General features: G+C 35.2%; 1 protein-coding gene across 3 annotated transcripts; it reads left to right on the forward strand.

Annotated features, from left to right (window-relative positions):
• Positions 1-15,853: 15,853 nt before the first annotated feature.
• LOC114049100 (PHD finger protein 6-like) lies at positions 15,854-60,730 on the forward strand. 3 transcript variants are annotated; one of them, XM_027870293.1, is made up of 11 exons: positions 15,854-15,938; positions 20,222-20,400; positions 20,786-20,887; positions 31,496-31,629; positions 31,843-31,886; positions 45,914-46,059; positions 46,223-46,366; positions 52,774-52,878; positions 53,112-53,245; positions 59,476-59,605; positions 60,263-60,730. In XM_027870293.1, the coding sequence occupies exons 2-10, from the start codon at positions 20,263-20,265 to the stop codon at positions 59,603-59,605; spliced, it is 1,077 nt and encodes a 358-aa protein (XP_027726094.1). In that variant the 5' UTR covers positions 15,854-15,938; positions 20,222-20,262; the 3' UTR covers positions 60,263-60,730. The 3 variants fall into 3 exon arrangements, with proteins under 3 accessions (XP_027726094.1, XP_027726099.1, XP_027726104.1); XM_027870298.1 differs by having other exon boundaries at positions 45,917-46,059; XM_027870303.1 differs by lacking the exon at positions 52,774-52,878.
• The last annotated feature ends 7,671 nt before the right edge of the window (positions 60,731-68,401 follow it).

The following is a 68,401-nucleotide window of genomic DNA, read 5'->3' on the forward strand; positions in this document are numbered from 1 at the left end:
TGGGTTTAGGACACAGATACATATTCAGTGTTTTACGGTGTGTTGATTGGTTTTGCTGATTTTTTTCCTCTTCTTTCTTTTTTTATTCCCACTTGTAAGAGTGAGGGCAAGCATGATCGGGAAATTTTGGCGATATTTTTTAAAAATGAAACATATAAAAAAGTTTGTCAAAAGATGAATGTTGAAGAATTGCAAAAAAAAAAAGTATTGACCTTAAAGTAGACATAGAAGATAAAGTAAAGATAAAGATATAGGTGAGGAAGGTGTGTGACAATTGTATATATTATCCAAATTTTTCAATATTTTGATTGGTTTTGCTAATTTAAAAAAATTCTTGCTTATTATTTTCTTTTAAAAAATCCTCTGTTACATGAAATAGCTCTCTGAGAGGGATAAAGGGAAACATTTAGGCTACTTAGGAAAAAATATGTATCAATAAAATAAAGAGTACGTGATAACAAAAGAAACTGAGATCATGAGTAGCCTCAGGAAAGTAGTGGGAGACAAATAAATCTACCAAAAAAAATCAGCCTTTCTGAATAATATTACTAAGGACCACTTCTATATCCATACATACATGTAATACATACTACATATATAAAGAGAGAGAGACAGCGAGAGAGAACTATATTTTTTTATGTATCACTTTAAAGCCTGCAAAGCACTCTACACAGATTACCTTTTTTAAGTCTCACAAATACCCTTGAGAGGGATTCTTATTCTTATTTACCGATGGGGAAACTAAGTCTTAGAAATTTTAAGTAAATTTAAACAAATTTCCCCACCCTCAAGCTCAAGTCTTAACTCTGCTTCTTATTTTACTGTACCCAACTTCTGCTTTCTGTCATCAAGCATAGTAATTAGTATTGCTGTTGTTTTTTCTATTACTATTGTTTATATCACCAAGCTTAGTACATTGCCTGGCACACAGTTAAGTGTTAATAAGTTCTTCTTCATTCATTTCTTAATTCATTTACTGATGGCCTCTATCTCCTCTATTCTTTTTAATTCTTTGTAATTCAACTTCCTACCTCAAAAGTTAACTAAACTGCTGTCTGCAAAGTTTTCAGTGCCAAATATGATGGGCTTTTCTTAACCTCAGATTTCTTCCTCCTTTCTGAATTCTCTTTCGCTAAACCTTTAACTGATCTCTGACTATGGGTATATACTGGACTCTGTCCTAAGCCTTCTTTTCTCTTTACATTCCTACTTGGTAATTCATTAACTCCCATGGGTTTAATTCTAGGAAGGAAGGAAGGAAGGGAGGGAAGAAGGGAAGGGGAAGGGAGGAATGGAAAGAAGGACATGACAATTGGTGGAGGGACTTTGTAAGTAAGGTGGATTTTAGTATGCATAAGGAGGATTTTGTTATTTCTTTTTAGATAACAGGTGCCAGGATCCATGGCCAAAACAGATAATAATTTCCACAAATTATAGTTGAAAACAACTTCTACTGCATAGTCTCAGTGGAGATACAGGGATGACATCATGTATGCCTGTGCTGTGCTAGGTCATGACAATATTGCTAAAGTTAACCTGTGAGCTTAATGTTGGCAAAATGTTTTGTTTGTCTGTTGTCCTATAAAACAAGTGGGCACTGGTGAGTGAGGGAGATCCCATTTTGTGATCTGGGTAATACATGTACGTGTTTCAACCAGCTCCCACTAAGGCTTGAGAGGTTTTAGGGAAGTGTACAAGCTAGAATGTTTTGATCGGCTCCCATCAAGGTATAGGGGTTTTTGAGTCCCTTCTCACCTGCCCCTGTGAGAAGTGTGCCTAAGAATAAGAGTTGGTGTTCCCATCATCAGCATTATCTCCTTTTGAGAGGACTAGACTAAAATAAAGTCAGCTTATTTAACTCCTCCGAAGCTGTCTTCATGTCTGATTCGATCAAAAGTGAACCTGTTAGAGGCTAGGGTCCAAAAAACTTCAGTGCCTTCTGTGTTGTTCCTTGTCTTACAGACCTCTAGAAAATAGATACACTGCATTATCTGTCCATAGATCTGAAAGTTAAGTTCTTAAATTCTCTATTTTGTTTATGACATTATCCTTTATGTCTAAATCATGTACCCATTTAGAGCTTGTTTTAGTATATAATCTGAGATGTTACTCTATAGCCATAGCCAATTTATATTCCAATTAGATGAAAGAAAAAGGACAAAGAGCCAAAAATATTCATAGCAGCTCTTTTTAGTATAAAAAGAACTAGAAACTAAGCCAGTGTTCATCAATTGGAGAGTAACTAATATATTGGGGTAATAGATTATTATCATTCACAGGAATGACAAAAGAGATGATTTCAGAGACATGAGGGAAGAGTTACAGGAACTCCCCCTCACTTTCTCCTAATAATTCTGTGCCACCTAGTTGCCCCCAATTCTTCACTACTGATCAACTTCAGTTACCTACAACCTGGTTTAGGGTTAGCCCTAACTGCAAATTTAGAGAACCCACCCCAAATGTTCACATGACTATTTGTGCCTAACCTGTGGTAGAGCATTCTGAACTTGTATTGGTCTTATCAGCCCCAGGTGGGGCTTGACTCTAACTTAGTGTTAAGTTAGTCAACTTAGTGTAACTTGACTTTAACAAAGGGATGTCATTTTCATCTTCTTTGAAAACAAAGGATAACAACACATCAACTTAAAGAAATTAATTCAAGGTATTCATTGGAAGGACAAATACTGAAGCTGAAGCTTAAATGCTTTGGCCACATAATGAAAAGGTGGGACTCACTGGGAAAGATCTTGATGTTAGGAAAGATTGAAGGCAAAAGGAAAAGGGGATGACAGAAGATGAGATGGATAGATGGTATCATGGAAACAATGAACATGAACCATCCAGTCCAGATTTGGAGAGACAGTGAAGGGACAGAAGGGCCTGGCATGCTGTGGTCCCATGCAAAGAGTCAGATGCGACTGAACAAGAACAACACACTGATTGCATTTGAGGCAGGGAGAGAAGAAAAAGGAAGAATGAAGAGTTATTTTAAGATTGCAGATATAAGTTACTAGACCAGGCTGAACAACAGGTGCTTGCAGCCACTTTCTGTGGCCGCTATTGCGCACTCTCTTATTTGTCTCTTGACCCATAGCAACCAACCATCCTCTGTCTGTAGTTGCCTTTAGTAGGAAAGTGAGAAGCTAAAAACCTATCTGCATCCTGAAGAAGTTAAACCTATCTACTGTCAAGTTATGAACAGATCTTGACAGACACGAATGGTAAGAATAGCTTTACGGAGAAAGACAGATTTATGTTTTAGATATGTCTAGCAAGCAACTGTTGATGTGAACTAGAGTTCAAAAAAGTTTAGGATGAGATATTTTGGGAGTCTCTAGGAGGGAAAGATTGTAGAAAAACTTTACATTTTTAGACAAAATGTCTAAAAAACTTGAGGTTAGAGACCTCTTTAGAGTTGATGAGATAGGTATTTTTAAGAAGAAATTTTATTACTGTATTTAGTTTTTTTACATTACCTAAATTTCCCTTTTCATTTCTTTTCACTCCTAGGAAGCCAGGTATGGATTTATAACTCGAAATTTTTTTAAAAAATGAAGGAAAAAGAGAAAAAAATCAGCAAAACCAATCAACACATTAAAAAAAAGGATAAAATATGCAATGTAGACCACTCTTCTCTTCCAAACATATGTAACTCTACAAAGTAATAGGGAGTTTTTTTGGAATTCAAATTGGAATCATATTTCCTCTTTAGGACTATGTTTATAATTTTGTAACATTCATTTTTGATTTGTGGTGACCATTCTTTCCACTTTCATTGTGTATATGTGTATATGTGCATGTGTATATATACATACATGTATATACATATGTACGTACTTATATATCTGCTTGCTTCACTTTATATCAGTTCAGTATTCATGCTATTCATTGTTTCTTTGAGCATAGTAATTATCCACTAAATTCAAGAATCACAATTTGTTTAGTCCCTAATTAATTAGCATTTATATCCTCTCTGATCCCGTCTAATTCTTTGCTACTATAAAGTGGATATGGAAACTTTCTTTTTACCAGTGCCCTCTTTGACATAGTACATGCCTAGCCATAGAATCTTTGGATTGACAGCACGAACATTTTAGTCACTCTATTTGTGTAATTCCTAATTACACATTTTCAGCAATAATGTATTAGTGTGTCAGTTTTCCACAGTCATTCTAACACTTAATTCTCACACCTTTTGATATCTTTGACTGCGTGATGTGCTAGATAGAACTAGTCTTTTTGATATGCATTTTTCTGTTACTAGTGATTTGAAGCATTCTATCCTGTAATTTTCTGTTTTTTGGAAAACTTCATATCCTTTGACTTCTTAGCTATTGGAGAATGGATTTTGGTCTTATATGTTTCAATCAGTTGCTTATATATCCTACATATTAAATCTAATCAGAAAAAAAATATACAAAGTTTTTTTTTTATTTCCAGTCAACCACTCTTCTTCCAGTCAACCACTCTTCTTCTTATCCTAAATGCAATAATTTTGTTTGTGCTTTTGAATTTCATGTTGGATTTTTAAACCCTCAGGAACAAGGAACATGCCATAAAAATATAGCTTCTTTTTTGCTAGGCTTCGAGATATTTTTTTCCAATTATTTTTGTGGTTCAGAGGTGCAGCCCATGTGATTCTAGCTTTTAGTGATTGTTGCAGACTGATGCAGACTGCATCACAAGCAGAAATTTTGAGGAAAGAGGCACACAAAGTGAGAGTGATTAGTCCAAACTTTATTAGGGGATTTATTTATAGACAACCTGCATTGGGACCTTGCAATGGTCAGCAAGCAGCAGAACGTACTCATGCTTAAGTCTATGAAGGGGCTTTGTCCTTAACCTATTTATGTTTGAGAAAGGAGCCGGTTGAAGCATGCAGGTTTTTTTTCAGGGGGAAGAGGGCACTATGTGGCCATGGGTACCATCCTTTTTTCTCATAAGAGAAGAGCAATGACCACAGACAGCATTGAACAAGCAGTATATAGAATTCAACTTTCCTTTTGCCTTTGCCCTAACAAAGGACAGAAAATAATACCTAATTGATGAGTGATCAGAAAAATCCAAAGATAAACCACGGTGGTTCATTCAAGATGTTGGATTCATACTACTGACAAGAAAAAAGGGCAGTGACTAGGACCTAGTAGCTCTCTAACTCTGATCGTGTGTTTGAGTTAGGGCTTTTAATTGTGTGACAAGGGCAGGAGCTTAAGACTGTGGACTGGACTTAACCTTTAGTTATATCTTTCAAAACAGGAAGGGCTGGTATTCCAATCAGGGAAAAATTACATTTGTGCTGTAAAGAACCAAACCATAGTTTAACATTTTTAGGATCCCAGAAGAGTATGATAAAAGTTTACAAGCCTACAACAACCTTGACATCCTTGAAGTATACGGTATTTAATATCAGGACAAAGCAGCAATGGGATCCAAATAATACAAGAAAGAATTACACATAGGCCTAACATCTCTTCTTCTTCAAAATAATTACATTTCGTTTTGTTTTATTTTCAAAGATCAGCCTTCTCTTCCTCCTTCTTCCTTCCCTCTGTCCATCCCCTAAACCTCATTGAGAAAGCAAGACAAACATAACCACTGTTGTAGAAATATGTAACCTTTGCTGATCTGGGCATGTCCAGTTCAGATAATAAGGAGGTTTTTGTCTCCTAGGATTAACTATTCAAGTTGTGAAAATTAATGAAGTTGTTAAAGCTGTTGAAACTGAGTCATTCCACCTCTTTAGCTGCTCTTTTCCCACTATTCTTTATTAGCTTCTTCCAGAGTGTAAAGATTCCCATTTACCCAAAGACTCCAACTGAGCTGATGAGAGGGGAAGGATGTTCCTAGCCTTGATCTCACTTTTTTTTCCTGGTTCTCAGAAATACATTTAGAAGTGTTTGCTTCTGTTTTGTGTTGCTTATCCTTTTCAGTTTCTGACCTCCACAAGACCTGGGAGTTTGAGCCATAGTGATCTTGGAGCCAGCATTGCAAAGGGGGCAGTATAGCTAACTAGATCAGAATGGAAATTCTAAGAAGCCAGGGTACCTAGGACTCAAGCATGAGGAAGATTTTGGACTTGGAAATGGAATTGTATCCTATTACAACTGAACTAAACTGTGAATTTAATTCCCTTACCCTCCCCAGAAAAAGAGGTAGTTAGGGGAGGGAGAGGATTGTGTCTTCCATATACAGAAGAAGTAAGTGTATATCTATGTAATTATACCTTTGAAAAAAATTTTCTGTAGAAAAGCTAATCTGTAATTGGCTAATAGAACTGGGGTGCAGAGGACCACCAATTTACAATTAAGACAGCATCATTAGTAGGGGCTGGAGGAATTGGCAGAGAGCTTAGATACTCCAAACCCCCTTAAGGGTCCAGAGAAAAGATGGAACATACCTACCCTTCAGGTAGTTGTGTCCTGATAGAAATCTCTGACAAAAAGAAAGAGAGGCTCAAAGTTCTAAGTATGTTCAATTTATTAGCAAGACTAGCGCTTGCCAGTGAAAAGGTTTAGGTTCCCTAAAAAGATACATTTGACAGCCAGAACAGCTACTTCATATAGTTGAAAATGTTATATAAGGTTATTTGAGGTTATATAAGAATAGTTCTGCAATGTAAACTAAACGAAGACTGTGTTTGGTTTAACACTGAGTTAGAGAGTGGGCTTACATTTGGCTTGACTCAGCGGATTACTAAAACCTGTGGCAATGAGGAAAACATAGAACTGGCTAACATCTTCTGGAAAGTCTTGTGGCAGGTATACATCCCATGATGAGTCTGACTCATTTTCCTTTCTCCCCCCCTCTTTTCCATGGTTAGTAAAAACTTATAGATTTTCAGTCTTTATGGTCAGGAATAGGCAAGGTAAACTCTTATAAACTCTACCACTGAGCCCTATAAAATCAAGTCTAATTCTGATCTGTAAGTGTAGGTTATGGTGATTAAATACAATAATTAATAAATAAAACAAAATAAATTGGCATATCAATTTTCAACTTCACAGTCAATACCAAGGTAGTCTGTGTTACATATGCATAGTGAAGCAAAACAGATTTTTACATTGACCATTTCTTTCTTTCTTTTATTTTTTTTTAGGCAATTGGGGTTAAGTGACTTGTCCAGGGTCACACAGCTAGTAAGTATCAAGTGTTTGGTCTGAAGCTCATTTGAACTCAGGTCCTCCTGACTTCAGAGCTGGTGCTCTATCCACTGCACCACCTAGCTGCCCCTATATTGGCCATTTCTAGAAAGGTATCTCTCAATCTGCATTCTTGAATCCAGCAACTCTTGGTCAGGAGATAGAATGCTTCATCATGAGTCCACAGAAATTGTGGTTATCATTATGTTGATCAGAGCCCCAAAGTTTATATATGTATGTACACTAACACACACACATATGTTTTATTTTAATCAGTCAATATCTGCCTCCTCCCCAAACTCCCCATTAAGAACACAAGAAAAAAAAATTACAAACATGTGATGTGGGTACAAAGGGTGCCCTAGCATTAAAAAGAATAAAAACAGTTACTTTCCCAGGCCCCCTGAGGGGCTTTGAGGCTCCTTCTGTAACCCATCTTGTACCATGAGATCCTAGAACATGAGAACTTCTCAGTCCTTTACCCCTTATCTTGAAATACCATACAAGTTGTACCAAAAGAAATGCCTTCATCTTCTTCATCCTATGTACCTAATCTCCAACCCCTATAAGAAACCCTAAAAATACATCATCATCCTACAGGCTATGTAGCTTTCTGTCTATTTAAGCCTGGCTTTGTTTAGCTCCTTGCTAACCTCAGGCCCTTGAGGCTTTCATGAAATAAACCTCCCAGTGGTTACAGAGAAGATCTAAGTGAATTCTTACACACCTGAACCAGCTCTCCCAACTCTAAATCTCAACAAATGTAATAGGATAGCACTGGAATTTACTGAGTAGGGGAGTGACATGGTCAGACTTTAATTTTAGGAAAACCACTTCAGTTAATGAATGGATTGGAGAACCTTTGGAGAGGTTGACCCACCCATATATTATTTCAACAATATAGTGTTGATGAGTTCTAGAGGTTAGGGGTCCTGGAATTCCAAAATCACGACACATGTTGCCTGCCCAAAAGAATTCAACCCAAGCCTTCTTTCAGTCAAAAACAAGGTTTATTAAAGATTTGGCATATTAGCTAGACTCTAAAGGTCTCTGAGCGTCTGTGAGCTATTGGCTGGATTGTGAAAATCTGAGCAGTTGCTAGATTTTAGGAATCTGAGCATCTTAATGGAGACAAGATGGACCTTATATACAGAAAGACTATGGGAAGGATTTAAGAGTGGTCAAGTAGTCTATGAAGCAATAGAACTCCAGGGGTGGCCAAGGGAGAATGGAGCCTAGATAGGATTAAGGGTGGGAAGTGGCCTAAACCTTTTCACTGGCAAGGGTGGGAAGTGGCCGGTGTTGAAGTGGGAAGTGGACATAGGGAGGTCTCAGCTAGGTTAAGCATAACAGATGGGGCATAGCCACAATGAAAGGCCAGTTAATGGGATTATAGCCTCAGGGGAACACCAGACATTTGGTCATGTGGGAAAGTCCAGGGTTTTTCCTTTTTTGGGGTCTATACTCTATCCTCATCAGTGTGAAGTGGTGAGAATCTGCATCAGAGATGTGGCAGAGAAGGAAAGAGGAATCAGGAATGCTGCAAAGGTGGAATCAGCAGCTATTGGCATCCTCAATAGGGAAGAGATAGTGATGAATCAAGGAGGACTCCTAGATCATTTGCGTGTCTGGGAGGATGTTGTTGCCTCTATAGTAATAGAGAAGGTGTTGGCAGGGAAGGTTTAACGTGAAAAGTAATTTTCTCTTTTGGACATATTGAGTTTAAGTTGTCTACTGGACATCCAGTTCAAGATTCCTGAGAGAGGCAGTTGGAGGTGTGAGATTAGAGGGCAGGAAAGGCAGATTTAAGAATCATATGCATAGATGTGGTAACTGAATTCATGGAAGCTGATGAGATCAGCAAGTGAAGTAGTTAGAGGGCATGCAGCAAATGGGAACCAGAGATGGAGCAATCAGATAGTGATTAACACTGTCAAAGGCTGTGGAGAGATCAAGGAGAATCAAGGAGTTGGATTTGGCAACTAAAAGTGGTAACTTGGAGAGAGCAGTTTTGGTGGAATGATGAGGTTGGAAGCCAGAATGTAAGGGTTAAGAAGATTTGAAGTCTAGAGATTTAGGGGTGCTGGGACCCCAGAATATTGAGAGCAAGAGATGAAGGTCCTGCCCAAAAGAATTCAACCTAAGCCTTCTTTCAGCAACCTTTTCAGGTTTATTAAAGATGCATCATATTGTTAGACTCTTAAAGAATCTGAGTATCTTAATGGAGATAAGAAAGACTGTGGGAGCCTCACATGCACACACACACACAAAAGATTAAACTGTTTACATTCCTACATGGGAAGACCTTTGTAACTCATAAGACATTTCTCATTATTAGAGTAGTTAGAAGGGCACAGATATTAATTGAAGATGGATAATCTAAAAAAATGAAATTAAGGGATAAGAGAGGGATGTACTGGGAAGAAGAGAAAGGGAGAGTACAATGGAGTTAGGATTAGTGGAAGAGGAGTGAGTGAACTTTTCATCAGAATTGGCTCAAAGAGGGAATAACATAACTCAGTTGGGTAAAGAAATGTATCTTAGGGGCAGCTAGGTGGTGCAGTGGATAGAGCTCCAGTCTTGCAGGAGGACCTGAGTTCATATTTGACTCAGAAACATGACCCTTATATCTGTGTGACCCTGGGCAAGTCATTTAACCCCGACTGCCTCATCAAGAAAAAAAAATGTACCTTACCCTAAAGGAAAGTTGAAGGGAATAAGAGAAGGTGGGTGATAGAAAGAATGTCAGATTGAGGGGAGGGGTAGTCACAAGCAAAACACTTCTGGGATGTGGTGAACAGGGTGGACAGGGTGAAAGGAGAAAGGAGTGGGAGGAGACAAGGTGGAGGGAAATACTGTTAGTAATAGCAGCAATGAAAAAAATTTTGAAGCAAGTTTCTCTGATAAAGGCCTCATTTTTCAAACATATAGAGAACTGAGTCAACTTTATAAAAAATAAGAGCCATTCCCAAAATGATAAATGATCAAAAGATATAATCAGTTTTCAGATGAAGTAATCAAAGCTATCTATAGTCACGTGAAAAAATATTTTAACTGACTATTGATTAGAGAAATACAAATTAAACAATTCTGAGGTGCTATCTGATATCTATTTGATTGGCTAACAGGACAGAGAAGGTAAATGATAAATGTTGGAGGGATGTGGGAAAAATGAGACATGGAGTTGTGAATGAATTCATCCATTCTGTAGAGCAATTTGGAAGTAGGCCCAAAGGGCTATAAACCCATGCATACCTTCTGACCTAGCAATAACACTACTAGGTCCATATCCCAAAAGAGATAAAAAATAAAAAGGAAAAGGACCTATAAGTACAAAAATATTTATAGCAACTCTTTACTGAGGGCAAAAAATTAGAAATTGAGGGGATGTCCAAGAGTTGGTTAGTGGCTGAACAAATTGTGGTAAGTGACTATGATGGAATACTATTGTACTAAAAGAAATGATGAGCAGAATCATCTCATAAAAACCTGTAAAGACTTATATGAGGTGATGCAAAGTGAAATATACTCTGTACAAAGTAACAGCAATATTTTGAGATGATCAGCTGTGAATAACTTAGCTATTCTCAGCAACACAATGGTCTAAGACAACTGTGTAGGACTTATGATTAAGGGTGCTATGTATCCTCAGAGAAAAATTGATGGTGTCTGTATACAGATTGAAGCATTTTTTGTTACTTTATTTTTCTTGAGGATTTTTTTTGTCTGTGTTTTCTTTTACAACATGACGATTATGGAAATTTTTTGCGCGACTACACACCTATAGCAAATTGCTTGCCTTCTCAATGTTGGGGGTTGAGGAAAGGAGAGAATTTGGAACTCAAAGCTTTAAAAATAAATGTTAAACAATTTTTATAACCAATGTCTCTGATAAAGGCTTCATTTATAAAACATATAGAGTATTGAGTCAAATTTATAAGAATACAAGTTGTTCCCCAATCGAGAAGTGGTCAAAGGATATGAACAGGCAGTTTTCAGATGAAGAAAGTAAAGCTATCTAAAGTTCTCTAAATGCTCTAAATCACCTTTGATTAGAGAAATGAAAATAAAAACAACTCTGAGGTACCACATCACACCTATCAGATTACCTAACATGACAAAACAGGAAAATGATAAATATTGGAGATGTGGGAAAATTGGAACACTAATGCATTGTTGGTGGAATTGTGAACTGATCCAGCCATTCTGGAGAGCAATTTGAAACTATGCCAGCAAAACCACTTCTGGGTCTGTATCCTAAAGAGATAATAAAAATGGGGACATACAGGTAAAACAATATGTATAGCAGCTCTTTTTGTGGTGGCAAAGAATTGGAAATTGAAGGGATGCCCATCAATTGGGGAATGGCTGAACAAGTTGTGATGTATGAATGTGATGGAATACTATTGTGCTATAAGATATGATAAGCAGGTGGATTTCAGAAAAACCTGGAATGACTTGTATGAACTGATTCTAAGTGAAGTGAACAGAACCAGGAGAATGTTGTACACTGTAACAGCCATGTTGTGCAATGACTAATGTTGATAGACTTAGCCCTTCTCAGCAATGCAAGGCTCTGAGACATCTTCAAAGGTCTCATGATAGAAAATGCTGTTCACATCCAGAGAAAGAACTATGGAGTCTGAATGCATACTGAGGCATACTATTTGCTCTCTTTTTCTTTTGTTGTTTTGTTTCTTCTTTGTCATGGTTCCTCCCATTAGTTCTAATTGTTCTTAACATCATAACTAATGTGAAAATAGGCTTAGTATGAATATTTAAGTAGAGCCTATATCAGATTATATACTGTCTAGGGGAAGGGGGAAGTAAAGGGAAGAATGGGGAGAAAATTTAAAACTCAAAATCTTACAGAAGTGAATGTTGAAAATTAAAAATAAAAGATTTGTAAAAAATGAATGTTAAAATTGTTTTTTACATGTAACTGGGTTATAATAAAATACTAAATAAAAATACTATATAAAATTTTTAAAAAGATTGTATCAGTAACTAAATTTAAAACTAAAAAAAGGAGGGAAAAAGCCTGGTGAGATATATAAGTCCAAGTTGTATTCAATGGAAAAGAAAGAGTTCTTTGGCTTGTGACTCTTCTTTAAAATAAATCTTTGAAAGAACAAAGGCAACTGAGAGTATTGAGAAGTAACACCTTTTTTTTTTTTTTGTATGCATTTATTTGTCGTCTTTTATATTTAAAAATATTACTTTGAAAAGGTTTCCATGACACAAAATTGCTTAAGATGGTCATTTTGTTGATTGAATGAATGTCAAGCTCCTTTTTGTGGTGAGATGAAAGGAGAAAGAGATACAGAAAGCAAGCTTCAGAATAATCATTAAGTATGTTCATTAGTTACAGTTTTTATTTCCTTGTCTTCTTCATGTTTCCTTACATGCTCCACTCATCTATAGCATTTTATCAGAGTGCAACAACAAACTGTATCTTTATTTGATGATAAAACCTATTACAAAAGTAAACAAAGAGGAAAGAGGAAATTCCTGAGGATAGTTCACATCAGGTTGCCAGAGTTGAAGGGATGGGGAAACAGAAGGGGGCTAAGTTTAGTAAGCAAGTCAGGAAACTACAAAATTCTGTTCAGTCAGACAATGTCTCAACTATACATGTGTGTGTATGTGTATAAAACATAGATGACAATAATATATAATATGTGTATACACACGTATATGTATACAGACACATCTACACATATATGTATATGAAGAGGCTTGGGGTGCTGGGACCCTGAGAATGCCAAGGCAGAGCTGCCTGCAATAAATTTACATGCTCAAGCCTCTGAAAGTAAAGTGAATTTTAATGTGTGTAAGGAGAATTTTGTTATTCTTTTTTAGATAATAGTTCCAGGATCCTAGATAATATTACCCACAAAATATGATTGAAAATATCTCCACCATGTTTGTGAGAAGAGATATAGGGATGACGTAATGTATGCCTGTGCTGTGCTACGTCATGGTGATATTGCTAAAGTTAACCTGTGAGCTTAATGTTGGCAAGATGCCTTGTTTGTTTGTTGTCCTGTAAAGCAAGTAGGCACTGGTCAGTGAGTAGGGAACCCATTTTGGGATTTGTGTAATGCGTAGAGGAATGCATGTACCTGCCTTGATAGGACCCCATCAAGGCTTGGAGGGGAATCTGTGTATTTGCCTCAACCAGGCCCCATTGAGGCTTAGGGGATCTTGAAGGAGTTATACTCCTATTCTTGCCTGCCTCTGAGAAGAGTGATTAAGGAATGCCGTAGGATTTGGTGCTCTCATTATCAGCAACTCTTTTTGAGAAGACTAGACTAGAATAAAGTAAGCTTATTTAACTTCTTCGAGGCTGTCTTCCTGTCGGACTGGATCAAAAGTAAAGCTGTGCTAAAACACTTCTTATTGTTAGGAGCCCTTCTGTGTTCTCTTGCCCAATAAATGGTGTTAACCTATGTGTTTACCTGTGAAACACCTTTTCTTAGTCAAGTGGCAAACGTTTATTGTAACGCTTTAGCAAAAGCAGGAAAAGTTCCAAGAGAAACTGCCTTAGCATTCTCCAGTTGGGACTAATTTGTAAAATCATATATTTTTTGTGCCTTTAACTTATTCTGAGGGATTGGACTATGTGTTGATGTGAATGCTGCTGCCCTTTTAACAAAATAAATAAGTGTGTAAGTCCATTTAAATAGGATTCTCTCTCCTCATCGGTGGACCCTGATCAACCCGATGCTCTAATTATGTGAGGAGTAAGGGACTGAGAAAAGAGAGATCCAAGGGCTTCTTGACTCCAAGCTTTGAGAGAGGATACAGATTTTCTTAAGATCCTGAAAGGGAGAAAAAGATTTTGGAGGCGGTAGGAGCAAGAGAGAAAATAGTTATTTGAATCTCTTTTACCTTTTTTGAGTTTTGCATTAGTTTTGTGGTTTTCTACCTTCCAGGTTTGAGAAAGGAGATGGACATTACCAAACCTACTCCAGGTTGTTGAAGGAAAAGATCCTAGAAAAAAGTTGACTATCTCCAATTTACTCCAATAAAGAATTCAGATCTGTTCCCTTTAATTGAGATTTGGGACTCTCTTTTGAGTTGAAATAACCTCAGTTCTAGACATAATCTTTTAGAAACATCCATTGCTACAAGCACAAAAATCCACCTGAGATACTAGCAAAAATTCTGCTCCAAGGGCTCTGTTAGCATCAGCTCCTGTCTTCTGCTTACTTTACGATTCAAAGTAGCCTGTGTTCAAATATCATCCTGCTGGGCAGAGGAGATGAGAGAGGGGAAGAGCTAGACCCTTTTCTTGATAACTTACTGGAACTATTTAAGAATTTAAGAACTTCTTAGAGAAGACTTTACAAACTTTGATTAATAAAATTTGATTGGATGCATTGAGAAATGTAATTAATGTTTCATTTTCTTTAGTCAACATAAGTAAGGAAAAATTGGTTGTACACCCATAGACCTGTGGCATACATTACAGTTAACCAGAGAGAAGTATTTTGTTTGTAAAGTTACCGGGTTAGTGGGGTAACAGAGGAATATGCTGAAATTTTTTTCCCCTAATTTTTAAAGTCCCCTCTGTTTGGAATGCTTTACTTGTATTACAATATTTACTTGTTTTTATGTTATTTCTTAAATAGGCTATTAAATTTTTTTAAACATTTTTATTCAAAGTACTGAGTTCCAAATTCTACCCCTCTTCCTCAATCCTCCCCTCCATTGTAAAGAATCAGATATAGGTGCAATTATGTAAAACATTGGACTTTTAAAAGGGTTTTTGGTTAGATTTTTATTACATTTTACTTTTTAAAATTATTTTAAAATGATGATGTATGCATATATGTAAAATGTGAATAAAAATAACTTGTGTTGTGAAGATCAAATAGGAAAATGCATTACATTATCACACAATTACTGTTATCATGACATATTTCTCTAGGAGTATACAAATTCTCTGAAGGTATTAAATTTTCTTTAGTTTTACAAATACATTTATCTCTCACAAATAACATTTTCCATATTGTAGGAGATTAATAAAAATTTATTAAGTTGAACTTTTCACTTAGGTAAAATTTCTGGTTTCTTGAATGCATGGATGTTTTTCTGTTTTTCGTCAAGTAGTATTTTTTTTTCTTTAGTTTCCATCTTTCGTTCCTTTAGTTTATGATGTGGATGTAGCGGAAATAGTAAGGTTCTCAAATATTGTTCCATTGGATTTCTAAATTTCTAAACTGTGTATATGTATATAAACACTTCCAAAGGAACTAATACTCTTTTAATACTGCTGTTTAACATGACTTCTTTTATAATTATTTTGCTTCTTTCTCCCCGAAAGTTTTATCATAATTTCCATTTGCCGTTTTTTGCTTTAATTAGTTTTTCTTTTTTTTTAATGTCGTACAATAAAGTACTAGTTCTGGCAACATCAACAAAAATTTCGTACATAAAGTACCATTGAGTTCATAGTGGAAGTTAAATTTGGTTATAAATTCTGGATGCAGAAAGATTATTTTTATTATTTTAACCCCGGTTCTTAACATTCTTTAAAATTTGATACATTGCTATTTGCACAAACAAAAGCTGAGCCTTCAAACCAACCACGCATGCGTAGTTGGAAAGTTGGCGAGTTCCAATAAAACGGGAGGAAGAATGTTGGGGCGGGAGGAAGGATGTGCGCATGCCCTGTAGCTAGGTGACTGACGCGCTGTTTGGGCCAGGATACGTGCTCACGTTCTACTACGTCTAGGTTGTTTGTCGAATTAATTCTTTCTCTAACCCTTTATTTTCTTTTGGAGTAAAGAGGTGAGTTACTACTATTGAGATTCTTTGCTTTTTAGGGAGTGTATAAGTATTTCTAGAAGGAGAGATATGGTGGGGCCTGCGAAGGGTGGGAGGTCCTTTTTTAGAAAAACATTTTACCGTTACAGTACTTTTCAAAATGAAGCTCATGAAATGGTGTGAAGAGTTGTTCCAAGTAAGACAGATGGTCTAATTTAAGCTATTGTTTACCAGTTGACTAGCAGTTAACTATTATATTGTACAATTGTAAAGAAAATTGGCGTTTGAAACCTTCGGGTTTTTGTAACCACCTTTAAAAAAACAATTGGCTTTTCTGGAGTTGTTTTCTTTTAAATATTACTCCTGCTTCATGTTCTTACTGCCATCATTTCATTTATAATTAATTATAGATTTCACAATTATAATTCTATAGTCTGATTTGTAGGGAACATAGAATTCCAATTAAGTATTCCGTTATTACAAATTTCAGTTCCTACTATGTGCAGTGAACTGCACTAGGAACAAATGTGTGCGTCATTGCCTAAAAATAACACAAAATTGGAAAGACAAGTTAAGGAAATATAGTAAATGCTTACTATAATAAGTGCTGGGGTTACAAATGAAAACAAGCAGTCACTGTTCTCAGAGGAGATTTTGCATACAGAAGATTTAACATTCAGCTCTGATGGAAAAGTCCTGTTATTTTTAGTATACAGTGACAAAACAAATGAAAATGTGGCTTTTTTTCCACAAACAAAATCATATCTACTTCCAATTTTGAACTTGAAACATTTGACAATGAAAAGGACTTTGGTGGCTAAGACTTTAATTTGGATGTGTTAAATAGCTTTGTGAGCTGAAGAGACAAGAACTTGTGCATTCACAGTAGTATTTCCCAGACAGCATTTCCAGAAGATTTGAATCACATGTTGGTTCTCTATGGGAAGTGACAGGGCTAGAAGTAAAATCTAAAAGTTCAGGATTAGACTCTGGGAAACTAATTGCTTCTTATTTCCTAACCTAAGGGTTAAGGTTTCTGAGCTGTTAACTTCAGATTCTAAGGGGAGCTACTGTTTAAAGTGGTGGTTTGATTTGAACTGACACATGCTGTCTCCTGTTTACATAAGTAACATGATCTGAAGGACATCTTGCATAAAATCACAGATGTATTTGGGATATAGCAAACAGTACAATTTAGTAGAAATACAAATTACACAAAAATGACTGTAAACAAAAAATTATCTAGAGGTGGATTTGTCTTATAAACAGTAGATAGCCAACTCAAAGTTCTACAACACCAAACTGTTTGACAATTACACTTAATATATTGGTCTAATAATTTAATTGGTTTAATAATTGGTCTGATAATTTAATATATGGTGTTTTATACGGTGAAAAAACCGAAAAGCCAATTAGAAACTTGGTATCCCTGTTAAAAAGGATATAGACCTTATATCCACCATGGCTTTAAAAAAAAAAAGAATGTGGATTCAAATCCCACATCTTTTGCTTATTGGGTGACTTTCACTTGACATACTTAATATCACTTTCCTTATTTGTAAAATGTGAAAATTTAATTAGATGGACACCTGCAAGCTCTAAATCTGTGATTCTTGTAAGGCAATGTATGATTAGCTTATCGAGTGCTACGAGCCCTGAAAGTGGTACCAACTGCCACCCACAGGCCTAGGTGAAGCACCCATGGGAAACACAAACACACACTCACACACTCTATCCCAAAAGGCAGCTTGTGCTAGGTGAGTCAGACCACCACCATATTAACTCCCATCAGGCACTGATGGACAGACCAGGACCCTGGTGAGCCCAAGAGCCTTGGGAACAGCAGTGCTTCCACCCCAGGGCCTTCAGCTATCCTTCCTGTGGAGATGCAGCCTGGGGACAGCTCCTGCAGGTGCTGCAGCTGTAGCTACTGAAGACCCAGAGAGGAAAGTCCTTGCCATCTTAGTTCTGGCCAGTGGCTGTACATCAGAGATGGAGAGGATTTTATCAGGGGAAGTGACAGTAAGGAAGACGCATTAACATCTGTTTTGCTAATGAATTCCCCATTACATTACAGCTTAAGCTTTAGGAGTGATTGATTTTTTCTGTGTATACCTAGTACCCAGCACAGTACTTGGCACAGAGTAGGGACTTTAATGAAAGGATCACTTATTCATTCAAAGAAATTCTGAAGTCAGATAAATAAAATGACTTCCTCAGGATCACAGAACTTTTAAAGGGTAGAAATGAGATTCAAAGTTTAAGGCTTTTACCACGAAGTGCCAAAGAATTCACTTTTTTCTGAATTAAAAAATAAGTTTGAATAAAATTTTAATTTTTTTTTAAACTTTAAAATACACGTTTATCCTTACAGGTACTTTATAGTGTGGCAAATTATTAAAGATAAATTTAACAGTTTTCTAAGAAATACATGTTTTTGTTAGAGCATAGGAAATTTTGAAAACCAAAAAGTATTGTCTCTTCACTCTGACAGTCACTGAGTTTATCTAATCAAATACATGAAACCCATGGTTAGATACTTGAATATCTCTAGTAATGTCAAAAGGTAGGCCACTGTTTTGTATTTTTTTTTTTTTTATCCCTAGCACTTATCATGCATTAGGCACATAACACATGCTTTTTGTTATTATTTTTCAGGGAGATTATTTGTTAAGAAGTTTTTTATGTTGAGCTTCATCTTTTCCCCTCTTAACTACCAAATAATTATTAGTCTTTCCCTCAAGAACCAGGCAAAATAAATTTAATCTCTGTTGTACTTGACAGTCCATCTTATACTTTAACAAATCTACTACATACTCCTTAAGACATCTCCTTTTCAGATTAATTGCATAATTTCAAGTCTTGGTCCAACTTAGTTTCCTTAAAATACCACCATTCACAAATTAGACAACTTAAACTCCTTTGCCTGTATTAAACTTCCTCTATGATAGCTGGGCTTTGAGACATTTATGTTTTGTCCCACCTAATTGCTTTTTCCTCTTTATTGTTTTTTTTTTCTTGACTTCTGTAGTTGTACTTGAGAGACTCAGCTCCAGTTTTTTTTTTTAATCAGGTGTTTTTAAAGGCTTTCTCTTTCATTAAAGGTACATTTCCCTTAACAGACCAGGTATTACTCGATAGATTTACTCTTGATTGTAAGCCTATATAATTTTGCCCTTTTAAAGTATTATATTTTAAGCTGTATTTTCCTTGCCCAGTCTTTAATGATCCTGATTGTAGTTCCTATGTAGTTGAACTCTTTCTTTCTGGCTATTTGCAGTAATTTTTCTTTGACCTGAGAGCTTATTCTCATAGTTCTGGGCTTATCAAACACTAACCCTAAATTACGCTACTCTGATTACTTAGAGATTTTGTTTACTGTTCCCCTAATGAACTTTTCTGTTTAAAAAATAAAGCACTTTTATTGCTTCCTTTCGTTTTTCTATCACAACGAATTCTGGATATATTCCTTCTCCTTTACCAAGAATGTTATCCTTCTTTGTAACAAAACATTTTTTAAAAGAATAGAAAAAGAAATAGGAAGTACTTAGCAAAACCAACCAATATCAGATGTAGATGTATGCAGTATTCCACATGCATTGCTCCAGAGCTCTTCAAAAAGAACAGGGAGACAGAATTTTCTAAATTTTGCTCTTAGACTTGGTGATTATAAGTACATAATGTTCAGTTTTGTTTTAATTTTTTTTTTTAACAGTGTGGTAGTCATTGTGTACTTTGTTTTTCTGGTTCAGCTTACCTTATTCTGTATCAATTCAAATGATATCCTGTTATAAAATTTAGGTGTTCCTTAGTAAATGGACTTAAAAGGACTCTTATTTATTTTAGTATAACCTAATTTTTAAGATGTAGAAGTTCAGATGTAGGGAAGTCATCCAAACATAGGATCATAAGGAAAATATGTTAGGGATCATTTTAAGATAGAGGTTCTTACCATGGGGTCCACAGCTACATTTCAAGAGGGTCCATGAACTTGAATGGGTAAAAATTACATCTTTGTTTTCACAAACTCTGTAGCTGAAATTTAGCATTTCCCTCAATTAAAAACATGATCTGAGAAGTCTTCTCAGGTGGTCTGACACTTAAAACGGCTAAGAATTTCTGAAAAACTTGAAACCTTAACTGATTTGCCTTGGGTAATACAAAGTCTTCAAATGTAGTAGTCTTTCCACTTTACTATCTGAAGTTCACACAACTAGTGAGACACAATCAGGTTTTCTGCATTCACGGCTAAAACAATTTTTCCTCAAAATTAATAATATCTTGCATTTTTTCTGTGTGCTTTGTAGCTTTTTTTTTGGTAGGATTTCAGTGTAAGTCATTGAAAACCATGTCAAGCTCAAGTGGACAGAAGAAAGGCTATTCGAGACTGCATAGATGTGGGTTTTGCAAGTCTAGTAGAGATAAGGAATGCGGACAACTGTTAATATCTGAAGACCAGAAAGTGGTAGCTCACCAAAAATGTATGGTAGGTAAAGTTTTTAAAAATTAATTATGAAGATACAGATAGTTGCTAAATATTAAAAGCTTTCATTCCTATAGAATTGCATCTGTTTTGTGTATACAGGTGTGTGTATATATATGTGTGTGTGTGTATGTGTGTGTATATATATATATATATTTTTTTTTTTTTTTGGTGAGGCAGTTGGGGTTAAGTGACTTGCCCAGAGTCACACAGCTAGGAAATATTATGTGTCTGAGGTTGGATTTGAACTCAGGCCCTTCTGACTTAAGGGCTGGTGCTGTATCCACTGTGCCACCTAGCTGCCCCTGTTTCATATATTTTTAAAATGTCACATGATGTAGTGGCAAGATTTGCATGATTTTTAAAGTATCTTTTTGTATAATTGTAGCTGTTTTCATCTGCTTTGGCATCATCATATTCTGATAATGAGTGTCTTGGTGGATTTTCTGTTGAAGACATTCAAAAAGAAATAAAAAGAGGCACTAAACTGGTAAGTCAGAAGTTTAGTATTTAAAAGATAAATTTTCTTTGGAGTTGGGGGGAGTCTGTTTAAATCAGTATAGGGAAATTTTAGTGTGGAAAGTTCCTCTACTGGTACAGATTCCCAGCTTGACTATAACTTGAAATCTTAAGGCACTGACAGGTTAAATGACTTATGTTTTAATCACCCAGTTAGTATATATCTTTCTGTTTCCAAGCCCATCGGAACTTCAAAGTCTGCTGGATATTTGAAGCAGGTGAAAGCATGAACAGGGATGATTATAGTAAACACTTACTAATAGCATTGAGAGCTGGGTCCAAAAGAAAGAATTGCAGAAGGAAAAAGTGCATTCCACATGTGGTTATATAGGACTATAGATGGGGGATGGAATAGAATCGTTAGTAGGTTAGTTTGTCTGGAACATAGTGTGAAGAGCAGTGAAGTAAAGTGGATACATATATTTTGAGAATGATCTGCACAGGGGTAATAATTGAACTCACAGTATCAAAGAAAAATGGATAGGTCCCTGCTCTCAAATAACTTCTATTTGATCTAGGAAGACAACACAAAAAATTTGAGCTTAGTCTTTAAAGAAATTAGCATTTAGGAGAAATGGAGGTTCAGAAGGTGTTGCAATTCTAGGCAAACAGGTGCGGAGTGTTATAATTTAGAAACAGTAAGAATTCCATTTTGGCCAGCTCTTGAAATGAGAGGAATAATGTATAACTGTAATGGAACTCATCACCTAACTGCCCTTTATTCCAGGAAAATCTGAGTTCACATTTTTAGAAATTTTGAACAACAAAAGGTCATAGTGTGTTAAGATAAAAGTTTTGGTTTGACTTTCTAGAACAATAGTTAATCTTCAGTTAGAACTTTTGAATTCTTTCTATGACCATTTCACTCCTTAAAATCAGTGTATCGTTTCTGAATAAACGAGGATACTAAAGGTGGATGAAACTTCTAGAGCCTCCCAAAGATTGTACTGTGGCCCTCTTCTCTTTTTCTTCAGATCTCAGGGATTGAATTATCATCTTCATACACATCATTTTAAGATCCCCTTAACCTCCTTATATGTCCCATAGCTCCCCATCTGGCCCACCCTCAACACTGAGATGCTTGCCTCATATTTTACAGAAAAAATAAGGTTATTTATTGTTAGCGCCCTCTCCTCCCTTCTTCATGTGTCTTGCACATAGTAGACACTAAATATTTATTGACTTAGTGACAATTGCAAAAAGTGATCTTCCTCAAGTGTATTACCCTATGCAGTAACTACAAGACTCTTTTAACTCCCAGATCAAATATTAGAATCTTCTGTTTGGTTTTTATAACGCCTTCATAACCTTGCCCTCCTAACTTTGTGCTCTTCTTACAATTTACTATCCCCCCATGCCTAGAGTGTTCTTTGTTCCCATTTCAGTTCAAATACCACCTTCTTTAAGTGGTTTTCTCCCTTTGTCATACTCTATACCACCCCTCCCGCCCTTTTTTGCCCCCGTTTGCCTTCTGTATATTTTGTATATATATATAATTGTTTGTATGTTGTCCTCTCCAGTGAGTTATGAGTTCCTTGAAAGTAGAGGTTTATTTGATTTTCTTTGAATCCTCAGTGCTTACTAAATCCTTTTTGTCCTAAGTTGTGGTTTCTACTTTTAATTCAATTTCCTGAGCAAGGCCTTTTTCCTTTTTTTTTCTTCTTTTTTTGATGAGGCAGTTGGGGTTAAGTGACTAGCCCTGAGGCAGACAGGTAGTGAATATTACATGTCTCAGGCTAGATTTGAACTCAGGTTCTCCTGACTCCAGGGCCAGTGCTCTATCCACCATGCCACCTAGCTGCTCCTGAAGGCCTTTTTTCTAATTCTCCCTTAAGAGGATGAGCCTAGAAGTGGTTTTTAGAACAGTGAAATGTTTTCTTAATATTTCAAGTGGAAACTAAGAAAAAGACTTTTAATAGGCTCCAAAATTTTGCCACATACAGTTATTTGCAAGAATGATCTGTGTTTATCACTTCTGATATTTTCCTTCATCTACGTGTGTTGCTCTTCAAAATATTCTAGTTGGTTCATTGCAAAATGGTAAAATGAAGAGGAATAGTCCACCTGTTCTAAGAGTATGACAGTTTGGCATGATAAAATCAAATTATTGTTTGGAGTATGTGATGGGTTATATTGGTATGAGTATAGAAAGAAACTTGAGTTGTGGGTTAATGTACAGTACTATTGCAAATCATAAATACCTTGCAGATCATGAATTTGAGATTCTAATTTTTAAAATTTTCAGATCCCAATCAAAAAATTATTAATATAAGCAGATCAGTTTGGGATTAGGTAAGACTTTTTAAAGGATATATAAAATCAAAATGATCCTGTTTTGCCACTAGATACTATTAATTTTTTGGCTGTAAATATTAGAAAATTAACGTCCAGTGTTATAATACTTATTTCTTCAGTGTTGTTATGTGCCCTGAAATAACATTAGCCACATTAGAATACATCCCGTTCTCATACCAATCCAACAGATCTTAGCAGGCCTCAGACAGACAAATGAAAAAAAAGAGAAGAGAATATACTTCATTTTGCCCTCTGAGTCCATCAGTTCTCTGCTGGAAGTTGGTAGCTTGTATCATCATGAATCCTTTCAAAGTTGGTTTTCCTTATATTTGTTATTATACCTCACCTTGTTCAACCATTTCCTCTAAGTTTCGAATTGTCTGCTATCACAAAAAAGCCTCTATAAGTATTTTTGTACATAGGGGTCCTTTTTTTTTTTTTTGATTTTGTTACCACTGATTAATAGTAGCATTTCTGGATCAAAGGTTTATGTAGGTAATACCATTTGATCATAGTTCCATGCTGCTTTCTAGAACTGAATTAATTCATGGCTCCACCAAGAGTGAATTAGAATATCCATTTTCTCACAGATTTCCCAATCCCTCACTGACAGTTTGTCATTTTCCATTTTTTTGGTAATCTGAGCCAGTCTAATGGGATGATGAGATGGTGTCTCAGAATTGTAATTTGCATTTCTCTAATTATTAGAGACTTAAAGTACTTTTTCTTGTGGTAACATGATAACTTTGCCTCTTCCTCTTAAAACTACCTATTCGTATTCTTTAGTGATTTACTAATTGGAGTGGCTGTTATTCTTGTAAATTTGATTCAGTTCCCATTATCTTATAAAGATGAGACCTTTATCAGAGAAACTTGCTGTAAAGATTTTTTTTCCTCTAGTCCCGTTTTTCTTCTGTTTTTAGCTGCGTTGGTTTTATTTGTGCAAAACCTTCTAAATGTTAGTTAATTAAAATTATCCATTTTATTGTCCATGAACTTTTTTACGTCTTGTTTGGTCATAGCCTCTTCTATCAGTAAATCTCACAAGTAATTTGTTACATGTGCCACTAATTTCCTAATGATAGCATCCTTTCTTTCTAAATCATGTACCCGTTTTGAGCTCATTTTGTTACTGAGACTTTCTCCTTTTTTTGAACAGTTTTTGTTTAATGGTTCTTGCTGTAGTAGCTGGCGTCTTTGGGTTTCTCATACACTAGGTTACTAAGGTCATTTTCTTCTGACTATCATGTACCTAATGTGTTCCATTGATCAACCTCTCTGTTTCTTACCCAGTATCAAATTGTTTTGAAAAGTTCAATTTGTAGAAGAGTTTGAGATATAATATTGATAGGTCCCCTTCTTTTTCGTTTTTATTTATTGATTCCCTTGATATTCTTGACCTTTTGTCATGATTCCTCTACTCTATTGTTTTTTTTGTCTTTAGGAAGTAATTTTTTGGTAGTTTGATTGGAATAGTATTGAGTAGACACATTAATTTTTATAATATAATAATTTATAAAATTATAATATAATAATCGTTTTTATAATATCAACTTGGACTACCCACAACATTACTACTTCCTGAATTATTTAGATATTTCTTTATTTGTGTAAAGAATATTTTGTAATTGTGTCCATATAGTTTCAGTGTTTCTTGGCAGGTAGATTTCCAAGTATTTTGTAATGTATAGTGATTTTAAATGAAACTTCTCTGTCTCTTCCTGTTGAGTTACATTGGTAATATATAGAAATGTTGATGATTTGTACAAGTTTGTTTTGTATCCTGCTGCTTTCTAAATAAATCGTCATAAGCTCTGCACAAAAAAAAGATAGTTTTGTTTTCTCTTTGCCTGTGTTTATTCCTTCAATTTCTTTTTCTTGTCGTAGTGATATAGATATTATTTGTACAATATTGTACAATATTGTCCAATATGGAATAGTAATAATGATAATGTTTTACTTCTGTCTTATTGGAGAGGTTTCTAACTTATCCCAATTACAACTATTGCTTTCTCTTAATATTAGATAAATATTACTTACTGTTTAAGGAAATCTTTGTTTATTCCTATCCTTATTAACGTTTATAATAGGAATTGCTGTTGTACCTTGTCCAATGCTTTTTCCACATTTATTGAAATAATCATATGATTTCTGTTGTTGCTAATATCAATATTCAGCACTGGCATAAATCCAGGTGGGTATGGTTTATGATCTTTGTGAAATATTGCTATAGTCTCCTTGCTAACATATTATTAACATTTTTATATCATATTCACTAGGAAAATTGGAGGTTTCTTAGTACTTGAATTCTTTACTTTTGGCTGTTTTTTTTGTCTTTAACTCTGGATTTCTGGGTGTTTTTATTTAGGGGTTTTAGGAAGTGACTGATATATTTCAATTTCTACCTTGTCCTCTGATTCTAAGATATGTAAGCGATTTCTTTTTATGTTTTTTTGAAGTTCAATAGGTAGGTTCTTTCTTTGTTTTTTTTTCTTTCATTCTTTTGTTCTTATTTATGACTTTTTGGTGCTATAGTGATTCTTAAATTATTCCTTAATATGTTTTCTAGGTCAGTTGTGATTTTTCAAATTTTCTGTTATTTTTTTCAGTCTATTTTTTACTTTCTTTTATTATTTCTTGATGTATGATGGAGTCTTGTTTGTTTGTTTGTTTGTTTTGGGCAGTTGGGGTTAAGTGACTTGCCCAGGGTCACGCAGCTACTAAGTGTCAGGTATTTGGTCTGAGGCCGGATTTGAACTCAGGTCCTCCTGACTTCAGGGCTGGTGTTCTATCTACTGCGCCACCTAGCTGCCCCCATGATGGAGTCTTTAGATTCCATTTGGTCAGTCCTAAATTTGGAGGCGTCATTTTTCTTCATTTAGGTTTTGTACCTCTTTTTCCAAGCTATTAGTTCTCTTTTCGTAGCTTCCTAACTCTTGCCTCTCTCCTCTGCTGTTTTCATTTGGTTTCTACAATAATTTTTTAGCTCCCTCTTTAATTCTTACTTTAACTGATACTGGAGTTCTTACTGTATTTGTGTCCAGGCAACATTTATCTTTGAGGCTTTGTTTGGACATATTTTCAATTCATTTTGTTGTTTCGCATTTGTGTCCAGTTTCTCTATTGGAATTATAGCTGTTTGTAGTTTTTGTTTGTTTCTTCTTACAGCTTATTTCTTATCTGTGTTTTATTTGTCTTGTCTTTTATTTCTTGTCTTGTTCATAATGGGCTCTGTACATTTATGGGGAATCAAGGGGGGATATCTGGCCTGAATTTCTGTTATCTTATGTTGCTTTCATACCTGTGGCTGGGAGGTTGCAAGGTTTCAGGACCCCCAGACTTGTGTGATCCAAAGACAGGTGTGTTTGTTGCACTCTTGGTCTGAGATCTGCAAGTTTCTAACCTAGGTTTGACTTTTTCTAGATAGGATTTCCAATAGACTGCAGCTTGACTCAGTCATTATCGACAAAATGAGAGTCTTTCCAGATATAGATTGACTGAATTACCAGCTTTGCTTGGGCTTTGGCTGCCACCTTCTGCTCCTGGGATTACAACCACACATTTGTTTCTGTAATTTGTTCCTTCTTAGTCAGAGTTAGGGCCCACACTGTGGGAATTCAATAGTGGAGAAGAGAAGATGATCCAGGATAGGATTCTGAGGGACACCAGTGGATGGAGGGCATGATCTGAAAGAAGATCCAGTAAAGGAGACAGGAGGAGCTATCAGAGAGGGAGGAGGAGAATGAAGAGAGAGACCTATCCTAAAAACACAGAGAGAACAGGGGATGAAGAGGAGAGAGTGACCAATAGTTTACAAGGCTGCAGAGAGGTCAAGGAGAATGAGGACTAAGATTTGGTACCTGAGAGATCTACTGGTAGGTTTAGAGAGAACAGTTTTTTTGGAATGATGTCTGAACTTAGACGATGAGGGATTAAGAGAAGAGGGAAAAGAGGCACCTATTGTAGAAGGCCCTTTCAAGGACTTTAGCCATAGAAAGGTAGGATGAAAGTCAGCAAGGGATAAATGAGACCCCTTTCTCTGTGATGGTCAAAGTTTCCCACAAAGGCTGAACTTCAAACCTATCTTCATTTTCTCTCCAAATAAAAAGGAAGCTAAGGAAAGTAGGCTATTGTCACCACTACTTCCTCCTACCCTTCATTCATTCCTATATAGCAGTGCTGATGATTTATGTAGACTTAACTTATATCTTGCAACTTTGTCGAAGTTATTATAATGATTTAATTTTAGTTGGCTTTAGGGTTCTGTAAGTACATCATGGTATGATCTACAAAAGCAGTACCTTTGTTTGCACATGGTTATACCCTAATTTTTTTCTTGTTTTATTGCCAAAACTAGCAATGTTTTTTTAATATATTGATATTTATAAACATTTCTAGCACTGTCCTAAGTAACAGTTGATAATGAAAGTTCTTGCTTTCTCCTCATCTTGTTAGATAATCTTAACTTTTCTCCATCATATGTAATCTTTGATCTTGGATCCAGATAAAGATTACTTCCTTTATTAAGAAAAGTTCTATTTATTTCTGTGATTTTTAGAGTTTTTAAATATTCAGAGTATTATCTGATATAATCATGAAATTTATTTTATGCATTTTTAACATTTAGTTCATTTAGTAAACATTTTTTGAGCACCTACTATGTGCCAGGTAGTTTGTTAACATGTTTTGAGTATTTGTAGTCTTCCAACGTGGAACTAACCGAACATTCCTATCATAAGCCTACCTTGGTCACAGTGTAGAATTTTTCTAGTAAATCATTGTTTTACCCTACTTGATCATATCTTATATGAAATTTATGTATCAGTATTAGTAGATATGTTCTGTAATTTTCTTTTTGTGCTATGTCTCTCTTTGGTTTAGGTAGCAATGCCATATCTTCATATCACAGAAATTGGGAGGTTTTTTTCTTATAGTGTTGTTTGAATGTCTGATAGAATTTGTGAATCCAATTGGTCCTCAAGCACTCCCTACCCCCAAAGGGGTCATTCATTTATGCTTGTCCAAGATTGGTCATTTAAATAGTCTTACATTTTCTATTTTTGTAAGCATTCCTCTATTTCTGTGATTATTTGTGTCAGCATTTAAGTCAAGCAATTAGTTTTTCATAAGTTTCATAATTCTTCAGTTACTGTAAGTTTTCCTTTTTGTTTTGGTACATAAAATTTTATTTTTCTTGCTAGCTTTAAAAACTGGTTAGCCAGCTGTTAATCTGTTTTCTTAGGTTTTTTAAAAATAGATCCTACTTAAATTTATAATTTCAGTGTTTAGATTTCAGGGTTTTTTTTAATCTTTTTTTTCAATTCTGAATTCTCTCCCTTATCTATAATCCATTGAGAAGGCAAGACAACCAAAACCCATTACAAATATACATGGTCAAACAAATCAGAGTCCCATATTGGCGATGTCCAAAAAATCTGCTCCAGAATGCATTCTGAGTCTATCACCTTTCTGTCTGGAAGTAGTTATTTAACTGGAGGTAGTTCATTTAAGGCCTGTTCAATTTTTAAACATAGTTTAGATATTCTCTTTCCTCCTCTGTTAATTTAGGCAGTTACTATTTCTGTAATTGTTCCTCCACTTCACTTAAATTGTTAAATTTATTGGAATATAATTGGGCAAAATAACTTTTTTTGATTTCCTGTGATTTCATTTTCATTAGTGGTATATTCATCCTTTTAATTTTTGATACCTGTGATTTGACTTTCTTCTCTCTTTTTTGTGACCCACCTGTTTTTCACTCTTGATTAATAATTTTGAAGATCCAATTGAGGGCTAACTAGATATATTGGAAAGGGCACTGGACCTGATCTTACATTTTAGTTCCAACGCTAAAAACAAGTTACCTTTGTGTCCCACAGCAAGTTATTTCATCTCTGAGCTGTTTCTCATCTATAAATTGGTTATGGAATCATAGTATTTGTACATCTAATAAATTGAGCTATTAAATTTTAAAGGCAAGGAAATGTTCCAAAAATACTATGATAGCACAATATTTGAAGACTCATTTATATTCTCTAGTAGAACAACAGTTTCCTTGGAAGTTTTTTATAAAGCTTTCTTGATCTTTTTTAGTAATAGTTTTACCTTAAGGGTGGGTGACTGTGCTACCCTGTAATGTAGTTAATAATTCAGAAAAATAATTATGGTTTTTCCTTTTTAAAATTTTCCCTAAATATAGGCAAGCATTTCATTAGGGGTTATGTAGATTTATTATTTATTCTGAATTTGGGTCTTGTGGGACATTTGAAATTCTACTAAAGCATTAAATTCTTTCAAAAATAAGTTTATCTTTGATTACCATTTCAACCTATCAGATTGGCTAATATGTCAGAAAAGGAAAATGATAAATGTTGGAGGGGATGTGGGAAAACTGGGACATTAATGCACTTTTGGTGGACTTGTAAACTGATAAACCATTCTGGAGAGCAGTTTGGAGCTATGCCCAATTAAACTGTACATACCTTTGATCCAAAATACCACTAGTAGGTCTGTATCCCAAAGAGATTTTTTAAAAAGGGAAAAGAACCTATTTGTACAAAAATATTTACAGCAGCTCTTTTTGTAATAGGAAGAATTGGAAATTGAGAGGATGTCCATCAATTGGGCAATTGTGATACATGATTGTAATGGGATATTATTGTGCTACAAGAAAAGACAAATAGGATGGTTTCAAAAACCCTGAAAACTCTTACATGAACTGATGCAGAGTGAAGTGAGCAGAGTGAATTGAGCAGAACTAGGAGAGCATTGTGCACAATAGCAACCACATTGCATGATGAGCAACTGTGAATGATTTGGCTCTTCTCAGCAGTACAATGATCCAGGACAATTCCAAAGGACTCGTGATTAAAAATGCTGTCTGCATGCAGAGGAAGAACTGAAGGCATCTGAATACAGACCAAAGAATACTGTTTTCACTTTCTTGTTATTTTGTTTTGTTTGAGTTTCTCCCTACAGAATGACTAACGTGGAAATGTTTTTACATGATTACAAACATATATAGTCTATATCACATTGTTTACTGTCTAATGGGGTGTGGAGGGAAGGGATAGCTAGAATTAACAATAGATGTTTAAAATTGTTTTTGTATATAATTGGGGCAAAACAAATTAAAAAAAAAGAAATGGCAGATCTTATTTAAAAAAACTTTATTGCTGTCTTCTGTTTCTTACATCTTTATAGTTATCCCAAGTACCCTTATCCTTTCTCCACTGGAGAGCCATCCTGTATAACAAAGGTTTTTTTTGTTTTGAAGAGGAGAGAAAGTTCAAGCACAACTGATTGATAGATTGAAAAAATCTGAAAACACATGTAATATGTAACAGTTGTGGTTTTTCAGTCTCCACAAAGCAGTGAGTTGGGGTTGAGGGAGGGGGGCTGTCTTCTCTTGTTTGAGTCCTGCTTGATCTCATAATTTTGTTACATTTGCCTTTGATTTTTTTTGGTTTGTCATTTTTCTTTACATTTACATTATCATCATTGCTGTACATACTGTTTACTTGACTCTGCTTATTTCACTCTCCATCAGTTCGTATGGATCTTTGCATGATTCTTTATGTTCATCACAAATAGTTTCTCACAGCACAGTCATATTTTATTACATTCATATACCACAAGTTTTCCAGTTGATGGGAAATGTTTATTTCTAGTTTTTAGCTATTAAAAATTTGGGGGGTGTTTGGGAAATTTTTTCTTGTTATTGGCTTCTTTGGTGTATAAATCCAATGATGGAACCTCTTGTTCAAAGTTTAGTCAATTTAAAATTTTAATCACTTTATTTTCATTTCATTCCATTATTTTCATAATTCCAAATTGCTTTCAAAAATAGTTGCCCCATTTCACAGCACTACCTACAATGTATTATTATTTTGCCTATCATTCCACGTCCCCAACATTGACAATTGCCATTTTTTGTTGTTTCTGCCAATTTGCAGAGTGTGAGGAGAAGCCACAGGAGAGTTTTGATTTGCATTTGTTTTATTATTCCTGATTTAGAGATGATTAGTAGTCTTAATCTTATTAATAAATAAATAATGGGGTATTATACAGCTTAAAATTTTGAGGATGTAAAATGAAAGTAATTGGTTTTGGTTGAAATAAGTTTCAAAGGAGAATTCAGTGGCTATCAATTTAATGATTATTAGCACAATTATTGCAGTAAGTAATCTTTTTCTTAGAAGGAATTTGCTGTATATCTGTTCTTATAATATGTGGTATTATACATTTAGTGAAATCTGATTGTAATTATTTTATATTGTTGTAGATATGTTCTTTATGCCATTGTCCAGGAGCAACAGTTGGATGCGATGTGAAAACATGTCACAGAACATATCATTACCTCTGTGCCTTACGTGACAAAGCTCAGATGCAGGAGGAACCTTCACAAGGAATTTACATGTGATTACTTTCCTTTATTTTCCAGTTTTATTAATGTTCTGTGTTTTTTGTAAGTATGTAATCAGTTACTCTATTAGTGAAATGAATATAAGGAAGTTATTCAAATTTTACATCCTAAGAATTTTACAAAGAAAAGAAATTCTGCCTTTTTACAAAATTGAAAATAGATTGTATGATTTATTCTTTGCATAATTTTTAACTTTTATTTTATAGGCTTTATTGTAAAAAACATAAGAAACCTGGACATAACTCTGAAGGTAAAAACTACTCAATACTTTTCCTTTTTGGTAAAATACAGATGGCACAGCAGATTTGGTGAAAGTGAAGATAATTAATGATAGAATCATGGTCTGAAAAGATAGGATTCAAAGGTGGAAGGGACTTTGAATGCTATTTAGTTGAACTCTCTTTAGTAGATAATTGAGATCCAGAGAGGTTTTGTGACTTACCCAAGATCACACAAATTAATAATCTCTGTAGGGTTAAAAAAAAAAAGTACAGTACAGTTAAAAAGGGATACACTCCCTCTCGTCCCCCATATGTCTTTTTATTTTGTCTGCTTCTTGTTTATATTTTTCTGTGAGATAATAGTAAGGAAGCTCTTCCCATCGGACAAGATATCTTTGTTCTTGTTACTGTTGCTCCTGTTTTAATATTTTATGGATACCAGTGGCTGTATAGTGAGTGTAAGCAACCTGTAATCAACAAGGAACTCGGAAAAAGAACAGGAGCAAACAGTGTTATCAAGGAATTGTATAACAAGAAGAGAAGACAAGCCAGCCTCATGTCAGAAATGAGGGATGACTCCTAAACAAACAAAATTTTCCACAGGTACCCTTTGTATGGTAGGGAAAAGTGAGAAGGAATTGTAGTCGTTGGGTGGCCAGCTTTTGGGGAAACAAAGAAAATGCACAGTTTAATAGCCTTTTGGGCAATTGCTGTCCAGAATGGTCCAGTTCACAGCTCCACTAGCAGAACATTAGTATACCTGTTTTCCCACAGGCCTTCCACTTTCTGTAATTATCCTTTTTTTGGCTTCTTAGTTTACTTCATAATTGTAATTTGCAAGTCACCTGCAAACTTACTATTAATATTCTTTGACTATCAATTGGGGAATAGCTTTTATTGTTGTACATTTGATTCAGTTCCACATTTATCTTAGAAATGAGATTTTATTAAGAGAAAGTTGGTGTAAAGATCCTCCCCCCCATTGCCAGCTTTTCTTCTGATTTTACCTGTATTCACTTTGTGTAAAATCTTTTTAATTTTATGAACTCAAAATCATTTTTTTATCCCTTTGCACCTCCTTCTTACTTCTTGTTTAGTCAAGAACTTATTACGTTTGTTTGACAATTAAAATAAACTGAGAGACAGTGGTTTGAGCATGAACAATTTGTGAGTGAAGCTAGCAGTAACCAAGGGCAGTTAGATGGTACAGTAGATAATGCCAAGCCTGAAATCAAGAAGAACCGAATTCAGATGCGGCCTCAGACACGTAGTAGCAGCATGACCCTGCGCATGTCACTTAACCCTCATCTGTAACGTGAGCCAGAAAAGGAAATGGCAAACTACTCCAGTGTTTTTTGCCGAGAAACCTCATACGAGGTCATAAAGTGTTGAATGTGACTGAAAAATGACTGAATAATGAAAAGCATTAACTAGTAAATTGAGTTAATGGCCTCTCTCGGTGACCAAAGATGTAAAGGGTATGGCTCCCCAGCCTTAATATAGTTTTGGGAAATGCAGAGTTAGGTAGATAGGATAGACACAGTGTGATTGATTGTGCCATAAACAGCATTAGGGGAGTGGGGACAACATGATTGGTTACACTGAAGAAAGTGGGCTGATGATGCAACTTGTAACCTCACACATCTGTCATTAAGGAACGCTCAGTTGATTTGTGGGACTTGTGTGTCCTGAGGATATTGTTAATAGTTCCTAAAAGGGTTTGTTAGAGAGGTGAGAGCTTCCCCAATTGTACAAAGACAGGCAAGAATGGACAATATGCTGCAGGTTGGTCATAGTTTATGATCTTTGTGATAACATTTTTGTAGCCTCCTTGCTAAAATTTTACATCAGCATTCTTTAGGGAATAAAAAAATCTGTTTTGACCCTCATGGGTTTAATTGGGAAGCTGTTATTTGTGTCATAGAAGGAATTTGGTAGGATCCCTTTTGTCTTTTCTCAAATAGTTTGCGTGGTATTTGAATGAACTGTCTACTAATGTTTGATAGAGATCACTTATCAATCTATTTGTTCCCGTGACTCTTTACTTTGGGAGTTCATTTATGGCTTGTTCAGTTTCTTTTTCTGTAACAGAGATAAATGATGGAGATAGGTGATATATTTCCTATTTTATTAATCTGGGCATATTTTAGCAAATATTCTTCCATTTCAATTGGATTGTCAGTTTTATTGGAATACAGTTGGACAAAATAATAATTGATCTTATTCTTCATTAGTTGTGAATTCAACTTTTTCATTTTTGGTACTGGTGATTTGGTTTTCTTCCTTTTCTTAGTCAGTAGCTCATCTATTTAATTAACTTTATTCTTAAAAAATAGCTCCTAGTGTCATCTGTTTAGTGATTTCTTTACAATTTTGTTTATCTCTGCTTTGATTTTCAGGATTTTTATTTTGGTTTGATTTAGTTGAGGGTTTTAAAATTGTTGATTTGCTAGTTTTTCTGGTTTCATACCCCATTTGTTGATCTGCTCTTTTCTCTGTCACAAAAGAGTTTAGATGTGGAAATATGTTTTACATGAGTGCACATGTATAACCCATATCAAATTGCTTGCTATCTTAAGGAGGGGGGGATAGAAAGGAAGTAGGAAGAAAAATTTGGAACTCAAAATCTATTAAAAAATGAGTGTTGAAAATTGTCTTTATATGTAATTGGAAAAAATAAAATGCTATTAAAAATAAATAAAACTTTTAAAAAGAATTTAGAGATAAAATTTTTCCAGTAAACATTGCTTTGGCTGTATCATACTAATTTTTTTATGTCATCCAATTGTTGTAATTTTCCTAATAAAATTATTGATTGTTTCTATAATTTTTTCTTTTATCCATTCATTATTTAGTATTAAATTATTTATTTTCCTATTAATTTTTTTTCAGTCAGAGGCATCATATTTTCTTTTCTTTTAAAAAAATTTTCAGTTATTTATTTTTAGCCTTTGCTTTGAAGGTCCTTTAATGAATGTAATTTTCATTATATTATTGATGGTAATAGTTGTACTCTTCTGCGTCTGTTTGTGAGGTTTGTGTGTCCTAATTCATTTTTGTGACTATGCCATGCACACGTATCTTTCTTTTCCCATTGATTATTCTCCAGAGGTCTATCATATCTAATTTTTCTAAAATTCTGTTCAGGTCATTCGCAAGTTTGTTTATTGGTTCAGTGGATCTAGGTACTCCTGTTAACTTATTTAACTTTCCCCTAAAGAATTTAGATGCTGTGCTATTTGTGCATAAATGTTTTGTATTAATACATCTATGGTAGCTTTGAAAAATGTTGTTTCCGGGCTTATGTCTTTTAATTATGTCTTTTTGCTTTTGCTTTGTCTAAGATTGTGATTGCTGTCCCTGCCTTTTTCACTAGACTTTGCTCCAGAGCCTTATTTTAATTTTTGTTTGTTTGTTTGTTTGTTTGTTTGTTTTTTAGGCGATTGGGGTTAAGTGACTTGCCCAGGGTCACACAGCTAGTAAATGTCAAGTGTCTGAGGCCGCATTTGAACTCAGCTCCTCCTGACTTAGGGGTGGTGCTGTATCCACTGCGCCACCTAGCTGCCCCCAGAGCCTTATTTTAACTGTTTGTATCTTTTGGTTTCAGGTGTGTTCGTGTAAGCAACATATTGTTTTCTATTTTCTAATCCATTTTGTTATCCTCTTCTGTTGTAGTTCTCACTAATGATTACTATGTGTTTCCCTCCATCCTATTGTTTTATGCTTATCCTCTTTTTTCCTTGCCTCATCTTTAAGAGTTTATTTTTCTTCTGATTAATGCCTCTCTTCTTTCCTTGTGTCCCAACCCCTTCTTTCCTGCGGCTGAAATGTATTTTTGTACCTATTTGTGACTGTATGTGTATTCTTCCTTCTTTTAACTAGTTCATATGAGAATGAGATTGAAATTTTGTCGGTTCCCAGCTATTGCTTTCTCTTTGTTATATAAATGCATTTTTCTGTATCCCATTTATGTGCAGTTTCCCCATTCTTTTTCTTTCTCATTCCTATATTCAGTTATTTTTCCAACCTCTTTCTTCTTTTCAGATTATACAAAAACAAAAACCACACTCAGGTTCTCTATCTCACCATGTATAGGTCACCTGGTGCAGTGGATAGAGTTCTGGGCCTGGAATCAGCAGTACTTCTTCCTTAGTTCAGATTTGGCCTTAGACAGTTTTTAGCTGTGTGAACCTAGGCAAGTCACTTATCCCTGTTTATCTCATTTTCCTCATCTCTAAAAGGAGCTGGAGAAAAGAAAATGGCAAACCATTTCAATATATTTGTAAAAAGAAAAGCCAAATAGGGTCATGAAGAGTTGGTTTTAATTGTGAACTGAAAAATGACTGAATAACTCCTAGTAATGATAGAATTCTGAGGGATTACATGTATCATCTCTCTATATAAAAATGTTAATGGTTTATTTATGTTAATCTCTTATGATTTCTTATTCATATTTATCTTTTTCTACTCTTCTTGACTTATCAGATTTGCCACTCATCTCTCGTCTTTGCATGAGGAATGCTGTTTTATTAAGGTCCAGTTTTTCCCCTATGACCATGGCCCCACAGTACTTGAATTCTTCCTTTTTGGCTACTTTGCAGTATTTTGTCTTTGTCTTTAGAGTTATGAATTTGGGCAATTATGTTCCTAGGGATATTCATTTGGGGGTTTCTTTCAATAATGACTGATGAATTTGATTTCTACCTTACCTTCTAATTCTAAGATATCAAGGCAATTTTCTTTCATGATTTCTTGAAGTTAATGTCTAGGCCCATTTTTTTTTGTTCGTGGTTTTCCGGTAGTGCAGTGATTCTTAAATTATCACTCCTCAATCTGTATTCTAGGTCAGTTGTTTTTCCCATGTGACATTTCACATGTTCTATTAATTTTTTCAGTCTATTTTTGACTTTCTTCTATTATTTCTTGATGTATTATGGAGTCTTTAGATTCCATTTGGTCAGTCTTAAATTTGGAGGCATCATTTTTCTTCATTTGGGTTTTGTACCTCTTTTTCCAAGCCAATAGTTCTCTTTTCGTAGCTTCCTGATGTTTGCCTTTTTCCTAGTCTTTCCTCTGCTGCTTTCACTTGATTTGTAAAATAATTTTTTAGCTCCCTCTTTAGCTCTTACTTTAACTGTTACTAGAATTCTTATTATATTTGTATCCAGGCTTTATTTATCTTTGAGGCTTTGTTTGTAAATGTTTTCAAGTGATTCTGTTCTTTTGCGTCCATTTTCTCTGTTGAGATTAATAGCTATTTATAGTTTCTGTTTGTTTGTTTACTTGTTCTTAACAGCCTACTTTGTGTCTTTGGACTTCACGTTTGTAGTAAGCTCTGTACATTTATGAGAAGTCAAGGATATCTGGCCTGAATTTCTTTCCTCTTATGTCTTTCTGTTGCTTTGATAGCTGGGAGCATTTAGAGTTAGAGTCGGAGTTGAAGGGTACTCTCCGACTCCAATTTTTCTATGCTTATTAGTATATAATTGTTTTTTTTTTAAATATTCTGCCATAGGAGTCTGTGAGCTTTTCAAAAGCAGGGACTGTCTTTAACTTTTATTTCTATTCTTAGCTCTTAGAATTTTGCCACCTGTGCAGAAAGAACCTAATAAATGCTTATCATCTTTATTTCTGCAGAATGTTTTATAATTAAATTCATAGAAGCTTGCGTGTAACCAGACCTTAGAATGTTTGTTTTTGCTTTGAGAGTATAATTTCAATTCCTCCTTTAAAAAAATACATATATTTTATTTCCCTCCAATTACATGTTAAAACAATTTTTAATGTTTTTCAAAAAGTTTTGAGTTCCAGATTCTCTCCTTCCCTCCTTCTCTTCTCTTCCCTGTCCCTGAACCAGTGAGCAATAAAATATAGGTTAAACTTGTGCATTCATGTAAAACATTTCCATATTCGTTATTTTGTACAAGAAGACTCAAAAGAAAAAGAACGAAACAGTGAAAAATAGCATGCTTGTCTGTATTCAATCAGTATCAGTTCTTTCTCTGGAGGGGGACAGTACGTTATACCATTCACTTTGGGATTGTCTTGGTTCATTGTATTGCTGAGAAGAGCTGAGTCATTCAGATTCTTCATCAAACAATATTGCTGTTACTGTGCACAACATTCTCTTGGTTCTGTTCTTCTCACTCTGCATCAGTTTATTTAAATGTTTTCAGGTTTTCTGAAGCCATCCTGCCTGTCATTCCTTACAGCACAATAATATTCCTTTACATTTATATACCACAGCTTGTTTAACCATTCCCCAATCAGTGGGCCATGCCTTCAGTTTCTAATTCTTAGCCACCACAAAAAGAGATGCTGTAATTATTTTTGTACGAATAGGTCCTTTTACCTTTTTTTGAATGTCTTTGGGATATAGTCTTAACAATGATGTTGCTGGATCCAGGAGTGTGCACAAATTCTACTAGTGCTTTTTTAGATTCACTTGATGCATAGTTTAAAATTTATTTTCAGTCATTCATTTTTATTCTCTCTGTGGAGTTTCTTTAGCGTGCAACTTCTAAGCACCAGCGTGTGGAGTTTTGTTTTTTTATGTGATCTATAGCTCTTTTTTATGTTTTAATATATTGTTTAATTTCTTCACATGTAAAGTTATGAGAAGTTTATATTTTCCTCCATTTGTCACTGATGTTGATTGTACTATTATGATTGTTTCCTCTTTTAGTGTAAACATAGTATTACTGTGTTTCTTCAGTTATTTGGTTTAACATTTAATTTTTGTCCCCAATTACATTTAAAAACAATTTTTAACATTTGTTTTTTAAAATTTTGAATTCCAAATTTGATCCTTCTGTCCCTCTTTCTCTGCAGTCCCATTGAGAAGGCAGATAATTTGATATGGGTTGTACATGTGCAGTCATGCCAGATATTTCTGTATTAGTCATGTTGTGAAATGGATAGCATTTTTCATCATTCATCCTTTGGGATTGTCTTGGATCATCATATTGCCGAGAATAGCTAAGGCATTCACAGTTCTTCATCGAGCAGTGTTGCTATTACTCTATATACAGTGTTCTCTTAATTCTGTTCATTTCACTTTGCATCAGTTCATGTAAGTCTTTCCAGGTTTTTCTGAGAGCACCCTGATTGTCATTTTTTATAGCATAATGCTATTCCATCACAACCATATACCACATTTTGTTCAGCCATTCCCCAATTGACAGGCATTCCCTCAGTTTCCAGTACTTTGCCACCACAAAAAGAGCTGCTGTAAATATTTTTGTACATACAGATCCTTTTCCTTTTTGTTTTTTTTTATCTCTTTGGGATACAGACCTAGTAGTGGTACTGCTAAGTTAAAGGCTATTATAACTGTTTGGGCATAGTTAAAAATTGCTCTACAGAATGATTGGACCAGTTCATAATTCCACCACCGGTGCATTAGTGTGTCAACTCTCTCACATCTCCTCCAACATTTGTTATTTTCATTTTCTACTATGTTGGTCAATATGATCAATGTGGGGTGGTAATTTAGGGTTGTTTTAGTTTGCATTTCACTATTCACTTAGTGATTGAAAACATTTTTTTCATATGAATAGAGGTAGCTTTGATTACTTTGTCAGAAAACTGCCTGTTCATATCTTTTGATTATTTGCAATTGGGGAACGACTTTTCTTTTCATAAATATGACTCCGTTCTTCATATATTTGAGAAGTGAAGACTTTATTAGAGAAACTTGATGTAAAAGGTTTTTTTCACAGTTATGATTATTGTTTGCATTCTGTTTCCCCCATTGATCCTTCTCTCTCTTCTTTTACCCTGTCCCTCCGACTCACCCTGTCTTCTTTCAGTCCGAACTGAATATGTTAATTCCTATTTGAGCCAATTCCGCGAAGAGTAAGGTTCACCCTGCCCACCTTAAACCCTCCTTCCCCCAGTTTCCCCTTCACTTTCACTTTTTCATGTCAGATAATTTACCCCATTTCTGTCTCTACCTTTCCCCTTCTCCCAGAGCAATTGTCTTTTTTATTTTATTAGATAATCATTTTTATTTTTAAATAATTTATTTTAAAATTTAAATTTTTTAGATAATCACCCTATGATATTCATCTCACACTTGTTCTCTCTTTCTGTATATACTCCTTTTAACTACCCAATAAAGATTGGGGCAGCTAGGTGGTTCAGTGAATTAGGAGGACCTGAGTCCATATCTGGCCTTAGACACTTGATACTTACTAGCTGTGTGACGCTGGACAAGTCACTGAACCCCGATTGCCTCACCAAAAACAAAAACAAAATAAAAAGAAAAAAAATAATGAGAAAGATGTTAGGAATCACAAATATGAAAAGTTCAACTTTATTGACTCCTTCATGATTTCTTAAAAGCCCTCTGTTTCACTGAATGTGCTTTTTTTTTTCCTGCACAATTATACTCAGTTTTGCTGGGTAGGTAATTCTTGGTTGTAATCCTAGCTCCTTTGCCCTCTGGAATGTTGTATTCCATGCCTTGTGGTCCCTTAATGTAGAAGCTGCTAAATCTTGTGTTGTCCTGATTGTGTTTCCACAAAATTTGAATTGTTTCTTTCTGGTTGCTTGCAATATTATCTCCTTGACTGGGGAACTCTGGAATTTGGCTACATTATTCCTAGGAGTTTTCCTTTGGGGATCACTTTCGGGAGGAGTTCAGTGGATTCTTTCAGTTTCTATTTTGCCCTCTGGTTCTGGAATATCAGGACAGTTTTTCTTGATAATTTCTTGAAAGATGATGTCTAGGCTCTTTTTTTGATCATGGCTTTCAGATAGTCCAATAATTTTAAATTCTCTCTCCTGGACCTATTTTCCAGATCAGTTGTTTTTCCAATGAGATATTTCACATTGTTTTCTAATTTTTCATTCTTTCGGATTTATTTTACAGTGTCTTGATTTCTCATAAAGTCACTAGCTTCCAATTGCTGTATTATAATTTTTAAGGAAGTATTTTCTTCAGTAAGATTTTGGACTTCCTATTCCATTTGGTCAGTTTTACTTTTTAGAGCATTCTTCTCCTCATTGGCTTTTTGGACCTCTTTTGCCATTTGGGTTAGGCTATTTTTGAAGGTGTTATTTTCTTTAGTATTTTTTTGGGTCTCCTTTAGCAAGCTGTTGACTTGTTTTTCATGATTTTCTTGCATCACTCTCATTTCTCTTCCCAGTTTTTCCTCCACTTCTCTTGCTTCTCAAAGTCCTTTTTGAGCTCTTCCAATGCCTGGGACTGATTCATACTTTTCTTCAAGGCTTTGGATGTAGGAGCTTTGACTTTGTTGTCTTCTTCTGCTTGTGTGTTTTGATCTTCTTTGTTACCAAAAACAGATTCTGTGGTCTGACCCTTTTTGTGAGGTTTGGTCATGATCCCAACCAATTACTTGAGTTATAGACTCTTTGTTAAGGTAGGGGTCTGTTTCCACGGTGGAGAATGTACTGTCCAAAGCTTCGCGGGTTTTGTGTAGTTCTTTTCAGAGATAGTTCTAGGGACCTGTAAATTTTCAGTTCTTCCAAGGTGCTATGATCAAGGGCGAGGTGTTTACTCCTTTTCCTGGCCTGTGGTCTGTTCTGGGAGCACTTTTTTCTGTCTTGGAGTTGTGAAGAGGATTTCCTCTCCACATGTTGCAAGCTCCACCACGCCAGTGCTCCTTCTTGCCCCAGGACAGTCATCCAGAACCGTGACCCAGATCCAACCACGGGCAAAGCAAGAGAATCCTGCACCAGCAGAGATATCCCTGCTGTTGTTCTCTGATCAGCCACTCAATTCACCCTCAGTCTGTGGCCTGGAAGCTCAAGAGGCAGCCACTGCCCCAGAGGCCCCTCTCAGGAATGGGGCTGAGACCTAGCTTCTTTCTCTCACCATGGAAACAGACTTTTCCCACTGACCTAAGTTGTCTTTGGCTTTTGTGGTATTGAGAAGTCTGGAAACTGCCATAGCTGCCCGTGAATAAGTCCTCTGAAGCCTTCTCCAGATTCACTGCTGCCGGTGCGCCTACGTACTCCTCTCCCAGCCTGCTGTGATATACCTTTCCTTTCAATCATCCAGGTTGTCTTGGGCTGGAAATTTGTTTTACTGTGTCTTTTTGTGGGTTCTGCTGCTTTAGAATTTGTTTAGAGCCATTTTTTATAGGTATTTGGAAGGGTTTGGGGGAAAGTTGAATTAAGTCACTGCTTTCACTCTGCCATCTTGGTTCCATCCCCGATAAATTCTTGAAAGATACTGTCTAGGCTCATCTTTTGGTCCTGGCTTTCAAATAGTTAAGTAATCTTAAATTATCTTGCCTGAATTTATTTTCTAGGTGAGTTATTTTTCCAATGAGATATTTCACATTTTCTTCAATTTTTTTCATTCATCTGATTTTATTTGATTGTTTCTTGATGGCTTATAAAGTCAAAAACTTCCAAATAATTTTAAAGGAATTATTTTCTTCAAGGAGCTTTTGTACCTCTTTTTTTTCCCATTTGACCAATTCTTCTTTTTAAGGAGTTCTTCTCTTCCTTGGATTTCTGTGACTCTTTTAACTCTTACTTAATGTGTAATTTTGTTTAGTATTTTTTTTTGTACCTCCTCTACCAAGCTGTTGCATTTCTTTAGTCAGTAGTAATTTTATGTACCTGTTGATAGCTTTGTTTTCTTCTGAAAACGTTTGCCTTTTTATCAATTACAGAATGGCTTTTTTTTTTTTTTGGTGAGGGCAATTGGGGTTAAGTGACTTGCCCAGGGTTACATAGCTAGTGAGTGTTATGTATCTGAGGCTGAATTTGAACTCAGGTCCTCCTGACTCCAGGGCTGGTGCTTTATTCACTGCACCACCTAGCTGCCCCTTATTTTTATAAATCTGACTTCACTTCTTTATGTATTTGAGAAATTAGAATTTGAGAATTTATCAGAGATGCCTGCTGTTGTCCCTCGTCTCCCTCCAGTTTCATGCTTTCCTTTTTGTTTTACCCGAATTGGTTTTGTGTAAAAATTTTAACTTTGTGTAATCAAAGTTATCAATTTTACCTCTTGTGATTCTCTCTTTCTCTTGATTAGTCATAAATTTTTCCCTTGTCCATAGATTTGACAGGTAATTTTCCTTACTCCCCTAATTGACTTATTATATCACCCTTTATCACTAAATCATGCACCAATTTTGACTTTATTTTAGTATACAGTTTGAGAGGTTGCTCTGTGTTTCATTTCTGCCAGTGTGCTGTGAGTTTTCCTAGCAGTTTTTGTCAGATATTGAGTTGTATCTCAAAAGCGTGGATCTTTAAGTATATTAGTCTCAAAAGCGTGGATCTTTAAGTATATTAGATATCAGATTATTATGGCTATTTACTACTCTATAATTGTGTATTTTATATGTTCTACTGACCAGTCATTGTTTCTTAGCTATTATCAGACTGTTTTAATGCAGGCCTGCTCAGCATTCAGCCATGGTCCAACAAGGGATTTTGGGAACCCTGTGAAAAATGTAGAGGATGTAATTTAATGAGTACTGCTTTGTAACGTAGTTTGAAAGCTGGTTACTGCTAGGCCACGCCACCTTCATTCATTTTTTTTCCATTGGTTCTCTCAATATTCTTAACCTTTGTTCTTCCAGTTGAATTGTTATTTTTTTCCAGCTTTGTAAAATAATTCTTTGGTAGTTTGATTGGTGTGGCACTGAATAAGTAAATTAATTGGGTTAAGATATCATTTTTAAATATTTTATTATTTTGGTTTCATCTGCCCATGACAAATGAACATTTCTCAAGTTGTTTAGATATTAATTTGTGTAAAAAGTGTTTTATAACTATGTTCATATAATCCATGGGTTTGTTTTGTCAAGCAGAATCCCAAGTATTCCATATTATCTGCAGTTATTTTTAAAGTAATTTCTCTTTCTATTTCTTGCTGCCGAACTGCTTCTGTTAACAGTTGAAACAAATTTATGCTGTTTGGAGTTTGTATTTCTGTCATACTAGGAGTAGTAAAGGGAGGGGGGGAGTGCCATGGTGTGAGTTGAAACCTGTTGTAAGGTAGTGAGTTGGTTTTTGCAGTCCTTCTGTTGGAATGTGGCAGTCGGTGTGGGAATGGAATTTTTTTCCTTTTTTGGTTTCCTAGACTATGGAGACAGCTGGAATTTGTTATCTGTGAGTTGTGTTGTGTTTTTGTTTTTGGGTTTTTTTTTTGGTATCTTATTGCCATATCTACCATTTCTAACATTCTTTTAAAATAGTAATTGTGATAATAGGTATCCTTGCCTTAACCTATTCTTATTGGAAAGACTTCTAATTTTTCTTCCCATTACATACATTGTTTGTTCTTGAGTTTAGATAAATACCATTTACTAAATTTAGTAAAAGTTCATTTATTCTTGGTTTTCAGAGTTTGTTAATTATGAAATATCATACCTTTTGAAATCTGTTGCCGTAGTTGTGTTTTTCATAATTTACATTATCAACATCATATATTTCATTTATTAGTCCCATATATGTTGAATGAACCCTGTACACCTGGTATAAACCCAGGATATAAAATGTAACTTTTCTAATATATTGTTTAGTAGCTATTTTATAATTTCCTACTTAAAATTTTTTAACAATCTTCATTTAGTGATATTGTTCTGTTGTTTTCTTTCTCTACTTTGTTTCTCCTTGGTTTAGATATTGAAGCAATATTTGTATGTTAAAAATTGATTACAAAGGTGACTGGAACAATTTTATGCTATTAGAATTAATTATTCTTTGAATGTTTGATAAAAATTCACTTGTAAATCCATCTGATTCTATGGAATTTTTTGGGAAGTTCATTTATGACTTGTTCAGTTTCTTAGTCTGTTTTTGGGTTATTTAAATAATCTGTTTTAGATTTTTTTGTAAGTATTCCTTTTTTTCTTCCAGATTATCCATTTTGTTAGCATATAATTGAGTAGAATAGTTTCCGACGAGAGAAAAATCACAGGTCATTATCCCTAAGCTGATGAATAATTTGACATATTTAAGTGTTATATTCTGCCCTGAAACTTTATTTCATTAACATTTTCTAACTTAATGGTTTAAATCTTAGCTCAGACAGTTACTAACTGTGTGACCATGGGCAAGTTAGGTAACCACTCTGGACCAGTAAAATGAGAGGACTTAGCCTTAAAGGTTCCTTCTGACTCTAAATCTATGAGACTGTGATCCTTTTTCTTAAATTCAAATTATAAAACTAATAACTAATTTTATTTCCTTGCCAAATTTAAGTTTTATCCTATTGAATTTATTTATGTATTTATAATGCCTGGTTGGATATCTTTTTCTCCTTTGGATCTCATTTGTATTTTCCTTTTGCATTGACTTTGGGAAGTAGGTCTTCCTTTCTGTTCAGCAGAAGATGCTAGACTGCATACATTAGGGATAATAAACATAGTGTGATTTGTCCTAAATTTGACAAGTCCAAAGGAGAGTGATGACATTTAGAAGGAAGTAGTAATATTCTTCTTCTTTTTTTTTTTAAGTAATAGTCTTAAAGAAGAAAAGACTTAGAGAGGAAGTTAGCATAATAATTGTCTTCAAATATGGGGTAGGGACTGCAGGTGTCATTCAATTCAAGATAAATTGGATTTATTCTCCTTACCACTAGCTAGATCAGGAAGTTATTTTAAAGATTATATAGCTCTTTCTCCTGTCCCCTCCTAAGCACTCCCATGTTTTACTGATGAAGAACCTAAGGCCCAGGGAAGATTAAATGATATCCCTGTGAACATCCTGATAATATTAACATCATGAGCTAAGCATGGTATGAGGTGCTGAAGATAAAAATATAAAGAAAGAAATAATCTGTACTCTTGAGGAGTTTGCTTTCTAACAGGGGAGACAGCAAGTATTGTCTAAGTATATGCAGAATAAGAATAAAATATTTGTGTTAAACTTTATTCCTAAGTTGTAAATTCAGTGAGAAAGGATCCATTTGTTTTATTTATATTTGTATATTTTTTTCACTACATTTTGGTTTGGTATTTTGTTTGGAAATAGGTCCTTAAATCTGAAAATGTAGAAGTGGGTGTTAGGATGGAGAGATTGACATAGGGATCTCGTTGTAAACTTTGTATTAACTCTTAAGCAGCTAACTTAGAAGAAAATTTCAATGACTATGACCTGGCACCTTCACCAGTTAAGGGAAAGAAGAGTGGAAAAGGAAAGCCAAGAAGAATTTTTTCAAGAGAGCAGTCAGAGGCTAATAAATCCACATCCTCACATGGGACAAATGTAAGGAAAAAGGAAAAAAAAACTATTGATCCCTATTTGAAAAAATATTATTTAACTTTGTGTTCCAGAAACACTTAGAGCGATTAATTCCTCATTTTGTAGATTATTTAATGTGCTTTCAAAAAGAAATATTTTTCATTTTTTTTAACACCTTTTTTTCCAGAGAGATAGGTCACCCCACAGAAGTAGTCTCAGTGATTCCAGGCCTAAGTGTGGATTCTGTCATGTAGGTGAGGAAGAAAATGAAGCAAAGGGAAAGCTTCACATATTTAGTGCCAAAAAGGCAGCAGCACATTATAAATGCATGGTAAGAGTGATATGTTTTGATTTGTTTTTTAAATTTCTTAACACATTTTAGAAAAAACTGATTATATTTCCTTTAAATAAATTTCACTGAAAATAAAAAAATCAAAAATAATTCTTTTCTCAACCTAGTTGTGTGACAAGTAGTTTGATTGTCGATGAAAGAGGAGGATTAAAGTATTCATAGGGATTGGCTTATCATTCAGTAACTTAAAAATATTCTCTGTTTAGGATCTGATTAGTAATTGAACCTCTGATTTCAGTAATACAGGGACATCCTGGGTAGGGAAGCACCTTGTTCCATTGCAGGTTGTCTTTGTCTTTGCAGTTTATAGTCTATATTATTCAATATGTGTCAGACAAAACTGGGACTCAAACTGTGATCTTCTTGGCTTTGAGACTAGCTCTCTGTCCGTTAGACCTTGCTCTATTTTCTAGAGTTCTATTCAGATTTCTTCTGGAGTAATATTACTAGTGAGAAATCACCAACCATTTTTTTAAGCTTCTATTAGGTATCGCTGATTGTGACGGATACTAGGGATTCAGAGAGAAAAGTGAAGTGTTTCCTTACCTTAAGACACATCCTTTTGTGGGGTCAGGGATGTGTGAGACATCAGGTTTATGTTTAAGATAATGTATAAAATAAGTTTAAAATAATTTGAAGGGTAGGGCATTAGTAGCTGAGAGGTTGAGAAAAGACCTAAGTAGGGAATGGGATGTTTGCATATATTGGCTCATTTTACCTCCACAACACCCCTATTTAAAGATGAGGAAATTGAGGCAGGTGTTTGCCTAGGGTCACAAACTGAGAACACAGTTGAACTTATTTTTCTGAATCCAGATCAGATACAAATTCCTCTGTTTAGCACTGAATTTTCTCCAACTTGGAAAATTCCAACTTGTCTGGAACATCTTCCTCACCTTTCTTTTAGAATCTCTAGTCTTCTTCAGAGCTTCCCCCGACCTCTCTGCAACTTTTGATACTGTTGATCACTCAATCCACTTTGCTAATCTCTTCTCTCTAGGTTTTCAGGACACCACTCTTTTTTTTATCCCCCGTCCCAATTTTCTTCTTCCCTTTCTTTTTTTTGGTTTTTTGCTTTTTGGTGAGACAGTTGGGGTTAAGTGACTTGCGCAGAGTCACACAGCTAGTGAGTGTTGGTCAGATTTGAACTCAGGTCCTCCTGACTCCAAGGCCAGAGCTCTATCCACTGCACTGCCTAGCTGCCGCTTCCTTTCAAAACTTAGCTATTTCTATCTCTTTTGCTGAATTCTTCTTTAGATCATGCCCTGTAACCATAGATATCCCCAGGGTTGTCCTGGGCTCTCTTCTCTTCTCCCTCTAGACTACTTGATTTGGAGATCTCCTCAGCTCTCATGGATTACCATCTCTATGCTAATGACTCTCAAATCTACCTTTCCTGCCCATAGTCTTTTTTCTGACTTTCATTGTAGCGTCTTCAGCTGCCTTTCAGATTTATCAAACTCGGGGCAGCAAGGTGGTGCAGTGGAGAGAGCACTGGCCCTGAAGTCAGGAGGACCTGAGTTCAAATCTGACCTCAGATCAAACACTTGTCACTAACTAGCTGTGTGACCCTGGGCAAGTCACTTAACCCAAATTGCCTAAAAAAGAAACCAGATTTATCAAACTGTCTGTCCAGTAGACAACTTAAACTCAATTTGTCTAAAATAGAACTCATTTTTTCCCCCTAAACTCTGCTTCTTTTTTACTTTCCTTACTATTGAGAATAGTAACATGATCCTCAAGTCACTTAGGTTCACAATCTAGGAATCATCCTAGATTTCTCCGTCTCTCCCTCACCTTCATGTCCAAGCTGCTGGCGGGTCTGTGTGCCTCATCTCTTTCCGCACTCCAGTTCATTCATTATTCAGCTACTAAAGTGATTTTCCTAAAATGTATGTCTGACCATATCAAGTCTAAACTTCAGTGTCTCCCTATTGCCTCCAGGATCAAATACAAAATGCCCTGTTTGGCATTCAAAGCCATTCTTAACTTGACCCCTTTCATACTTTTCCAGACTTTTTGCACCTTCCTCCCCAACACATACTCTTCCAGTCAGTAACACTGGCCTCAAGGTTGTTGTGTGAACAAGACCCTTTATCTCCCAACTCCTGAAAATTTTCTGGCTATCTCTCATGCCTAAAACACTTCCTGCTGCCCCTCTGTCTTCCTTTAAGTTCCAACTAAAATCTCACTTTTTTGAGGAAGCCTTTCCCAGTCCCTCTTAATTCCCTCTGTTAATTATTATCTCCTATTTATCCTGCATGTAGTTTGCTTTGTATATATTTGTTTGTTTATGCCATTAGATTATAAACTCCTTGAGGGCAGAGGCTGTCTTTTGCCTCTTTTTGTATCCCCAGGGCTTAGCACAGTGCCTGACACATAATACGTGCTCAATAAACATTTATTCAATTGTTTAGTTTCTTACTGTTAACTCACTCATTTACTATTTTATATTTCATTCCAAATCCTCCACGTTCTTTTTATCTGAAATACTTGGAAATACTCTTTCATTAAAATTTCATTTTTTTCACTCTGTGAGTTATTACTGACTTTCATTGGTTAAGTTTTTCTTGACTTGCAGCCTTTTGAATATTTTTTTCCAAGCAGTGGTATAGTAGGAGAAGCTCAATCTTAAGTGTTTCTGATTTAGGCCTTTCAGTATATAATTATTCCTTTCTGGCTGCATACAATATTTTTTCTTTGACTTTTAAGTTCTGGGTAATATTATGTTTCAATTGGGGTTTCAGGAGGTAACTGGTAGATTCTTTCCATTTTTACTTTTAGTATCTTTTTTTTTAAACTTCAGTTCCCAGAGTTCTCGCTTTCTTAACTCATTGGGAAGGAAATAAAAATGAAATCCGTTATAAACATATACAAAATGAATTCTGTTGTTAGCCCTGCCCCTTGCCTTCTCCCTTAAAAAAAAAGGGGGCTCATTCTGCACTGAAGTCCATCAAGTCTGTCTATGGAGAGTCAGATAGTATGTTTCATTATTAGTTCTTTGGAATTGGGGTGGATCATTATCTTTCAGAGTTGATTATCTTTACCTTGGTGCTATTGCAGAATTTGTTCTTCGGATTTTGCTCACTTCATGCAGCTTCACAGTTTTTCTGAAACGATCCCACTCATCTTTTCTTACAGCACAGTTGTGTTCTGTCACTTAAATAGACCATATCTTAAGAGTTGAGCATTTCCAAACTGATGGGTAACCCTCCGTTTCCAATTCTTTGCCACCACAAAAAGAGCTGCTAGAAAGATTTTTGTTCAGATCCAGATTTTACCAGCTTCCTTCTTGCTAATTTTAGCTGAATTGGTTTCATTTGTGTAAAACCTTTCTAATTTTACCTAACAAAACTGTTCACTTCATCTCCTCTGACTTTGACCTCTCTGTCTCTTGTTTGGTCATGACCTCTTCTCTCACTCTTCTCTCATCATCTGTCAAATGATTTCCATGCTCTGCTAATTTGTTTGTGATGTCACTATTTGTTTTGAAAACACGCATCCTTTTTGAGCTCATCTTAGTATATATGTGAGATGTTGGTCCAAACGTAGTTTTCTTAATAGTTCTTATCCAAGAATGAGTTCTTGTCTCAGTAATTGGGATCTTTGAGTTCATCAAAAACTTAACTTGCTTTTTTTAATTGTGTAGCCAATCTGTTCCACTGATAAATCACTCTTTCCTACTCATTGCTGAATTGTTTTAGGACTGAAGCTTTGTAATATAATTTGAGATGTGATATTTCTTGACTCCCTTCCCTTTTTGTTGGTGATTCTCTTGATATTGTTGACCTTTTTTTCTTCCAGATTAAGTTTTATTATTGGTTTTTCTAGCTTTATGAAGTAATTTTTTGGTTGTTTGATTGGCATGGCACCATTTAAACTAATTTAGGTAATATTGACATGTTTATTACGTTGATTTGGCCTCTCCATGAATAATTAATATATTTTCAGTTATTTACATTTGCCATTATTTGTGTAAACAAACACTACCTATTTGAACCTGGGCAAATCATTTAATCCGTTTGCCTCAGTTTCCTTTTCTATAAAATGAGGATAATAATGGCATCAAACCTTTGGAAACTTGTCTTTCAAAACTGATTGTTTTTATAGTGTTATAATATAAATTATTCTCCTGGTTTTGCTCACTTCACTGTATCAGTCTAGTTAAGGTGAATCACTCCCTTTCTTAATTTCTTACAAAACAATAAGTATTCTATTTCATTCAAATGCCACTGTGGATTTTTTTTGTATCTATAGGACCTTTTTCTCTTTGAACTTATGGACATTTAGGCTTATTGTTAGTTCTGTTGCTCATTCAGAAGGTATGCATAGTTTAGTGAATTTTGAGACATAGTTCTAAATTTTTTTTCCACATTGTACAAATTCATAGCTTTACTAACAGGACATTAATGTATTTGATTTCCACAACCTTGACACTATTTAGGAAAGAGGGGAAAAAATGCTGGTTAATTGGAGAGAAAGATTTTCTAAAAGCATTTCTAGTAGGTAAACTTTTATATGTTGTCTCAATAATAATTAGTAGTAGTAGTAGAAAAGCAGCAATCATGTTTATAATAGCTAGCTTTTATATAGTTATATTTGATCCTTACAACAACTCTGGCACTATTATCATTATTCCTATTTACAGGTGAGGAAACTGAGGCAGACAGAAGTTGTGATTTGCCCAGGTGCACACAGCTAGCTCTTTAGAATGTGGATTGTCTTGCTTTTTGTATTTTATCGTTAAGAATTAGCACAGTGTTGGTTACATAATTAATACTTCGTAAATGCTTATTCTTTAATTTATTCACTCAGTCTAAAGATGTCAAGCCTGTTATTTAAGCATAAATAGAAGAATTAACTATTTTTCAGTATTACTAATTAATCCAAACAAAACAATTTTATCATGCTTTGGATTATGTATTACAGCTATTATTAACCTCAGTGTTTTTACTATAAATTATGTAGAAAAGTTCTTTTTAGTCTATTTATATTAGTCAGGTTTTTAGATATGAATTTTTGTAGACTGGTTCTCAGATAATATTTTGGAACTATATAAGCGAAATTATAAAACACTTTTTATACAAATAAAATCAGATTTAAGTAGTTGGAAAGATGCAGCACTAAAATAAAAAAATGACAAAATTCATTTGGAAAAACAAAAAGTCAAGAATATCAAAGGAAATAATGAAAAAAGTGTAAAGGAGGGAGATTTAGCAGTACCAGATCTTAAACTGTATTATAAGGCAGCAATTATCAAAACTATATGATACTAGCTAGAAATTAGCAGGTAGATCAATAGAAGAGTAGAAGTTTACAGCAACAAATATAATTATCTTGTGTTTTACAAATGTAGAGACTTAAGATTTTGAGATAAGAAAAATTGGAAAAACTGAAAAGCAATATGACAGAAACTGGGCATGGACTAAATATCTCACACCATTTACCAGTATAAGGTAAAAATAGATATGTGACCCAGATATGAAGAGATTTTACAAGAAAATTAGAAGAACATGGAACATATAACTTATTAGACTTAGAGATAGGCAAACAGTTTATCAATAAGCAGGAGATTAGAGAGCAGTATGAGGAGTAAGAGGGATAGCTTCAATTACATTAAATTAAAAAGATTTTATACAAATAAATATAGCCAAGATCAGAAATAAAGTAGAAAATTGCAGGGCGATGGGGAGAAGTTGTCTCGTATTTAAAGTATGAGCCAATCTCTAGTTGATGAATGGTCAGAGGATATGAACAAGGCAATTTTCCAACAAAGACATAAAAACAATTTGTAGTCACATAAAAATCATTATTGATTAGAGACATAACAGATTAAAATAGCCTTGAGATAGCATTTTATATCTAGCAGACTTTGACCAAATAAGTGATTTTTTCTGTTACAAATATCCATAAATAAAGGTTATATGAAGAAAGACACTATCTGCATCCAGAGAAAGAACTGATAAATAGAAGTATTGTAGAATAATTTTATGCATGTATATTTATATACATACAGATAGATCAGATAAATAGATAAATAGACACACACATATGTCTGTTTGTGTCTAGGGCAGAGTGGGTGGAGGGGAAAAATGAAATTTGTGTGAAAGTTGTATATTTGAAAGGAATAGCAAGTTGTACATGGTTGATTTGCAGTTTCATGTGCAACCAACCATCTTTTTTGTTGTATTTGTTATGGAAATACTTGTCTTATTCCATAATTAAAATTTTAAAAAATGAAAAAAAGTTGTTAGATTATGCTTCACATTCTTTAGACTTAATTGGTATGAAAGGCACATTAAGCACATTTGTATTTATTATTGGCTAATAAAAATATTGTCTCGTACCAGCCAAAACAAATTGATTCATTTGGATTTCTTCTGTAGTTATTTTCTTCTGGCACAGTTCAGCTTACGACAACATCACGGGCTGAATTTGGTGATTTTGATATTAAAACTGTGCTTCAAGAGATTAAGCGAGGAAAAAGGATGGTATGTATACTATTCTACTTTAGGTTTTTGTATTTCAAAAGTGATTCAGGTAGTAACATTAGTAGATTAGTAGCAAGTCATCTTATACTATAGTTTTGACAAAGGTGGATATCAAAGCATAACAGTTTGAATGTTCTATTTTAAATATCTTTATGAAGGAAGTTAAATTAAATCATATAGGAAATGTGAACTTAAATCCTACTAAGGGCACTTTTTTCTATTTCTTGTAACAGAAGTGTACCCTTTGTAGCCAGCCTGGTGCAACTATTGGATGTGAAATAAAAGCCTGTGTAAAAACATATCATTACCACTGTGGAGTACAAGACAAAGCTAAATACATTGAAAATATGTCGCGAGGAATTTACAAGTAAGCAACAAAGTGGTTCTTTAAAAAATGCCTGTCATAAAGTCTTTTGAGTTGTATGAAAATTTTATTCCGGACTCCTTCCAAACACATCTCTAAATAGATTGAATGATAGTATTAATAAAAAACCTACTTTAATGAAGTATTTTTGAATAACTCTGACATTTGGTAAATTCTGGGCTTTCATGTGTTAGCTAGATAGTCCTTTGGAGGAAAAAAAGCCTATTCTCATTCTTTCTTGATTTTCCTTGTTGTGTCCTTTCCTTTCACACATTAATCAGATTTAGAAATCTTGCTTTGAGTCTCATCCTTCAACTGCAGTAGCTCTTTCCAGTGATTTTTTTATTAGTGAAATCTGTAGTCTTTTCTTAGCCCTTATCCTTCTTGAATTACCTGCTTTATTTGTTGATCGCACTCTTCCCCTGAATGTTTTCTCCTCTTTGGGTTTTTGTAACATTGTTGTTTCCATATTCTTCTTCAACCTAACTGCGTCTTCCATAGTGTACCTCTTAGGTTTTCCTCAGCCCTCATCCCTGGACCTTCGTCACTGTATCATCTCTTTGCAAATGTTTCCCAGATCTACCTGTCCGGCATTGGTCTATAGTCTGTATTTTAATCTTTTATCCCCAGCTGCCATTTGAACATTTCAAGCTGATGTCTTGGAGATGTCTCAAAGTCAGCATGTGCAAAATAGAATTTATCTATCTTTTCTCCCAAACCCAATCCTCTGGTGAACTTTCCTATTTCTGTCAAAGGCATTCTTGGTTCTCAGCATATTTTCCTCAACCAGTAACCAATCAATTGCCAAATATTACTGTTTCTTTTTACTACATCATAGGACAGTGGATAAAGTTCTTCCCTTTCTAGCACTGATTGTACTTTGACTCATTGCTATTTATTTATTTTGGGCAGTTGGGGTTAAGTGACTTGCCCAGGGTCACACAGCTAGTAAGTGTCAAGTGTTTGGTCTGAGGCCGGATTTGAATTCAGGTCGTCCTGACTTCAGGGCCAGTGCTCTATCCACTGCGCCACCTAGCTGTCCCACACTCATTCCTCTTGATTCACTGTTTGAGATGGGAGAATTGGAATAATCCTTGTTCTCCATTGACATTTCTAGGTTCTCCAGCTACTACCATCCCTCAGTAACCATTCATCTGAAGTTTTTTCAGTCCGTTATTTATACCCCAATCAAAAATCTGGCAGCTTTTAACTACTATGCTACCACATTCTTCCTTTAATGATATCAGTTCCTGACTCATGTTCTTTTTCTTATATCCAGCTCCTGCTGTCATACTTTGGGACTTCAACCTACATATTGTTACTTCTTCACACATCCTAACCTAAATGTTCTTCAACTTACTTATTTCCTATGACCTTCTTTTACCTTCCTCCTTAATCACACACAGAGATAGACATATTCTTGATCTTGCGATTGATTACCTACAAATATAGCAACTTCCATAAGTTCCGTACTCTGTTACTGTTGCAGCTCTCTCACACTTTCTTTGTCTTCATATTGCACGTTTATTCCAATTCCTCAATCCTTCAGTTCTTTCTAATGCCAGATGAAGTTACTACATCTACTATCTTTGCTCTTGTTCACATGCTCCTGACTGAAGCTAAAGAAAAGCAAAAAACAAGGCCAACTGGAGTCACTACAGATTATGTAATCTCAAGTAGGTCCTCGTCAGTCGTGGTGAGGTAATATTTTTATACCTCCCTAACTGAGTCGCTGTTATACTCACCACTTTTAAAAAAGTGGCCTTTTCATCTCATCAAACCTCTTATGTCTCCTCCTCTTCCCAGCACCTCGGCTGAGAATTTCACCTTATTTCGTGGAAAAATCTGAGGCCGTTTACCAAGCTTCCTTTCTCCTTTCCTCATATCCTATAACTTATATGTCTTCTGCTGCTCTCTCTTCTTTCACCCTGTGCCTTCTGCTGTTCAAGGCAAACCCTGCTACCTGCACAAGTAATTCCTTGCCCTCTCTATTATGCCTATTTTCACTTCAGTTGCTTCTAATTGATTGACTACTTTTCCACTGCATATTAACATGCTCATATTTTTTCATATTTTCAAAAATCAATAAACACAAATCTAAACCAAGTAGACGTAAGTTGAAAGTAGGGAAAACCATCAGACCATATAGGTATGACCTAAATTACATCACTTATGAAGTAGAGCTGATGAATAGATTTTTTTTTTTTTAGAAACACAAGTTCATCTTTATTTGGAGAATAAGGGGGTTCAGATAAAGAGGACCTCAGTGCTCCCCATTCCAGGGACCAAATGAAGGGAGGTTGAGGCTCTGGAGGCCTCTACTCCAGTGCTTGGCATCTTCATGGGAGATGACATAGCAGATATTCTTGTAGTCTTCATTCCCGCCTCCATCTAGGGGGAAAGCTGCCCACATGTTCTTGATCTCCTGAGAAAATCGATCATGCTGGGTTGTAAGCATCTCCTCCAGAAAACTCCAGAAAAGGGATCCCTTCCTCTCGTGGTGCAGGACTTTGAAGTCTCCAGTGATCAAGTCCTCTGGATCAGCACCCTTTAATTTCTTTCCAAACATGGTCAAGAAGACAGTGAAGTTGTTGGGTCCACAGGCCTCCTTCATCATGGCATCCAGATCCTCATTCTTCACATTCAGTTGGCCTATAGGGTAGGATGGGGGAGATACAGAGGGGATAGATTTCAAATTGTGCTTGATGAATAATCAATTTAAGGGATTTGATTCTAGTAGATAAGCCTGAAGAATTATTGACAAAGGTTCTCAAAATTGTAAAGGAAGTCAGCAACAAAAAATATTCCAAAGAAAAGGAAGAACAAGAAAGAAAAGTGGCTGCCTAATGAGACTTTACAAATAAAAGGTCTAGGAGAAAGGGAAACCTAAATGCCAAATTCCAGAGGATAGCCAGGATAATTAAGGTTTTCTTACATGAGCAATGTAATAGAAGAAAACAAAAGAATAGGAAAGATCTCAGAAAAAATCTGTGACGTCAGGGGAACATTACGTGCAAAAATGTGCGTGATTAAAGACAAAAAAGGATAGATTTAACAGAAGTAGAAGAAATTAAGGAGAGGTGGCAAGCATACATAAAAGAACTATCAAAGAAGGATGATGGTGTAGTTACTGATCTAAAGCCAGACATCCTGGTTAGAATGAATTCAAGTGGTCCTTAGGAAACATTGCTAAATAAACATTTGTTCTGTGAAGTTTGGATTGAGTCAAAGGGCTGCACTTGAGGGCCTAGAGGGCCATGTGTGGCCTTAAGGCCACAGGTTCCTCCCCCCTGCAGGTATCATACTTGGGCAGTTTTGTGTAAGTGTTCTGTACTACTGAGAAAAAGTATTTTCCTTTCTATTCCCATTTAGTTTTGGGGATCTATCATATCTGACTTGTGTAATATTTTATTCACCTTCTTTTTTCTTGTTTGTTTTTTGATTAGATTTATCTAGTTTTGAGAGGGGAAAGTTGAGATCCCCCACTAGTATAATTTTACTTTTTCCTGCTGTAACTTACTTAACTTTTCTGTTAAAAATTTAGACGCTATATGATTTGGTATATATATGGTTAGTTTTGATAATTCTTCATTTACTATGGTCCCTTTTACCAAGATACAGTTTCCTTGTTTATCTTTTTTAAATACATCTATTTTTGCTTTTGCTTTATCTGAGATTATGATTGCTACCTCTGCTTTCTAATAACCTGTTTTCCTCCACCCCCTTGTTTTCCCTTGTTTTATTTTCCTTTGTTTATTTTCTCTGTCTCTGTCTTCTCTTCCTCTCTCTGTCTCTGTCTCTTTCTCTTTCTGTCTCTCTCCCTCTCTGCTTTTCTGTCTCCCTCTTCTCTATCTCTCTGTCTCTCTCTGTGTCTCTCTCTATTTCTCTCTCTCCCTCCCTCCCTCTCTCTGTCTCTCTCTATTGCTGTCTCATTTCAGCCTGTTCCTCCTCACAAGTGTTTTACTTCTTGCCACCACCTTCCTCACTCCTTCTGTCTGTTGTCCCCACCTTCTCTTATTCTCCATTCCTACCTACTTCCCTGTGGAATAAGATAGATTTCTCTAGCCATCTGAGTGTATGTTATTCCCTCCTGAAGCCAATTCTGATGAGAAAGATTTAAGCATTGCCCACCACCATGTGAAAGAGAGCTTTCACACCTCTTTTATGTGAGATCATTTACCCCTACCTTTTTGTTCCCTCTTCTCACAGTGCTGCCTCCTTCCTTCTCTCTCATCCCTTAATTTTTTCATATCATCCCATCATTGTCAACTTATACTCACACCCTCTGTCTCTTTATACTAATTGTATATACCTTCTAATTGCCCTTTTAGTAATAAAGTCCTTAAGAGTTACACATATTATCTTGCTACGTAGGAATGTACGTAGTTTAACCTTATGAAATATGTTTTCTCTTTCCTGTTTACCTTTTCATAGTTCTCTTGAGTTTTGTATTTGCATATTGTTTATTCCTGTCTGGTCTTTTAAGTAGCAGTACTTGTAAATTCTGTATTTCATTAAATGTCCATTTCTTACCCCCCCACCTTGATTTTTTTAAAGGTTCATTTTATGTTTTTTCTTGTTTTATGGGTACCATGGCCAAAGAATTTATCACCAAGTGGCTATCTGTAAGCCTCTGTCCTAAGATAGGCTTGTTCACAGAAAGTAGATGCAATCTGCTTTCAGGACCCTATTTCAGATCTTTTTAGCATAGTAGAACTTGTGCTCACATAATTGTCCAGTACCGTTCCCCGATGTTATGGAGGATTAGAGGAGAAATTTGTGGAGAATCATCTATATCCTTAGTCACAATAATGTAATTTCATTGTATTTTTTCTTCACCACTAACTTCAGTCAAATTGCTTAACTTAATTTTATCATCTTTTTTTATTGACAAAGTTTCAATCTCCCTCTAGATTTGGTATATGAGATCCATTGTTGAGGCTAAGTGGTGCACTGGAGAGAATTCCAGGCCTACTGTCACAAAGAACTGAGTTCGATTTGGCCTGAGACACTTAGAAGCTGTGTGAGCCTGGGCAAGTTACATAACCCTCTTTGCATCAGTTTCCTTTGTAAAATGAGCTTAAAAAGGAAATGACAAACCACTCCAGTATCTTTGACACCTCTCCCCTCCCCCCCCCAAAATCCTAATGGAGTCAAAAACAATCAGATATGACTAAAATGATTGAACAACAACAAATCCATTGTTGAGTTGAAATAATTCTAGCCCAAGTTATAAATACAGACTTTTTACAGAGTGACTTACAAACTATGAGACACATGGAAAGATGTTTGAAGTTCACTAAAAAAAAACCAGAAAAATATAGAATGTAAGGATCTTAAGATACCACATTTTACCCAACAAAATATCACAAAAGAATTGTTGGACTTTGGTGAAGTCAGAGATGAATATAGAATAAACAGAGAGGGGAAGAGGAAAGTAAAGTAAAGAAATAAGCATTTTAAAGTGCTTACACGCTTTTTTGACCCATGAAATAGGTATATCTTCATTTGACAATTGAGATAAATGGAGATTAAGTAACTTGTAAGCATCATACAGTTAGTTAGTAAGTGGAATAAAAAAGTTGGAATAAAAAAGTATTTTGTTATTTATTCTGTTATTTCTGTATTATTAAAGGTTAAGGATGTTAAGATGAGATTTTGTTTGCATTTTGTAACTGTATCTAATTTTTTTAACTTAAAATAAAAAATACTTTAAAGATAATTAGTTAATAAATCAATGGCAAAGCTAAAGTGCCTAAATCCTAGGCAGTTGTTTTCATTATGTCTGAAATAATAGATTGTGGAGTCTTATGGCCGTGTATAAATACTAAATTATTTTATGCTAATTTGTCTCATTTACCAACTAATGTTATACATTTCTTTTGATTAATAAAGAGCAGAAGTTTACAGACAAGCACATTTATATGTGATATTTAGAATATTTTCCTGTTCTTTTTTTATTATGGATTTGAATATCTGTTAGTGGAAGTTAAAATAAAAATCACGTTTTTAAAAAAGTAAATATTTTGGAATCAAGTATATTGTTCTATGAAGCTTTATGCTATCGCTTGCAGTTTGTATTCTGTTGAAGGGAAGGGATGAATTGTACTATGAATTTCTAAAAAAGACCCTCCAAATACATATTTACAAACATATCCTCGGTAGAGTCAGCTTCATCTCATAATGGGCTGTTTTTGTTGACATCTCAATTTTGTTTCTTTTGGTATTTTTAGACTATACTGTAAAAATCATAGTGGCACTGATGAGAGAGATGAAGAAGATGAAGAACGAGAAAGCAAAAGTCGAGGAAAAGAAGTGGCTGACTATTGTGACCCCTCTCGACAGCAACTTAATGGAAATTAGGTATGAAAGTTAATTCTAGTGGCCTAGTTAGAAAGATATTTTATTATGTTTTATTTTCAATATTTATTATGTTTTTAAGGGCAATTGATGCAAAATGAGAATGTTTTACATAAGGTTTTGTGATTATTTAATAATATGTATATGTGTATAGACATACACGTATTTTCAGTATTTTCATTAACAGTAGGTGTAATGTAATTGGTTATCTTTGCAGTTCAAGTTCCCATAAAAGAAGACTACTTACCTTAAAATTGAAATAAGCAGTAACAGATACAGAACAGGCTTCTGTAGTTTTTCCCTAAGAGAAAATAAATTCTAAATTCTAAGTGATGATATAGGAAATATTTTCCCTCACTGTAGTCCTAGAATTAGTTTGGGGAGTTGTAGTTGGGAGGCTGTGGAGAATAAAAGATACTATTCTTATAGTGTCATTCTTGTAAAAACAATTCATTTTTAAATTTTGCAGGAAAAAGTAAGAGGTTTTAAAGATACTATTGCTTGTCTTTCACTTCCATATGTTTTTCTATACATTCATTTTTACTTTATTGAATCAATTATTAATATATTGAGTCACATTTTGGTGTGCTTTGAGTTTACAAAATGTTTTACACATGCTCTGAAACATGTAACATTAATTTTATTTTTCCCATAATACAGATGTGGAAAATGAGACTCAAAGGGGTTGAGTAACTTGACCATCATCAAATTCATGACTCTAAACATTAGAGAGCCAGCAGTCAAACTGTCTTCAAGTACTACCTTCTGTCTGCAACATTGTGTTACCCTGTTAATGTGTTCTTTGTATAATGATAAGAAGAAAATGCCTTTTCAAAATAAGTAATATGACTCCTTGTCTCTAAGTATAATTTTCCTTTATTACATGTGGTTTTGGAATTTAAGAAGTTATCCATCATTTTAAATGCTAAGCTAGTCATAAATGATGATTTAGTAAAATTCCAGATTAGTCCCTACAGAATATTTTTATTAAAAGGCTACTTTGGAAAGGCTCATTTAAATTTTTCTGTTATTTCATGTAATTTGTTCTTTATTGGTCTTCAAAAACTGATTACCAGTAATTCCTTTATTTATTTTTAACTCAGCCAATATTCTTTTACATAAAGAAAATGTAAAAGATGCTTCAGGGTGTTATCACCTAATTTAACATAATACAAGCAAGAATTTTTAGAAGTACATTTTGTTATAAGTTTCTGAATATAGTATTTAGTATATAATTTGTGACTTGGTACCTGTTTAGTCTAGCTGTTGTCTTTTTCAGCAACTAAAAAATATTTTAAACAAAAGTTGAATTCTGATGAGAAATTGCTTTCATTATAAATTAAGAAATATAATTTAGTGTATTCATATTTTGTCAAATATTCTTAGTTAAAAGTGCCTTACATTATAAAAATTATACTTTTGTGCCTAGATGTTATTTGCTGAGTACTAATTATAATATGGAAATAATTAAATGTTCTGTAACCTTATACTTACCCTCTGTCCTTAGTGGTAGTTTCAGTAAACATAAAAATGATTTTATAATCAAGCAGCATTTATTTCAGTCTTTATTAATATTTTCATACAAGCATATTCCTTGCAATTTTTAAGACTACCTTTTGTGATCCTGTAACTTTGAGTAACATACTAAAAATCACTTTGAAATACTATCATTTTTAAAGAAATATTGGTAAAATACTTTAATTTCATAGTATTCCTTTAAAATGTATGTGCATACATACAAAGTTTAAAGGTAACTTGCCCTCTGAAATTTATGTATGCCTAAATTCTCTGATGGCACTAGGATATTATACATTTCTGCCTCAGGAGTGTTGCCTCCCCACAAAGAGACAAGCAAGTTAACAGAACTCAGAATTAATCATTGAATGAATGACAGACTTACACATTTTAAAAGTGAACTATTGGACAATATATTCTTGCTTTTTGAAATATAATTAAACTGATTAAAAGACCTTTTTTTCTTCACATTTATATAAAAATAGTAAAACAAGGAATACACTTTCAATTAGAAACATTTCCTCAAAAGTACACATATTTTTGTTTCTATTTCTTTTATTTCTAGATATAATTGCTAGGTTTTTTTTTTTAACTGGCAACTATGTATTATTCTTGATTCAATAAATGAACTATGACTTTAATATTTGCATGTTCTTTTTATGAATGTTATGTAGTAATATAGTTTATTAGTAATTGTTCATATAGAAGATTATTGTATTTTGTTAAAGAGCTGTAGCATAGACTGAGGCCCCCGTGAAATCGTCTCTGCAGACATCCCAAATCAGGTTGAGGGTAGCCAGTGGGCCTCAGAATTATGGGGATGTCTACCCTGAGTATATGAAGACTTGCCCTAGCAAAATGGGCCGTTGTGTTCAGTGCTTGACTCATAGTCTTTCTCTCCACTTAAAAACTCCTGTCTTCCATCTAAAAAAAAGGAAAAGGTCCTTTCAAATTTCTTGCTTCTTTATCCCATCATTGATCATGCCTTGACAAACTCTAACCTTGGATTACTCCAACCACCTGTTACTTTCACTCTTAAACATGTACTCTTAAACAGAACTATATGAAAACCATGTGGATTGGGTCCACAAATCACTGTTGAATAATCTTAACCCAGTCCTCACAGCAGAAGGGAAATGCTTCACGTGTCTCTAATCAATTATCTCAACTATCTCACCACAGGAACTATTTCCAACGTTTTCATCCGTCTTCAAGCTTCCTGTTGCACCCCTTCCCCATCTCTCTTAACTGAGAACTTTGCTTGTGTTTCATTGAAAAACCTGCAGCAATTGAAAGAGCTCCCTCTTCTTTCTTCTTCCACTTCTGACATTGATGTTTCCTTTCGCTATCTCCACTTTCATCCCTGTCTTATCTGACAAAGTGGCCCTTCTATTTGCCAAAGTAAACAAACCCTTCTATGTTGATATCATTACATTCTATTTTCAGCAGCGGATTATCCTCTTGTTATTTAGTCATTTCAGTCTTGTGCAACTCTGCATGACCCCATTTGGAGTTTTCTTGGCAAAGGTACTGGAATGGTTTGCCATTTCCTTCAGCTGATTTTACAGATGAGGCAGAGTTAAGTGACTTACCCAAGGTCACACAGCTAGTAAGTGTCTGATTTGAACTCAGAGGAGTCTTCCTCATTCCAGGCCTAGCACTCTGCCTATCCAGCTACTTCTCTCTCTAATCTATATCTTTATACTGCCTGTTTCCCTGCTATCTAAAAATAGCACTGTTTGCATCATTCTTTAAAAAAAACAAGCAAAATCTTCATTTGATACTTTCACTTAGGCACTTTTTAGTCCTGTCTGAATCTTCGTGACCCCGTTTGGAGTTTTCTTGGGAAAGGTACTGGAAGTGATTTGCCACTTCCTTCTCCAGCTGATTTTATGGAGTGAAGTGACTTGCCCAGCATTACATAACTAATCTGTGGCTGAGGCCACAAAGAGGAGTCTTCCTCTCTCCAGGCCCAGCACTCTTACTGTGTCACTTAACTGCCAGTGTTTGATCCTAGCTTCTTAGCTACTATCCTATATCCCTTTTATAGAGAAACTAAGAAAGGAGTGAATCAGTGCCTCCACTTTCCCTCTTCTCACTCTCTTCCAAATCCTTTCTAGTCTCATCACTCAAATGAAGCTGCGCTGTCCAAAAGTACCAGTGACTTTTTAATTGCCAAATTTAATGGTCTTTTCTCAGTCCTCTTATGTTATAACTTCTCTGTAGAGTAAATACCATAATTGTTTATATACTATCCCCTCCTTCAGAATATAAGCTCCTTGAGAATAAGGATTGTTTTTGTCTTTTTTTTTTATCAGCACATACTACAGTGCCTGGCACTTAATAAATAATAAATGTTTTCTTAATGAATGACTCAGACCATCCCACAGAGTTGGTATCGGGAGCTATTGAAATCACCTATGTAAAGCATTTGGAAAACACCATAGTTCCATAAAAACATGCCATGTGTTAGAAAGGACATTGATAAGTTGGGGAGTGACCAGAAGAGTGTTTAGAGAACAGAACATTTGGAAGACATGAAAGCTTTCTTCACGCAATGAAAGTTTGACCAAAAGTAACAATATTTCGGTCTTGTTTGCCTCCAGAGGACAAAATGAAGAACGTTGGATAGAAGTTAAAAAGAGGTGGATTCAGATTTGATGTGGAGAAAAACAAGGAGAACTCTCCAATGGTGGGTATATTCAGCAAAGAGTGAGGGACTTCTTTGGTGTCTAAATGGTACTCAACTCTCTCCTGTGGCTCCTAGATACTGTGCACAGTACCCTGCACAGTAGCTACACCCCATTAAACCATCTTGGCAGAATACAAAGGAAACCAATAATGCTGAAATACAGTTACGTGTATATTAGATATATCTACGTCTATGTATAGATAGATAGATACAGATATTTAAAAGTTCAGAGACCCTAAGTTAATGGTCTAGGGAGAAATGACCCTCTTCGTAGGTTAAGACAGTTTGTTGGCTTTTGTTTTCACAACTGTGTTCAAAGAAAGCCATTTCTTTGAAGAACATGTCATCGTTATACTGTACTGAGTGATGTGTCTGTGTTTGACCAGTGTTGTTAAATGTATCGGCAACAAAGGCAAATAACTATCAACATACCTTTATGATTTCTTTTGTATATGTGTGCATATACAAAAATCTTTGAAGTACTTAAGGACTCTATTTAATACAGCAGCCAACCATGATTCCCAGAGACTGATGATGAAGCATGAATTTTATATGACCACTGTGGGAATTTGTTTTGCTTACTTGTGCGTATCCCTTACACTTTTGTTTGTCTTTTTTCCAAGAGAAAATAAATACTTGTTCATTAGAGAAAAAAACGCAAAACAAAACAAGCTTTTATTAAATGACTGTAATAAGATAGGCACTATTCTAGATTCTGGGAACACAAGCATAAAAAACGAAACAATCTACTTGCTCAATATGGAACTGATTCAATTTTAGGAAAATCCTAAACAATTTATCATATTAATAGCAGCAAAAGAGGCTGAGACTGGTAACAATGAGGGAGAAATTTATGCATGTGTGTGTGTGTGTGTATGCATGTATGTGTGATCATGAAGGGACACCACTCCTTTATTTACTGTATAAAATTTAACTTTTACACACCTATACATGTATGAGGACTGGCACCTCTGGGGTGAAGGCTGCTCATCCCCCTTTGATGTTTACCTCTCACCCAGTTCTCATCTGTGGCTCCAAAAAGCTGAGGATATGCAATGGCCACCGCACCATCTGAGCAGACAGGCTAAACCAGGTTGAGGGTAACCTACAGGCCTCAAACCTGTCAGCGGGTTAGGAGGATGTCTATCACAAACATGCAAAGACCTCCCATAGAGGAATGGATAGATGAAAACAATTTGTTCCGATAGCTATGAAGGCAGCTGAAGCAGATGCTGCAGAGTGCTTAGAGCTTGGTCAGACATGTAGGATGCCAAGGTCACCTACCACAATCTGGACCATCGCCAGTCATTGTGACTTACTCCTTGCCACAGGATTTCAGTGGTTTTGGAAGAGAGAGTGAGGCTGATGATTTTGTGCAACTCTGACTCACTTTTAAATCCAACCCCTGCACAAGTCAAGACATCATAGATGTCTAATAGATATAGATGCAAAAAAATTTAAATAAAATATTAGCAAATAGATTACAGCAACTTATCACAAGAATAATACACTATGACCAGGTAGGATTTATATCACAGGAATTCAGGGCTGGTTCAATATTAGGAAAACTATCAGCATAATGGATCATATCAACCACAAAACTAACAGAAACCACATGATCATCTCAATAGATGCAGAAAAAGCTTTTGATAAAATACAACAACCATTCCTATTAAAAACACTAGCGAGCATAGGAACAAATGGAGTCTTCCTTAAAATAAGTAGTATCTACCTAAAATCTTCAGCAAGCATCATATGTAATGGGGACAAGCTAGAAGCATTTCCAATAGAATTATCACCACTGTTGAAGTGAAACTCAGTCCTGACTGATGAGGAGGCAGACTAGGATATCTTCAGCTCTTCCTACTGAGAATGTGCCCACTGAGAACAGGGAAGCCATTTCCATCAAGGACCTCTCTGGCTTGTTTTCTCCTTCATGAGCTTAGGGTGGCCCTAAACTCTAATGGAAGGAATCACGGGCAGGAGTTCTTTTCCCCCAGGGAAAGGAGTCACCCAGACTGGACTGTGTTTATGTTATCAAGACAGAAATCAGGTTTCCTAATTGGGTGGAATCCCAGTTGTGTGGGGCCCCATGAGGTCCCACCGTATCTAGTTAAGGAGCATGTGCTTTGGGGGCTAGGAGTGACCATATAATAGTTTTTATAGGGTAAGACAATGGGGGGTCTCCTTGGACACAGCCAATATCTATCTCCCTGGAGGCGCAAAGAGAATTGGACATTGCATAGAGCTAAAATGGGTCACAGACATCTCATCAGGAAGAATGGGAAGAAAGGTGAATAAGAGGCTAGGAAAATCTGGTATTGGCAGTTTCAAACCCTCCTCGGTACACTGAATATATAGCAAGGAACCAGATAGAATAGGTCACCACTGAGCAAGTTAACGGAGGTGCTTGCACTTATAAGAAACTGGACGTGTTTGTCCTGATCCAATATGGAGTGGTAGAACTGAGGATGTTCATTCTTCTGCTGGATACAATGGCTTCTCTCACTGCAATATATTTTCTGGGGGAACGTATGTCTGAGATCCTCAATTAACTTGGCCTGAGGTTCCATAACTCAATTAGGGTCTCAGATAATTTCTTTGGGACATACTGACTTACCCTGTAGAAAGCCCTAAAAATTCCCTTTACAGCAAGATGACTAGGAACTGGTTGGTATCTCTCCACGTCACATGATAAGCATAGATCGCAGCTTCAATGAATTCACCTGGCTAATCCCAGATTTGAGGAAAGTCTGACTTCCAAAATGCAGTTCCTAGGTGACCAGGGTACTTGGCATTGGGAACTTTTTCAAAGGTAAAATAAAGACAGGAAGAGCCAGGCACCCTTCTTCTTAACCTTTTAGATTGATTTAATCCTTAATGAGCCAGTTGGCATTTATTGGTTGCCAGCATCAGGAGAAATTCTGCCATTGTCCTCTGGTGTCATCTGGGTACCTGGACTTATTTCTTACTAACGCTTTTCTAGATCATTTATAATAATGTTAAAGAACAAAAATCTGAGACGAGAGATAGAGTAATTTATTATTCTTGCAGTTTTGTTGTTATTGTTGTTTGATTGTTTTTTGCTGGGTTAAATGGGGATAAATGATTTGCCCAAGATCCCACAGCTCGTAAATGTTAACTGCCCGAGGCTGGATTTGAATTTAGGGTCTCCTGACTCCAGGGCCTGTGCTGTCTCCACTGCACCATCTAGCTGCCCCTATCCTTGCAGTTTCTCAAATGTATAGGGAACTGAGTCAAATTTATAGAAACACAAGTCATTCCACAATTGATAAATAGTTAAAGGATATGAACAAGCAGTTTTCAGACAAAGAAATCAAAGCTATCTATAGTCATATAAAAAGGCTCTAAATCACTATCGATTAGGGAAATGCAAAATAAAATAACTCTGAGGTACCACCTCACACCTATCAGATTGGCTAATATGACAAAAAAAGGGAAAATGATGTTGAAGAGGATGTGAGAAAATACTGAGCTTGAAAGGATCTTACCAACACTTCTAGGGTATGGCTTAAGAAAAATTAAGTGGTTTACTACTTTTATTGCATAATAGTAATGAAAAACTTTTGAAACATTTCACAAGGTACTAAGTAAAAGTATGTAAAATGACATGTATATTGTGTGAATTTTACTTGTATATATAAATATTATATGCTTCAAAAATGGAATTGAATATATTAACTGCTATTTTTTAAAGAAATGGGACTTGTGGTGAAATTAACCCCTTATGTGGAATTTGATCAAATTAAATTGTGAATTATCAATTTTGCTATGAATATCAGAGTACTCCAGAGAATCCATAGCTGAAAAGTTACATCAGAAATCCATTTCTATGATACCAAACTATTAGATTTCATTATTTAAAATGCTCAATCAACTGAAATTCATTGTTTTCCCCTTTAGTTCCTAAATAAGATTGATTAGAAAGTGGCCCTCTTTGAAACAAAACAAAGCTTCGTTTCTGTTCTATAGGTCTTCATTTACTACATAGGCCCTAGAATGTGCAATGACCGCAAGATAGTAATAGCTGGAAGATGAAGTAGACTTTCTCCCCCAATTGCTTCGAAACCTAAAACAATCAAATAAAATATGGATCCTCACTACATTGACACTGTACATGTTGTCCTCTTTAGGTATGTGTGTGTGTGTGTATATATATATATATATATGTATATATGTATATATATTTGTGCATATAAATATGTAATTTGAACTCACGTCCTTCTCACTTCAGGACCGGTGCTCTATCCACTGCACAACCTACCTGCCCCTGCCCTCTTCATATCTTAAAAGTGTACAGGATTTTAAATGGAAATTTAGCTGATGGTACCCATATTTCCCACGTTTGATTAAACCAGAATAACTCCTTATCCACGACCAAATGATACTTCTAAAGCCTTTTCTCTTGTACTTTCAAAAAAAATCATTCAGGATCTTTTCTGTAATCAAATATTTTGAAAAAAGTGTAACTGATTTTTGCTAGTAATATTACTTGAAAGAAGTTTGCCAAATGTGAACATACGCTCTTCTTAAATAATCTGATAGATTTTTTTTTAAATGAAGTAGAATTC

The sequence above is a fragment of the Vombatus ursinus genome, unplaced genomic scaffold (genome assembly GCF_900497805.2).
Source record: "Vombatus ursinus unplaced genomic scaffold, bare-nosed wombat genome assembly UNPS02002977.1, whole genome shotgun sequence".
Classification (NCBI taxonomy): domain Eukaryota; kingdom Metazoa; phylum Chordata; class Mammalia; order Diprotodontia; family Vombatidae; genus Vombatus; species Vombatus ursinus.

Excerpts from the sequence above, each read along its gene's own strand:
- LOC114049100 (XM_027870293.1), top strand. The coding sequence starts at position 20,263 with ATGTCAAGCTCAAGTGGACAGAAGAAAGGCTATTCGAGACTGCATAGA. Across the intron at positions 20,888-31,495 it reads TAAAAAGAGGCACTAAACTG|ATATGTTCTTTATGCCATTG; the intron begins GTAAGTCAGAAG and ends ATATTGTTGTAG. Across the intron at positions 46,060-46,222 it reads CATCCTCACATGGGACAAAT|AGAGATAGGTCACCCCACAG; the intron begins GTAAGGAAAAAG and ends CTTTTTTTCCAG.